This window comes from Papaver somniferum, unplaced genomic scaffold (genome assembly GCF_003573695.1).
Source record: "Papaver somniferum cultivar HN1 unplaced genomic scaffold, ASM357369v1 unplaced-scaffold_135, whole genome shotgun sequence".
In the NCBI taxonomy this organism is placed as follows: domain Eukaryota; kingdom Viridiplantae; phylum Streptophyta; class Magnoliopsida; order Ranunculales; family Papaveraceae; genus Papaver; species Papaver somniferum.
The window spans coordinates 3,542,300-3,614,388 of NW_020622713.1; the positions used below are offsets into that span (position 1 = coordinate 3,542,300).

Sequence of the window (72,089 nt, forward strand, 5' to 3'; positions counted from 1 at the left end):
CTTTTTCGCATTATATTTTGTTATATAATTGAAATATCACAGGTTGTGCGTTAAGATCAATCAATTAGAATATCCAACCTTTGGTTGTTGATTTACATTGATTGACACTTGGACATTGGTCTTTGGTACCGTTCAAGTAACTCCTTTTATATTCAATCGGGCTCCCAGATTTCTATTTGTTGATTGCGGATTGAATTAAGAGTTAGAGATATTAAACCCTTTGATATACTTTACTCTATATTAAGTCTGACTGTCTAGTTGATTCTCTAGAAACTGTATTGGAGTAAGTCATCTCAGATTGTCAAACGAATTGTTGGGTGTGGTTATTAGAACCCCGCATTTTCAGATGGGTTGTCAAAAGATTTAGTGGTATCTCGTCTTGCGACTCATTGATATCAAAACAGACGAGAAAAAAAAATGTGTTCTCTCTATTAGATTATTAATTAATTAATTTGATTATGAAAACCAAACCAGTAAAACTAGAGAAATGCTATTATATAAAAGAAAATACAAAAGAAGAAAAAAAAAACTAATATGGTTTAGAATTTTTTTTTACCGATTAGCGGTAGAGCAACATAGCTGATGACGTAGTGTAACAGATAGAAAAGTAGAGAAAGAGAAGGAGAATTCTTATTCAATGTAGAGAATAAAGAAATATTACAACCTCTATTTATAAGGATAGATACAAGGACATCCCGGTAATAAACGAGATTTATCCTAGATATTATTAACATTAATAAACGTTTATAACAATTTCCGTTTAAGAAAAAGATACTTTCATTTTCAATTTGGCCTAAAAATAGGCCAAGTCGAATAAGTGAAAGCATCTCTTTATTAAAACGAAGGGAGTATATTACTTGCTTGCCCACCAAAACCAAATGTGTGAAACATAAACAACATAAAACTAAAATCTAGGGCGTTAGTGAAATTGAAATATAGGCATAAAAACCAAAGATTCGATGTCATTCTTCTAAAATCAAAATATAAAAACCGAAGATTCAAAAATTGAAAATCAAAACTAAGTATTCAAACAAATCCTCAATAAAAACCCATGTAAAAAGTGTTTTTTTTTAATATAGAGAAATCATCAATAAAAATGGTTACAACTAGAAGAATTAAATGAAAAATAAGAGAAGGATAAAGTTTCTGTTGTAAAGAAGAATAAAGCCTCTGTTAGTCGCCATGAACAAGTAGAACCCAATAACAGTACATATCGAAAAACCTAATTTAGGCTGTAATAAGCATCAGTACATATTAGTACGTACTGAGATATCCATATCTAGACAAAAATATGGTGAAACAAGAAGAAAAAGATGAAAGTCGTACAAGAAGAATAATAAAAGAAGATCACCTCTTGCCGATGTTACCAGAGTACATTGGTAAAGTCACCCCGTGATGATATCAGTGACTTGAGTTCGAAACTCGTCAACATCAAATTTTTTACCAATCAGAAAAGAAAAGAAGATCACCTCCCAAATCAGTAGAAGAAAACCTAGTTCACACGATGATCCTCCAATATATCTCATATTACTCAGCACATATCCGAAAGTACATATCAGTATGTACTGGGTAAAAACCCAGTTCATGGTTTATATAATACATATCAATATGTACTGAGTAAAACCTTAATTCATGTTTTTACATATTACATATCAATATGTACCAGATAAGTACCTAGTTCATGTATGATCTAACAGTATATATTGACCCCGCAGTACATATTGATATGTGCCGAAGGAAAATATGTATTTGCATTGAGGAAAAAACTGATAAAAGAGTGTACGTTATCCTTATTGATGAGCTAGTTTGAGTGTTGATATGAAATATATTGAGTTTTGCAGATGTATCATGTTTGTAACTGCATAACAAAAAGGCAAGACTGTCATTTATGCATGAGTTGTAATAGATGACGAAAAATGTACGCAATGTATCATGTGGTTTCGTACGTCTTCAGCATGTGTTTGATGGCATGCATCGATCACTCTGCAATACATCATGCCAAAAAAGGTATTTGAAATACCAGTTCTTTTTGTTAACATTCTTTTCTTAAGTAGTTCAGTTTGTGTCCTTGTTTTAATCGTCAGTTGTCCTTGTATTCTTTTTTTTTTTGTTCTGGGTGGTTCTAGTTTTGAGTTTAGAGACTTTTTTTACGGTCCAAGCTATATGAACCATAGGTTTCAACCAGGGAACGTGGAGGTCCCAAAATTCCTCCTCCAAAAATGAACTCCCGTGTTGGGGAACACATTAAATATTTACCTACACCGGTAAGGAATCTGGTTATAGACTAGGGAAGTGTTAAGGAAATCCCTATGAAATTGCCAAATGAAATTTTTTGTTGAGCCAGGTGGATGGGAAGACAGGTTTTTTCACTATAGTAATGCACTGGGCGGGGTATAATGAGATGCGTGGATTAAGGGTAACCGCTGGCGTTCGAAGAAAATCCGCTAACGGTTCTTCTAAAACCGCGAACGGCTACTTTTGAACGGTCACCGAAACGGATAATTTTCTATCGCAATAAATACTACTCGAGCTTCATCTCTCAAATTCACAACAAGCTTTCATCAAATCAAACTTTTCGCAATTTCAATCGCTTTCAATTTCAATCATGAATCCTGATTTTGGTTCTTCTGAGGATGATATGGAGATGGATGAAACCTTGTATGAAAAAGGGAAGAAATTTATATAGAGATTTTACGTCTAATGGATGAAGACGCAACTAAAGATAGAAGGAGGAGAAATTTTATGTTGCAATTACAATCAGGGATAATACCAGCTTTTAGATCCATATGAAGTTACAACCAGAAGATTGACGTGGCGAGATCGACATTCTTACCACAAAAATATGATACATGATTATTTTAATCATTGATGTGTCTATTTCGATGAGGATTTTTAGTGTTGATTCCGCATGGGCGGCAACTTGACGCAAAAGATTATTGCGGAGTTTTTTCAAGTACAACCTTTATTTAATTATCAGTATGATGCACGTCATATAAGAGGATTTAGTTCCGAACAAAAGTTCACTTCCGCCCTCTGTATACTATGTTACGGGGTACTATCGGATTCCATGGATGACTACATCCGTATTGGCAAAACAACCGCTTTTAGGTATCTCAAATTGTTTTGCGAAACAATAGTCGAGCATTTTGGTCCAACTTTTCTAAGAAAGCCAACACAGGAAGATGTTGAAAGAATCACTACCGGAAACTGCATGCATTAGATGTGACATGCGTGTCCGATTAAATGGGAAGGTCAATATAAGGGTCATTATCCAACACTAACTGTAATTTTGGAAGCGTCAGCTACTTATGATTGTTGATTTTGGCATGCTTTTTTTTTTGGACTCCCGGATTCAAATAACATCATTTTGTTGAGTAGAATGATATAAAACATAATTTTAATAGTGAGTATAATACATATATATTACGTGTCCCCATAATCCATTTTTTTTAGATTTGTGTTCCCGTGTTATGCCGTAATTGTATTTCATGTCTGTGCCCCTGCTGCATAGGTTTTTTGACTTTTGAACACCAACCACATGCTGGTACCTCGAAGCTTTTTCCCAAAAATTCAAATCTTTTCTGGCTGTGTGAGTTTTTGTTTGATTCTCTGGACTACTCTTGTGCATATTTTATTAAAAAGTCAGTGGTGCTGCCTTCTTTTAGGGACATCCTAACCCTTTTACAACAGGGACGAACTTAGGAATTAGCATTGGGTAGGGTTAATCTTATGCAAAAATATTTTTTTTTGTTATACAACAAAGTTCTAAAATAATATATTTTCTTGATGCAAATAAATATATCAACGTCGCTTGTCCAACGACCAAATACTAATCGTTTCCTAAGCTTCGTAGCAATCAGTGGACTACATATGACTTCACCTGCAAGTATGCAACATGAATCTCCAAAAATTGAAGTCCCTGATTTAAATAAGCTCGATGTACCTCATCTAGTTGATTCTCGAGATATCATAAAAGTGAAGTCGCATACCTGGATCACGCTCATAAGAAACACCATTGGTCCCACCAATAATTGATGCAACTACATCAATTATATAAGATAAAACACCTAGAATTACTAGATTGCATTACCAAATTGAACCCCTATAATATTTGAAAGAAATGTATCAATCTCAACGAGATATCAACAACATAAAATCCCTAAATTGACAAGCTAAAAAAATGTGTATATATGCAAATACCTTGAATTTCTACTAGAGCATTGCAACAATCTTTTTCACAAGCTTTAATCTGGTTACTAGTGTCGTCAAAACCAAATCAATTAGGTAACTGTTTAGATAGTTGTCAAAAGCAGGGACGGTCCTAGCAAGGGACTAACCTAGGTTATAGCCCGTTCCCGATTTTGGTCAAATATTTTTTTACTAGGAAAATTTTCTTAAATTTAATTTTTATCCCACATAATTGTCATTAGTTAAAATTAGATGACCGCTGTTACGATGGGACGGTCGACCAAAAAAGTTGACACAGAACTAAATTATATACACACGATTTAGTAGATTATGGCACGGGCGTAAGCAGTCCCGTTGATTTTTCCAAGGTGAACTACCATAATGTTATGGCACGACATTGACTGAAACGACAATGACGATAGCGGTGGTGGTCATATCTCTATTTTTCTTATAGTTTTAGGTCTTGTAGATTTTAACAAATAAAAGATCCAGATTTCGTATGGTTGGTTTGATGCGAGAGTAACGATTGCAGTTAGTGTTTTTACATCAAAGGGGTGGTTTAAGTTTGGCACGTTTTTTCCACATGCTTGACATTTCACATCTATTTTTTTAACTCTTCTCACGTGATTGATTTTTTACTTGGACACGTCGTTACTTCAGATCCTCGTCAGTGTAGATGATTTTTGACTAAAGGTGGGAGAGACCAGAGACGTGTCATACTCATCCCTTCTATTGAATTAGGAAAAACCACAGAACCACCGTCGCCGTAGTAACAGCTAGGGCTGCACATGGGTCGGGTTGGGTCGGGTTTGGCCTCACCCGTCACCCAACCCACTGATGGTGGGTAACAGAAGTTGTCACCCGCAACCAACCCAACATTACAATGGGTCGATTTTCACCCGACCCACATTACGGTGGGTTGGATCGGGTGGGTGGTGGGTTACCCACCATAAAATACAATGAACATTACATTAAGAACCCAATTGAAATAAGCCAACCCAAAATCAATCTTAGGAAACAAAACCCTAATTAGTATTTACAAATTACAATGATTCCTAGTCTCACCTTTGGTTGTTGGTTTACTGGTGACGATGTTGATTGATTGCTGCTGGTGATATTGTGATTTGATTTACAAAGCGAAGAGAAAATGAAAAAACAAACTGAACCTCTGAGACTGCCGTTGAAGGGAACTGATTGAAGACTCTTCAGTGAAGAGAAGCTACCGATGATTAGGTTTAGGCATTATATATTATCACTTCAATGGATGTGGTTCATCTAGGATAGGTAATCTAAGGGTTAGCATTAATTTAGAAATATTTAGGTGGGTGGGTGGGTTGGGTCGGGTGAGGGAAGTTGTCACCCACAGTCGACCCACCATACGATGGGTTTTGATGTTGTGACCCATAGTCGACCCGCTCCTAAGTGGGTTGGGTCAGGTGCGGGTAATTTCAGGCGGGTGTGGGTTGGGTTGGTGGGTTGAGTCGGTTTTGTGCAGCCATAGTAACAGCCATTAGATCCATCTTCCCAACTCCCTCAACCAATTGTGAAAACAAGTTGTGCAAAGCAGCATCATGCCTCACCGCTTATTGAATTTCTTGGTTGAAAACTTTACTGGAGAAAAAATAAAAGGAGAAGAGGAGCAGCAGAAGAAGATTAAAAGAGGTGGAGGAGCTATTACACGGAATAGAAATGAAATTGATGGAGGAGAACATCATCTTCCGGAGGAATTGCCGTCAGTAAGGGAAACAACAGTGTGTCGATCTTGGAATTCATCTTGATTATCTGTTTGTGAAAGTAGTTTCGCTATAAAATTGAAAATCAAAACGTAATTGTTGTGGTTTGTGAATTTCTAACACCAGTAATGACCCATTCTTAAAGTAAAATATGATCTGTTTGTCGAATTTCCTTCAAGGGGATTTTTAAATTAGATTTTAATTTGAGATTTTTCTTTGTTTTTGATGCGTTTAATCTCCATTATTTTCAATTTTGATTTTTCATAAAATTTGGTGGTGGTGTTGCTGGTGAAAAAAAAACGAAGGTGGTGCTGGTGTTAGTGGTGGTGTGGGTTATGGTGCTGGTGGTGAAAGATCACTGAATAAGGTAGATTTGGTAGTGTAGTGATGGCGGCTATGGTGGCGGTGCTGGTTATGTTGTTGCCGATGGTTTCGTGGTGGCGGTTGTGAAAGATCATTGAATAGGGTGGAGATTTTGATTACTGTGTAAAGTGGCGATGGAGATTGAAGGAGGTGGAGGAGAGTGGTGGTGGTGGTGTTTCTTCTTCCACCAAAAGTTATCGAAGAGACTGGTGTTGCTGGATAGTACGGTAGAAAGAAGAAGAAAAAGGGCGGAAAAATAAAAATTTTGGAGGTGGCCGGATTCGACCCCAGGACCTCTAAGTCTATTCCGTGTTTTTGTTCTTTTCATTTCACAAAAATATCCTCAAATATGATAACTATTTACATCTGTTTAAGGAAGGAAAACAATTAATGAGGTTCTTTAATCGTGAACCAAATCCAATCTTTTTCGTTAAATCCAATCTTTTTCGTTAAATTGGAAAAAAAAGTTATGCCCATTTGACACAAAGTATCACTCGTTTCGCTCGGTCGGCCTAATTAATTGTAACATATTTAACCTTTAGCCCATGTTAAGAGGTAGTAATTGAAACTTAATCCTTGTTTAAAGCAACAAAAAATTTCTTCTCGACCCAATTATCTTCTATTTTGCTTAAATGAGCTATAACTTTTTTCTGTAACGCAATTTTCTAGTATTAAATTTGTTTGTTTTAGTTTTTAGTTGTGTATTTATCGAGTGTTTTTATAAAAGAATTAGAATTAGCAACTATGTGCTTTGTACTGATAAAATTGCCGCGCCATTCGGTCACCAAGCCAATTATAGGCACTCCAACCCTCTCTAAAAAAAAAATTCTGGATTCGTCTCTAGTGAAGGAATTAAACCCATAACCTATCACTTGGGAGTTCAACTCCTAGTCAACCGGACTAATCCCCGTTAGTTAAAGCTGACTGATGATAGCGTCTGAATATTGAGATCTCCTCTAACATCACACGCATAAGTGTTTCACTTTGGAAACTTCTACATGGACTAAAATATGGGCCATCAGCAATTTAGTGATGGGCTAACTCAAAAAATATTATACACAACCATACAGGACGATCAGTTTAGAGAAGAATGTTTTTTTAGGGACCATGATTTTTTTTAGGGGACCATGATTTTATTAGGCCACCTTCTTTATAGTGATAAGGGGTGTTCTAAAAGGTTGAAATGACTAACCTATCCTTAATTTAATTTAATTTAATTTAACACCAACCTAATAACCACATATATATATAACCACCATCTCCTCCAACCACCATCGCCGATTACCACCACCACCACCACCTTCGATTATCACCACCACCAACCACCGATTACCACCACCACCGCCCACCACCGCTGATTACCACCACCACTACCTTCGATTATCACCACCACCAACCACCGATTACCACCATCACCTCCTACCACCGCAACCGCCTATTTAAGAAATGTCACAACATCAATGCAATCACAATTAAGTTCGGTTACATAATAATTTTATCGAGTATAAAAGACGCCAGCCGCAACCTGATTCTGCCATGGGACCACTCCAGAGGTATTTTCCAACAAACCCTTCACTTTAATTTGATTTTGATTGCTTCAATCGAATAGAAATCATCAAAATAGGGTTTTAACAGAGTCATGTTCGGTTAGGCCGATTTTCCAAAAAACTCTAGTTTACTAACCGAACTTCTTTAAAATGAAGAACACGAAGAACAGTTCGGTTCTATTGGCTTTAAAACTAAGTCACCGAACTCTCTGTTCGGTTGTTTCGCAAAATTTTTTAAAACTATAAAGTAACCGAACTCCACCCTTAGAACCGAAAAAAACAAATCCAGTCTAACCGAACTGTGTTGTTGTGGCTACTATGTTGAGTTCCAAAATAACCGAACTTAGCCAATAGAGTTCGCTTTGTTCGCAAAAACTTTTAAAACTACAAAGTAACCGAACTTAGCCAATAAACGCTGGAACTTCACATTTTTTTTGTTTGTTAAGTTCGCAACTTCACAATTTTATCGCGAAAACCGAACTCAGAGTTCGGTTGGTTAGCTGTTAGGTTCAAGTTTGCGAAAGTACCGAACTTTGTAAACTTATATTACGTAAAGTTCGGGTGCATGCAGTTTGCGAACCAACCGAACTTTGTACATCAAAGCTCGGTTAGTTAAGAACCAACCGAACATAACGCTGTAACTCCTAGAAATTCTATTATTTGAGAGTTCGGTAACCTGTGTGTTTGGAACAAGTAACCGAACTACACTTTCAGATGAGTTCGGTTACTTGTTCATATCACGGGGCAACCGAACTACAGCTTCAGATGAGTTCGGTTACTTGTTCTTCATATAAAGTAACCGAACTGTTCAAAATCCAGTTCAAATCCGGATCATTTTGAAGATTAACAAATATTCTAGGAGAGGATGGAGATGAAGAATCAGATGAGTTTTCATCATTTGAATACTCAAACTTAGTGAATTGGAAAAAAAATTTATTTTCCATATTTTTCTCCTTCATCTTCTCTAACTCTACTCTCTCAATAATTCTACTCAACTAATAATAAACCCATCTTTTAATTTAATCTCAGTAATTGTTTTTAACTAAATCATTCACTAATCATAACCTAAAATTAATTAAGAGGATAGATTAGGTATTAAATAAATGAATAGATATGGGGTGACCTAAAATTACTTCTAATGCATTTACCCAAAATAAAATCATGGTCCCCAAAAAAAACCATGGTCCCGAAAAATCGTTCTTAGAGAATCCCTTTTGTTTTTACGCTTCATGAGCAATTATTTATTGGCATAATTGCATCTAGTTTTGATCATGTGGACCCTGGGAAGTTGTTTGGTTGGCTCACCACCATGTGCTTCTACGGAGCTGAATATTCTGCGCTTGCTCCAATTTGACTTCGGCTCTGATACGGCTTACTTATTACTGTTTTTAGTCAATCTATGAGTCTAACTTACATCTTGTTTGTTTGCAGCTGACTCGGCGTCTGGATCTGAGTCAACCTCTGACTCGGGCCGAGTCAGTAGTCAGACCGTTTGTTTTGCATTTTGAGTCAGATCTGACTCGACCTATGACTTATACATAACCCCTGACTCGGACCCATTTGAGTCAGGTAACAAAATACCCCTGACTCACGGGACCAAACCACTGACTCACGTTTTTGAGTCAGATGAGTCAGATCTGACTCAAAACAAACATATTGAGTCAGATCCAGATGAGTCGGGTGATTTCACTCAGATCCAGATGACTCAGATCCAGACGACTCAGATGAGTCAGGAATAAACAAACATAGTGTTAGTTCGCTCTGCTGAGTGCTTCAATAGAATGTCAAGGTTACCCCGACTCACCACCACCCACCCTACCCAGCACGCACTCGCTCTATTGAAATTTTATTCCCTTGCATTGTACCGGATTTTAAAGTTTCAGAAGGCATATATTCACGTTCCCTCGTTAAGGACTCAGACTCCATATGCCTATGGTTGGGAGAAAATGTCAACAATACGCAAGTGAAGATGGATTTGTAACTTCGTTTACGGGGACTTCCCATATGAATAATACTCCCTCCGTCCCTAATTAGATGACCTAGTTGTAGTTTGCACACTTTTTAAAACAAGGATGTTAGTAAAACTTAGAAATGATTTATCTCTTAAACTATATCACGGTTTTTCGTAAACTTTATACCGTTGAAAAGCATTTTAAAACACCTACGTAACAAATATAAACATAACTATCAAATTATACATATTTCTTATAGTAACAAAAATAGGTCATCTATTTATGGAACAAAACTTAAAACCAAGTAGGTCATCTAATTAGGGACGGAGGGAGTAGTTCTTTTCTTTTACTAGTACAGCAGTACTTGTACTGGCATACACGATAAAAAATGAATATGGTTTTTTACTAGTACGGTGGTACCCATCATATTTGGGCAGTTAATCTAAAATCATCATATTTGGGAAACACCCTCAAGATAAGATAATAACAATCGAATTGAAAATATTTTCCCACTCTGTTGCGCCATTTCGAGCCGACACATTTGATCCACATCAAATGCGTTTTGGCCATTTAGTCGGTTTCGACAATAAACAACTTCACATCCTTGCTGATTATTCCGAAGCGATGACACAATCCATTTGCATCTCAATTATTGAGGTTCAATGTTTCTTCTTGAAATCTCAGAAATATGTGACTCAATACAAACTCTTGTTGTTGATGTTGTCCATCATTGACTATATCATGTATAATAAAAACATAATGCCTGCAAATGGATTCATCTTCAGCTATGCTAAATTTGCAAGTTCGAAATCGAACTGACATGTTGGATTTGTGGAGTGAAAGAATGGAGATTGAAGAAATGGTGTGAGTTGAAATGAAATTTGATATTGTATTTATAGGATGATGCAATGATGACCGTTAGATGAGATAATACAAGCGGTCGAGTCTAGACCGCTGGCGGTGGAAACTAGGCCTACCGTCCTTTCTACACCGAACGGTCGAGTCTCGACCGCTCGGTGGAAAGTGGAAACTTGACCTGGCCTGTCTAAGTGGCAAATTTTCCACTTATCCAGGCCAGTTTGCTTGTTTGCCAGCTCCATAGTGGGTGCAAAACTGGCAAATCTATTGATTTGCCACACCCATAAGAACCGGCCTACAATCAACTTTTTATTTATTATTTTTTGAGGAAAGAAAGATATATCGAAAAGAAAAAGTGGTAATTACAATGGTATGTACAAAAGGTCAGTAACAGGACCTCCCAAAGAAAAAACTAAAAAACCTCAATTACATATAAATGATGTCTTCCTAGTGCTGAGTATTTTTATTCATTGTGAAGTTGCTAAAAATGTCAATATCTGAGCACCAAAGGAAAATATCAAGCTTAACTGCATGAATCACTTCATCCTGTGTTTTTCCCTTCCACAATGTACTCTTCTGTTACGCTCTATCCACAATTCCCAACAAATAACGAAAAGAAGCACATACCAAATCATCTTTACTTTTCTCGAAACCTTATCAATCTTCCAGCCGAGTAACATACTCTGAAGATTCACTGGAAGCACCCACTTAACCCGTAAAGAATCAATAAAAACAGCCCATATATCCCTAGCCCAGCTGCAACGGAGGAAAATATTTTCATGAGTTTCGACCTCTAAATTACAGAGATGACATAAATTTGTATTGATCTCGATTCCTCTTATCTGCGACTTCATCCTAGTTGGAACTGAATTGTGCATACTTTCTCAAATAAGAAAAATTACTTTCGGAGGTGCAAACTTGCTATGCACGACACCAAAAAAAACCCAGTCATTGTTAGAGTCTTCCAACTTGTTGTAAATAGACTTTTCCGAACAATCTCCTTCCGCTGCATCTTCTTCTCCTTGTACCAGCATTACACTCCTCAAATCATGCTTCAGTTCAAGAAGATCAATCCGTTCTGCTGGGTTCAACTCTCTTGAAAAAAAAAACTCCCAGTGTATATTCTTCATATTTGCAATTTTTTCAAATTCTGTCCGCTAAGCTTGTAGAGTCTTGGATACTTATCCTTAAAAGATCTTCTCTCAACCCACCAGTCATGCCAGAAACACACACTTATCCCATTCTTCACATGGATATTAACAGAATCAAAAAAATCATTATTAGATTTTTGAATTTCGAACCACATACTCCTACCAACTGGCTCATTGCTCTGTAACGGAACTAAGCAAGCTTCATTAGATTAAGTCTTCTCGCAAACTATCTTCCTCCACCAAACAGTTTTCTCATTAAGATATCTGCCATGCCACTTAGCCAAGAGTGACCTATTTATAAACCTTAGACTCCTGATTCCCAAGCCTCCTTTTCTTCTAGATTTAGCAATATATTTCCATGACACCCAACTCATTTTCTTTTTAGTCTCATCCTCACCCCGTAAGAATTTTCTCGTAATGCTATTGAGCTTCTTTTCCACAGCCACAGGCATATAATGAGCAGACAAGAAATAAATTGTTATACTTTCTAGAGAGCTTTTTATTAATGTGATTCTTCCTGCTTTATTCAAGAACTTTCTTTTCATGGAGCCAACTTCCTCTTCATCCTTTCAATAACCACATCCCAAATAGCTACACTACTTTTTGAATTGAAGCACCGATTGGCATACCCAAGTAATTAATGGTAAGAGTTTCAATCTTACACCTTAACTCCGTAGCCAAATCATTGATCAAGTCATTAGTATCGATGCTAGTCATAGAACACTTATCCAAATTCATCTTAAGACCTGTTAAAATCCCAAACATCATTAAAATAATCAGCAATCTTCTTACCTCCTCCTTAGAAGCATTAAGCAGTATAATTGTATCGTCAGCAAACTGAAGATGAGAGACAGTAGTACCACCCTCCAACACTTGAAAACCACCAATTTTATTTTCTGAAACTGCCTCATTGAGCAAAATAGATAACACTTCCACCACCAATGGAAACAAAAAAGGTGATAAAGGATCACCTTGCCTGATCCCTTTAGTAGGCATGATTCTACTAGTTGCTTCTCCATTAACCAGAATAGAAAATGCACACCAGTTACACACCACTGAATCCATTGAATCCATTTATCTTCAAAGCTATTCTTTCTCAAAATAGTAAAAAGAGACGGCCAATTGACATTATTAAAATCCTTCTCCATATCTATTTTACATTAAATCAACTTTTTATTTGCCGAATAACTTAAACATTATAACTCTGATCAAGCGATCATATTAGTATTAAGACACTTGCGTGTCTTACCGCAAAATTGAACTCCATTTACAACTATTGTAAACTACTCCCTGTGTCCCAAATTAGATGAGCTAACTTGTAGTTTACACAACTCTTAAGGCAGGGAGGAAAGGGGAGTACGTTTAAGTATTTTTTTACAATTATACCCTTATCTATAATATCTAGTAAAACTTAGAAATGATTTATCTCTTAAACTATACCACGGTTTTTCGTAAACTTTATATCATTGAAAAAACATTTTAAAACAACTACGTAGCAAATATAAACATGGCTATCAAATTATACATATTTCTTATAATAACAATAATCAATTCAAAATGGTAGTTTTAAAAATATCCCCTTGGTTAGTAAGATAGCTCATCTATTTATGAGACAAAATTTAAAACCGACTAGCTCATCTAATTTGGGACGGAGGGAGTAGAATTTAACTGACAATAATTTTGAAGTAATCTTTGAATTTTATATCTCGCCGAACTTTCATTATCCTATTTTATTTTCGAACTATTTACCAGCGCCGAAGTAAACAAGTTACTGTGCCTGGTGTGAAAGAACCATGAAAGCTTTCTATTGTCGAATCAGTGGTTCTGCACAGACCGCATTACCAAACCACACCAAAACCGTATTACCAAAAGCTCTCATAGTATTTTTTTGTGTGGTCCCGGTGGGTCCTGCGGTGGACAACATGAGATCCGGCTTTGTAAGTGCTTTTTGAGACGGTTTTTTTGTGCGATTTTTTACACGGTCTGTTTAGATTTTTTTGTTGTCGAATGGCCTTTTCCTAGTTACCCAGTAAAGGAGTACTGTATGTTGTTTAGCAGCTTTAGCTTCACTGTTGCCTTCGATTTTTCATAGATAGAGGTGATGGTGATGGTTTCCAATCGCGTATTAAATCTTCCGTGTAACTTTATTCTAAGTCTGTGTGCTTTCTCAGTATTGTTGGTTTTTCTTGTCAGGATTAGTGTACTTGACGTGTTCTAATTTTGGTGAAATCTAAACCTGGAAGCTTATCTCACCGTGTCCATATACTTATACTTTGACTTTGTAGTACGTGTAATGGACTGTACAGTGTTTGGTTCTCTAGATTTATTTATTGTTGCCTTTTATTATAAAGAAAAATAATATTCCCTCCGTTTCTAGAAAAGTGTTATTTTCATTCTTTTTAATTAACCTATTTTTAAGATAAAATAAAAAAGTGAAAGTAATATTTTTCCAAAAACGGAGGTAGTATTATCTCTGCTTTTTAGTAAAAAGGATGCTTTCATATATTTTTTCATTTTAGCCTAAATATAGGCTAAATTGAAAAAATAATAGTTTCTTTTTTCTAAAAACGGGGGAAGTATTATATACATAACGTCTGGCATTGTTTGTCCTTGTAGTATTTAAATCAAATAAAATTTATAGTTCCAAAATAAAAAGTGTGAGAATCGATACCGATATTGATGCTTAATGTATATACGGGTATATAGGTTAATATGACCCCAAATGACAATAATAATGACGTGCTATTAAATTAAAAATAAGTACAAGATATATCGCAATCAATTGACCTGCAATAAATTATGATTTTTGTTATAGGAAAAGCCAAAATGGATTGGGGAAAGCTGACATTTGGACATAAAAATTTGACCAACTGTCAATAAAGTGTAAATAGAAAAATGATCAAACAACCATAATCTATTTTACTTTGGTCGTCGTCTTCTCTTGGTACCGCATTTTATCTGTTAACTTATCTCTCTCGTTTCACCTAATGATCCTTTTACGTTTCAGACATTGTTTATCTTTGTCTAAATTTTTTTATGGCATTTGCTTTGTGTAGGTGTAGATAATCCACAGGGCTAGGTGGCAAGATCTTAAGCTATGATACACCGAAGAAGAAAGAGTGGCGAAGCACAGGATAGAACCAAATAGCGCAAAGAGCGAGGTGACACGTGGGTCGGACGTGATGGCCCTATAGTTGCTGGATGGGACGTGACCCTTATCCTCTGACAAGTCGGACGGACGATCAGAAAGCACTCGGTCAGACAAAGGGAGCTGGTCAAACAATGGGACGATAAGAAAGAAGGGCGACATCGTGTCAACCAGACGATCAGGACTCGGCCTCGGGTGAATAACTATCAAAGACCAAGACTCTATTGGCCATACCAGAAAGATGGGCGAGCGCCAACACAGGCCCGATAGGGAACATCTAAACTGATGTAATGTGACCAACATTGTAATTCTGTTGTATGCCGACCTTGGCCTATAAATACAAGGGCTGGTCGAGAGAGAGAGGGAGGTTGAAGGAGAGAGAAACAAGACACTACATTTGAGAGTTTGAGAGTTACACCATTTGAGAAGGAGAGAACACCTTGTAATCAAAGAAAAGAAATAATAACATTCATCCTTTCACCCCGTGGACGTAGGTAATCATACCGAACCACGTATATCTTTGTGTCTATGTTTGTTGAACATCTTTACTTAGTTTTAATTCATATTCTATACCATTGGATGTAGTGTGTGGTTTTATGCCACTACATTCTGACGCCGACTAAGGGGAACGTCTAAGTTCTCCGGATACCTTGGCTGCGTGTGCCAACAGAGACGATCCAAAAGCTCCTAAGAACATCTCATGTGTTATTTGATGCTATAGGATGAACTCTGTTTGGTGAGGTCTGTTTATGTTTGTTTAGTTTTGAAGTTTGTTGATATGGTTGAGTTTTCATTGTTGAAGTCGTGTCGTTAGCAAGTATTTTCAGTTGGGTCAATTCCGAGCAGTCGGGTTGATAGGGAATCCTTCAAGAGCTCCCAAATAACGCTGTAGCGTTTGGTCGAGGCCAGGGAAGGATCCTGATAACAGATCGACTAGCCATGCTCGGAGGCGAGTCTGTTTTCATGTTTCGATCTTCGTTTTCGTATTAGTTTTTGCACTTATCTCCATATTTCAATCTTAGTTTTCATCATACGAGTTCAACAACGGAATACCTCTAAAACTCCCAAATAACATCTTCGATGTGTGGTTGAAGTTGCTTGAGGTTCCATGTTGGCTTGTGAAATTGCCAAAATAATAGCACGGCGAGATTATCAGTCGCGGGCGAAAGAACCCAAGGAATTCAGAGAAGACATCCCTGTGTAGTTCCAAGGAAGTTCATAAGTTTTGATCCAAATTTCAATGTGGTGTTCTTACCTCATAAAAAGTACGAATTTAGATCTTTTCCTCGCAAAGAACTAGGAGTTAATGATTTGGAGTCTAGGGAATGTAGGACAAATTGTAGTTAATGCAGAGTCGTGGTACTGAAAGCGACGTCGTGCAACCTTGAAAGCGACGTAGCATGATACCCGTCTAAAAGAAACACTTAGATTCAAAACATGGCAGACTGGCGAGGTCAGCATGACAGAGTAGAGGGAATCGTACTTTTGAAACTTAGTTTTGGTGTCAGTCACCTTTTTCCTTTAAAAACGTACATACTAGAGAAACTTTTCAAAAACAGGTCAAAGTAAGGTGATGTCTGTTTCTGCTGACTAGGTAGGAACGACTCTCGGACTTACAACATACTGTGTCCGATGGATAGCACGTCAGGTATGGGGAGAACTCTGAGGAACCGCACGATCACCGGCAGTAGCATGCAAGGAGGAGTAACGGGCCGAGGCAGGGAAGTGATGGGCATCCACCACCTGAGGAATCACGAGCAGCTGTAAGGGGTATGCCGACTGTGGATGAGGAAATCGATCTGGGACGAGACGATGACCCCTCGTCTCTGGAGTGAATCGTCTCAACTCAGAGGAGGGATGATCAAATAGATGGAATCACCGCATCAGACACAGAAGATGATGAGGAGGCGTTAATCCTACATGCCCAGAGACAAAACACCAGGCTACAAGTTGAGTATCAAGAAGCACTCGGACGAGAGCAAGAACGACTTAGGCGAGTACAGTTAGGACGAGAAACAACTATCGGAGTCGATCCAGCGGCATCGACCCAGATACCCCCTACAGTACCACCTCCCCTACCAATGATGACGGCGCCACCCCCTGCTCATTTAGGCCATCCAAATGGTCACTATAGCCATGAGAGTACGGATCCAACTCTACTCGCAATTCTAGAAAGTCAAAGAAGGAAAGAGGCGGCTTTAAGGGATCTTCAGCAGAGGAACCTAACTTTAGAGTTTGAGAACTATCAGCTACGGAACTTGAGGTCGAGGTCGAGAGGGTCTTCCAGTCGAGGGATATCAGGCCACCAAGGCCGAGTCGGGCGAGTACCACCAACGACAGTACCGAGCAATTCCGTCCGATCAGGACAACCCCCGACACCACCTATCCGAGGGTACGGTCCACCCGAGGATTCATCAACAGAAGACGAAAGGCGCGAGAGGAATCATCAACAGAGAGGCACAAGGGCCGACAATGCAACCGAAGCCAAGCTAATGGAGTTAGAAGAAAAGATAAGGAAGCTGTCAGGAAGCGGCGAAGAAGATAAGCTAGCCGAGGTCATAAGCGAGGCCAAGAGGACCCCTTTCACCCAAGATCTAGAACTAAGGGCCTTCCCACCCAAGTGCACGCTCCGCACATTTCCATCTAGGTTCGACGGTACGGGAGACACAGTCGAGCATTTGAAGATGTACACTATGTCCCTAATCCAATGGAAGAACCATGAGGTGGTAATGTGTAAATTCTTCCTGGAAATCCTGGAGGGCGAGGCAAGGAAGTGGTTCTACAATCTCCCACCAGGAACAGTCGACAATTATGAGACTCTAGTCGAAGCCTTCCTCGAAACTTACATGCACAACAACAGACCTCGTCCCAGGGTCAACAGGTTATTCACCTTGGCCCGACGGTTTAGAGAGCCACTCAGGTTGTTGACCGATCGATGGAAAAATTTGTGCACAGAAATTGGGAAAGTACCAGTCGACCAGCAGATATTCAGGTTCGAAAACGTATTAGGGAGGTCAGACCCTATCTGGATAGCCATGTTTACTGAAAAACCACAGACATTGAAAGAGACGAGGAAAATGCAGGAGCATTTCATCGCCCTAGAAGAAATTCAGGAGGAATCAAGGGATAGGGGAGTGCAAGAGGCTAGTGCGGCGCCCGAGTCGACATCGGACGATGTTCAACATCGGCCCGAGAAGATACCGAGCCCACCTACGCGAGGAAATGGGAAGAAGGAATGGTTAGCTCAAGGAAAGAGGCCGAGGAACGAGGCGAGAACATACACCCCTTTGAATGCTCCACTAGAAGAAATCTTCAAATAGGTCGAGAAAAGGAGTGACATCATAAACCCAGCTTCAAGAGGGATACGGTTCGAGGAGACCAAGGATCACCCAGAGTATTGCCATTATTATCAATATCGAGGCCACTCTACAAATAACTGCCGAGAAGTAAAAGACATCTTGCAATATCTTATTCGAGACGGTTACCTGAGACAGTTCGTCCGACACCCGGCCCAGACCACCGCAGCGCCCGATGCACCCGTCCACCAGGTCAGAATCGACAAATCCACGCAGTTTGTCAACACAATTTCGCATTCGGCCACTCAAGCGTACAATCTGAATCCTGGAATCATATCTAGAATCCACAAGAGGGATCATAATGGGAAGGAAATTTTCAGTGTAGCAAAAGCTTTGCCGATGGAACCCTGGATGTTGCGACCTATCTTTTTCTCGGCTCAGGATGTCCCGATGAACGGCCAAGCTCACAGTGATCCCTTGGTTATCACTCTGCTGATTGAAGAATGGGGGGTAAGAAGGATACTAGTGGATAGTGGGAGCTCAGTCGAAGTACTCTTCTACGACACGTTCAAGAGGATGAAGTTGTCAGATGATATACTCGTCCCATCGACATATCGTATCTACGATTTTAATGGGACCGTGACCATCCCAAAGGTCAAATTAACCCTAAGGGTATCGGACGGAGGTGGTTACCTAGATACGTTAACTACATTCTGTGTGGTCGATGTCGCCTCGCCCTATGAATCTATTATCGGGAGACCGTGGATCGCGGGAATCAAAGGAGTGACATCGTCTTATCATCAGAGGCTACGATTCCCAACGTACAAGGGGATAGCTGAGGTCGTAGGAGATTCACAGGCAGACCGACAGTGCATGAAGGTCGATGTCCAAATAAATGAGGAGCGTCGAGCACGACAAAGGAGAGAGAAGAACAAGGCTAAAGAATCCAAAACGGCAGAGGACTTGGAAAAAGTTATTTCACAGGAGGTCATGGCATACGAAACACAAGGAAGCGAACCTTCATAGCAATTAAAGGAGACGGCAACGATGAAGGAACCAAAACCAAACTTCTCGGCCGTAGAACCTACTCGGGAGATTAATTTGGGAACTGTAGAAGAACCAAGGATAGTGAGGATCAGGTCGTTACTATCAGACGAGCAAACAAACCAGCTCGTGGCAGTGCTAAAGGAGAACACGGACGCGTTCGCATGGGGCGTGCACGATATGGAGGGCATAGACCTAGAGGTATGCTGTCACCATTTAAAGATCGACCCAAGCTTCAAACCGGTCCGACAAAAGATGAGGCGAGTCGCGCCAGAATTACAGAGGCCGTCGAGAAGGAGCTAAAGAAGTTACAGGAATCGGGAATAATTAGGAAATCGCACTACCCACAGTGGATATCTAACATGGTCGTGGTACCAAAGAGAAACGGAGGAGTCAGAATCTGCATTGACTTCAACGACCTGAACAAAGCTTGTCCGAAGGACAGTTTCCCTCTCCCAAGTATCGATCAACTGGTGGAATCTATAGTGGGGTACGAGGCACTATCGTTGATGGAAGGATACGCGGGGTATAACCAGATCCCGCTGGCTCCCGAGGATCAAGAACACACCTCCTTCTTCACACCAAGGGGCCTATACTGCTACACCAAGATGCCGTTTGGGATGAAGAATGCAGGCGCCACATATCAGAGGTTGGTGGGCGACATGTTTGAAGACCAGATCCACAACACCATTGAGGTCTATGTCGACGATATGCTAGTAAAATTTCGCCTATCCAAGAATCACATCTGAGACCTGCGGAAAATTTTTCGGACGATGAGAGAATATAAAATGAAAGTTATCCCGACCAAATGCGATTTTTGGGTCACATCGGGCAAATTTTTGGGATATATCATCACTCCAAAGGGGATAGAAGCAGATCCCGAGAAAGTCAGAGCCATCCTCGAGATGTCGTGACCAGCCACAATAAAAGACGTACAAAAGCTGAACGGAAGTATAACAGCATTGGGGAGATTCATATCTCGGTCGTCCGACAAATGCAAGGATTTCTTTAGCACTCTTAAAAAGGGAGAGAAATTCAAATGGACGGACGCCTGTGAGGAGGCGTTTCAGAATATTAAGCTACATCTTGCAAGTCTTTCAGTATTACAAAGAACCGAGCCATCGGAGGTCCTCACATTATATCTCGGAGAAACTTCATATGCTATCAGTGCAGTTTTAGTTCGAAATGAAGGGAGCGAGGAAAAGCCTGTTTACTTCATCAGCAAAACATTAAGTCCGACCGAGAAAAATTATACAAGGATGGAACAGATGATTCTAGCGCTAGCTTTTGCCACCCTGAAGCTAAGGACGTATTTCCAAGCCCATCGGATCCGCGTGCTCACAAAATCACCTATTGAGGCGGTACTGGACAATGCAGGCAGATCTGGAAGGATCTCCAAATGGGGGGCGCAAATTAAACAGTTCAATGTTTTCTACGAAATGAGGAAAACAGTGAAGGCACAAGTAGTGACAGATTTTCCACTAAGCGACGAAGATGAGGTCGAGGACATACCCGGAATGGAAGAAGATCAAGAAGACCGGGCCGACTTACTCGAAGCAAGTAGCCAATCACGTTGGGAAGTATTCTTCGATGGACCGCCGAACAAAGATGGATCGGGACTTGGGATAGTCTTTATCACACCAAAGGGACGAAAAATGGTCCATTCGTTTAGATTAGAATTTAAGGCGACAAACAAGGTCACCGAGTACGAAGCTGCGATTCATGCCCTGAGATTAATCGTCGAGATGGGCCTACAAGATGTAAGACTAACTAGCGACTCGCAGTTGGTGATCCGACAAATCACAGGCAAATACGCCATCCACGACCCGATTTTGCATAAGTACTGGGAGTTCGCCCAATTCTATATCGACCAGATCCCCAACATCAAATTTCGCCACATATGCAGAAAAGATAATCGACACTCGGACGCATTGGCATATATTGCATCCCATCTCACAGAGCCAAGTGTGGAGGGTATTCGTGTCATGAGACTCCTCGCCCCATCTATACCAGAGACACCCGAGGTGCACGTCGACGTGGCTATCAACACGGCCGACAGATATCTGGACGGAGATTGGAGAAAGCTGATTCATTCGTACTTGGAAACAGGCGAGTTACCCAAGGGGCTACCCGAGATCAACAAAGTGAAAAGCAAATCGGCCGCTTACGAGCTAAGAGACGAAATCCTATACAGTAAATCATACCCGGGACCACTCTTAAGATGCTTAAGTAAGGAAGAAGGCCAGACAATCTTGAATGAACTACATTATGGACAACCATAAATCACAGCTCGGGGCGAAGTCTGTCATCAAGAACGAAAACGATGGGATACTTCTGGCCGTATATGAACGATGATGCAAAACAAATGGCGCAAGCTTGCGAAGAATGCCAGCGGTTTGGTAAGAAGATACATGCACCGTCAGTAACCCTAAACTCGGTAGTAAGCCCCTGACCCTTCACAAAGTGGGGGATCGATATCGTGGGACCATTACATATGGGATCGGGGAAGAGAAAATACTTAATAGTAGCGACAGATTACTTCACTAAATGGGTGGAGGCGGCACCAGTGATACATATCCGTGACAAGGACGTCTTCAGGTTCATTTGGGAGCACATCATATGTCGTTTCGGAGTACCGACGGCCATCGTCTCGGATAATGGAAAATAACTCCAGGGAGAAAACATCGACCTACTATTTAACACCTACAACATCAGAAAAAGCAAGGCTACCCCCATACACCCTCAAAGTAATGGGCAGGCCGAGATCACAAACAAAACTATCGCCGACAATATGAAGAAAAAATTAGATGAAGAATACGGTGATTGGTGCGAAGAATTCTACAATGTTTTATGGGCCTATCGAACCACTCGACGGGAAGCAACAGGGCTATCACCTTTCATGCTGACCTATGGAACCGAAGAGATACTACCAACTGAAGCAATGATACCCACCACAAGAACTGAAGCCTGGAGGCGAAACATATCGGCAGATCTAATATTGGCCAAGCTCGATGACTTGGAGGAAACAAGGGAGACGGCGTTGCAAAAAATAGAGAATTACCAAAGGAGACTACAACGAGAATACAACAAACGAGCTCGACCAAGAGAGTATCAACCAGGGAAGTTAATGTTGAAATATCTAGCCGATTGGGAACATGAAAAAAAGGGCGGTAAACTAGCGGCAAGGTGGGGAGGACCATACACAATCGTGTCTAAAGCTGGCGAGGGAGCTTATCGATTACTCAAACCAGACGGTAAACCCGAGTTAAAACCGTGGAACGCTCAACATCTGAAACTCTATTACCCATGAGGGGTTGGAGGGAAACAAGTAAACATACTTGTCATTCATTTTTTTAAAACCGCGAGGGGTAGGAAATATGACATGAGCGACCAATGGTCATTCGTACTCGGGGCAAAGCCAGTAAGGAAGTGCCGAGGTGAATTACACTTGAATGGTCATTCGTACTCGGGGCAAAGCCAGTGTGGAAGTGCCGAGGTGACTTACAGTCGACTGGCTATTCGATACTCGGGGCAGTGGAAGTGTGCAAGTGCCGAGGTATCCTAAGGGTACTGGTGGTTGGAAGCCAGATACCAAAGGTTGTTAAGATACGATTTCTTCTCATCTAGGTAACCTACTTACATCTGAAAGGTTACCCCCATCGCAGGTGGCCGTGACCACTTTCCCGAGTTGGTTGGTCGATAACCACTCGGGATTATCGGGCCTAGAACTAGGACGACTAAAACCCTTCCACTGAATCTAAAAGATAGTGATGAGATACCTCGGATGGGACATGGCATCGGGCCCGATGACCCTCCTTGTTGAGTGTTTTCGACAGAAAAGGCACTAATACTAAGGCATGCGACATCAAATGCAGATACGGAGCACAAACAACAAGATAGCAACCATAAAATTAAACAGCGTCAACACAATGATAAAGGCGGAAATTGTCAAGGAAAAGAAAAAAGAAAAACAAGCTTGGTGACGCAACACCCCATTCAAATAATTTGTTCAAAGAAGCATGGGTCAAGTGTTTAAACGAATTACAACCCGCGACAAAGGGCAAATTAGTGGCGTAGCACTAGAAAAGACATGATCAACTCCGGGGTGGAACAACACCTGCTCCCCCCTTTCTCTGAGAAACCTCACGGCACTTTTGCGCGATGTACTCGTTCACACCGGCCTTGATCGCCTTAGCAAGCTCGCTCTGATGAGCATTTCTCTCATCCACAATCTGCTGAGAAAGCTGCTCGGACCTCGCCTCGGTGGCATGGAGCTTAACCTTAACCTTCACCTCACCTTCGGCCTTCTTCCACTGTTCCACCCCCTGCCCGAGATTTTGCACATCTCGCTCCAGATCCTTGACACGACCCTGCTCGGCTGCAACAAAACATCATAAGCATATTAAACACGGAACATAGCAGAATATAGAGTAAAATACAACAAACTAACTAGGTCTTAAGGTCGCTCCAACATGCACTCCAGAGACCTGACAGAATTGGCAATACAGATTCTAACGACTCCACGTACTTTGCCAACTCGTCCTCGGCCTAAAAAGCTTCAAGGTTAACTCATTATAGTATTGTTCATTGAACTCATTCGAAGGGCAATATTCCTTGTGATCACTCCACTCGGTCCTCTGACGATTATAGGACACTTGTAGCATCGATAACTAGGCTTGGGTCCACTCTAGGTCACTGGACAGCTTATCGAAACCCTTGGTCCTTTCAAGAAGATCTCGGTTGTACTGCTCGGCCACAGCTTTTTCCCTCAAAATTCGTCGCCGATCTTCATGAAGATCTCGATTTTGAAGCCTAAGGGAACCATTTTGACTCTCCAGATTATCGGCTAGTAACGTTTTATCACCAGCAAGTCTTTGAAAGATGCCCAAGCGGGCCCGTAAGTTATCTATCTCTTTGGGGACATACTCAAACAGGCGATATTTGTCCAATTCCTCTTGAAATTGTTGGATTTCGGCCTCATGTCGGCCTATCTTCCCATCCTTATTGGAAATTCGTTGTCGAAGATTTTCCACAAGATCTTTCTCGATATCCCACTTTCTCTTCATAAGCCTATACACCGAAGAAGCGTCTAGATCTATACTAGATATTTCGGCTAGAAGAATAATAATTGATCAGGACATCGGTACGAAGAACTCAATAAACACAACTATTGGAAACAATATACCTTGCGCATCGGCGAGTTTGATCTCCAGATCGCGAGATCGTTCCTTCTCCTGCTGAAAAAGCAGCCTCCAACTTCCTAATCTCCTGTCGACGAAGAGCAGCCTCCAACCTCGACCGATTCAACGCCTACAAATTCCATCCCAAGACGAGATTAGTGGGGCCCTATAACATCCAAAGGAAAAGTGCAAACAAATGACTTACCAAATTATCAAAGACCGGCGCGATATCACGATACAGGGGCACGACAACAATCATCTGCTCATCAGTATAGGAGCCGAACTCCTCAGAGTGCAATGCGCCAAGTGAATCACAAATAGGGCCTGATATGGTAAAGGACGTCTGAACACCCGAGGGAGACCCAACATCCTTCTGGGGCAACTTTTGGAGTGATGTTTGGGTCGGCCCCTGATCACCAGACTGCACGGCAGGAGTCACAACAACAGTCTCCACATAAACCTCTGCTTCCTTCTGGCCACCACCATCCTCATCAAACAGCTGATCGTCCCCGAATATATCGTCCTCATCATCTTGATCGGAGATATCGATCACAACGTCCGAGCTTTTCAACACCACGCCCTTTGCTTCCACCTTCCCCAGAGAAGGATTACGCCTTGGAACCAAACTTTCACTACCACGAGTATCAGACCCTCCAACATCTTCATCCTCGTGTCGAGGGAATTTCTGCACAAGGTGCAGCGTCAGAACATGTGAAGGAAAAAAACAGGGGAAAGTACATGTACTTAGAATAAAAGCTATATGTTTGTTACCTTCCCATGATCCTCCTCGACCCTTGTGCCAGCACTCCTCTTCTTGGAAATAGAAGCCGATTTGGTAGACTCTCCCTGAAGCTTAACCTACGACAAGAAAGTAATCAGTATCCCAAGACGATACAGCAGGAATCAAAGAAAGTGGAAAGAAAGCAACATACCTTATCATCGTTAATCACCCAGAATGGATAAGGCTTTGCAGGAAATTGAGGAGGAGGAAAGCTACCATGCAAAATTTGGCCGCGAACAAGAAGTGGTACTCGGTCCCAGTATGGGTCATTGGTGTGGCGAGCATGCTTGTTGGAACCTTTACCAAGGGGATCAACATCTAGCATCAATCTGTCAACACCCTCGGGCATAGATTTCTGACGGTGAGGGCTAACAGCAAAACCAGCAAGGTCGCCATTGGTAGCTTTCCCGTTCCGGTAGTTCACGATAAAAATGGCAGAAGTGTAATCGGGAGCGTCTCCAGGATTATAGGTCGACCAATCGTCCGTAGATCCGTGACCCTCGCCTCGGTCTCTCCACTCATTCATCAGACGGAAAGTGTTGCCATTCCACTGAGTCAAGGCCCGGTACAGACGAAGATGCGATAATACCTCATAGTAGAAAGGGCTGACAGGGTTGTATAGAGGAAAGCGAAGGACAAGTTCCAACTGCCCACGAGTGACGATGACCGACTCGGACGACTGATCATGCTTATCGACATCGGTCTTCTTCAACACACCCGTTTGGCCCGACACTAGGGTCACTTCATAGTTTTGAAGACCGAATTCATCCTTCAACTGTTCAATAAACTCATCATCAGACAAGTCTTTGGAGACTCTTTTATCACCCCTACATGAAAAAGAGGGAAAATCATCAGGAAAAAGGGAATTTATAGCACGATAATCGTGATGGGAAGGACTCTCAAGCCAAAATAAGTAATCAAGAGAAACAACATCGCCCTCGGAGAAGGTATCACTCACGCACCCTTTTTCAGTCATTGACGGAGAAGAAGTAGCCATGGCAGAAAGCGAACGGAGAGATATGAACTTTGATGGAGAGGGAAGTAAAAAGAAGAACCAACCACGACTGTCGCAAACCTCACCAACAGAAACAACAAAGATGAAGACTGAGAAGATAAAAGGGTCACCGGAGTTAATGGCTTCAGCAAGGAAGGAAGGTGAAGAAGAAGAAAGAACATTGCTTGGTTTCTCTGAAAATGGCGAATATAGGAAAGAGAACATAAAGGGAGATATTTATAGGATGAAGTGTCTTGACCGACAGCAGCGGTTACAAGTCATAAAGGGATGTTTAGTGGGGAACTGCATGGACGAATTCTCGGCATGCTCAAGGACGTGGGAAGATGGAACGATTTTCTTTCCCTCGTTCCAAGCACACGAGCGAAAGAAGGGGCATTAATGTAGGTGTAGATAATCCACAGGGCTAGGTGTCAAGATCTTAAGCTATGATACACCGAAGAGGAAAGAGCGATGAAGCACATGATAGAACCAAATAACGCAAAGAGCGAGGTGTCACGTGGGTCGGACGTGATGGCCCTATAGTTGCCGGATGGGACGTGACCCTTATCCTCTGACAAGTCGGACGGACGATCAGAAAGCACTCGGTCAGACAAAGGGAGATGGTCAAACAATGGGACGATAAGAAAGAAGGGCGACATCGTGTCAACCAGACGATCAGGACTCGGCCTCGGGTGAAGAACTATCAAAGACCAAGACTCTATCGGCCATACCAGAAAGATGGGCGAGTGCCAACACAGGCCAGATAGGGAACATCTAAACTGATGTAATGTGACCAACATTGTAATTTTGTTGTATGTCGACCTTGGCCTATAAATACAAGGATTGGTCGAGAGAGAGAGGGAGGTTGAAGGAGAGGGAAACAAGACACTACATTTGAGAGTTTGAGAGTTACACCATTTGAGAAGGAAAGAACACCTTGTAATCAAAGAAAAGAAATAATAACATTCATCCTTTCACCCCGTGGACGTAGGTAATCATACCGAACTACGTATATCTTTGTGTCTATGTTTGTTGAACATCTTTACTTAGTTTAATTCATCTTCTATACCATTGGATGTAGTGTGTGGTTTTATGCCACTACACTTTGTATAGATTTTGAGTTGAGTTTTATTTCTAAACAATTAAATTTATATATGGGTTGAAATCTTTCTCTCTGGAAATTAACAATCAGGGTTCGTACTTTGTAAGAAAGTAAATTGTGAAGATCCAAATAATTAGAGTACTAGTTCAATCTCATGAAAGCAAGGAAATGAAGGCATTTGGTGCATTTGGTACTAGTTCCCGGCTGGTGCACTCTAATTTTAGCAAAATGTGGTGCTGCTAGAGACTTTGAAGGCATTTGGACTGAAAACATGCCTAGTTTTATTAGTTTTGAATTCAACAATGATGTAATGGGTGTTACTTCACCAAGACGTATCAGTTGTGGCTTCCCTTAGTCTTTTTTAAGGGGGACATCTTATAAAAAAAAAAAAAAGGAGTTTCATGAAAAAGCAAAATTATATCGTTTTGCATTCAACGCCGTTACAAGTATAAATTAGAGACCATTGTTCCTAACTTGTTATTGTTGAGGTGAGTTGATACGTCTTTTTTTTGCTCGGTAAACGATACACAAGTGATAAGAGAAATCTAAAACTCAACTCTCCATCTACCTTAATTAATTATAGTACTCCCTCCGTTCCGATTTACTTGACATTGTAGAGTTTTTCACGGATATTAAGAAATAACAGAGAGAATAATTTTTTTCCTATAATACCCATATTAATTCCTAATTAAAATATTAAATAACCTAGATTTGTGGTTCTTGAAAATACGAAATTTATCAATCCCGTAGTAATGTATACTTGGGATGTACAACTGATTATTCATCCAAATCTTTACTTTTGATTTAACCAAATATTCCCTCCAATTCTAGATTCAATCAAATGAAAGTGGATAAGCCAAATACTCCCTCCAAGTCCAAGGGTCCTGATCAGAGCAAAATATTCCCTCCAAGAATTTTGATTGGTGCAAATATTCCCTCCTATCATTTTGATTGGACCAAATATTCCTCCAAGGATTCTGATTGGACCAAATATTTTTCGAAGGATTCTGATTGGACCAAATATTCCCTCCAAATCCAATTCCTAAAATTACACAGGTGTAGAATGAAGCGTCACTTGAAAATCTATACACGGAAAATTCCCTCAAATATTTTGCCTAAATTTTCGTTTGAAAACTTAATCAAAATTTAAATTTTTTTAACCAAAATTATTTCGCTCGTGTTCTTTTCAATTCGTTTATAAAACCCAATTGTTCTTTCACCTCTTCCAATTCCTTATGTTTATTTTTTCCTCTTCCCTTTAGCATGGATATTTCCATGGAAAATACTCAAGCTTATCTTTCTTTATCAAATTCTGTTGTTGAAGAAACTAGTGATGAAGAGGTAGTATCCAATACTAGTGATGAAGATGCAGTACCAAGTGATGACGACATGGTTCTTAATAATCCAATAATAAGAACATCAAGAGAACTCAAAAATGAGGAACGTTTAGGTATCTATCAATACCTGTTAACCCATAGCAATAATGAAAGAGTTGAACGAGGTTCCATACAAAGAGTTGCTACTATATTCAAGACTTCTGTTTCGATTGTTTCTCGCATTTGGAATCGATCAAAAGAAAATCAAAACCCAAACATGCCTGCTGATGTATCTTCTAGGAAGCCAACAAGAGTTGGTCGCAAACGTGTGGAAATCGATAGAGACAGGGTACTAGCAGTTCCATTGAATCGTCGTACTTGTCTTTGCACATTAGCGGCAGAAATAGAGATGTCAACAACAACATTGCATAGGAGGGTAAAAGAAGGCAAAGTCAAGCCACACACAAGTGCAGTAAGACCAGCTTTGAAAGACGATGGAAAAATCAAGAGGTTAAACTACTGTATTGACATGCTTGATACAAGTACTTTTGATTCTAAACCAATGTTTAAGGATATGTATGATTACGTGCATATTGATGAAAAGTGGTTTAACATGACAAAAATTTCGCAAAGATATTATCTTCTTCCCGATGAACCCAAACCTCATCGTGAGTGTCAAAAGAGATTTATTCCTAAGATTATGTTTACAGCTGCAGTTGCACGTCCGCAATATGATTCCTCAGGGAATCTAATTTTTGATGGAAGAATTGGTATATGGGCAATGGTTAAAGTGCCGGCAGCAAGAAACAGTAAGAATAGGAAAGCCGGTACACTTGAAACCAAACCCATTGATCCAGTTGATAAAAAGGTTTTAATGGAGTTTTTAATCGGCAAAGTCCTACCGGCAATTCGTGCTAAATGGCCTACCGGGAATACACGTACCATTTATATTCAGCAAGATAACGCGAAGCCTCATATTTCGAAGGATGACAGAAAAATTTAAGAATGTGGCATCAATCGACGGGTTCGATATTCAACTGAAGAATCAGCCTCCAAATAGTCCAGATATGAATACTTTGGACCTCGGCTACTTCAATACACTTCAGAGTATACAACATCGTCAAAGAATGAATAATATTGATGAGCTTATTGCCGCGGTAGAAAAGGCTTACAACGATATGGAACCACGCATTATCAATAAGGTCTTCTTGACCCACCAATTATGCATGTCGGAGGTTATGAAAGCTCGTGGAGAAATCCGTTATGGTTTGTCGCACATCGGGAAGGACAAGTTAGAGCGTGAAGGTAATCTTCCTATGAGGATTGAAGTGGATAGTGCTTTGCTTCACGACGTATTGGTGGAACTTAACAGGATGCCTGAATTCTGGTCCACTCTTGAACGAACATGGTGGGTTCAAGTTTGGAGTCCAGAAGTGAAAATCTTAATGAAAATCTTAATCCAGAAGTATGATGGATTCAAGTTTAGTGTCAGGTCATGAGTGCACTATTTTGTGTGTCACTGTTGCTTTTCTTGCTTTTGGTAAGGTCTAGTTTTATTTTGATGCTTAGTGTGTGTTAGAGTTTCCGTATTTAAGTTTTTATGATGGTCTAAGTTCATTTAGATGTTTAGTGTTTGTTTTCATTAAGTTGCAGTAATGTAATCGAGTCAGGCAGTATTGTACTCAAAAAATGGTTGGAGTAAGGTTTAATGGGTTATTTATGTACTGCAATAACTTGTTTTTTACTCTGCTAAGTCTCTGCTACATAAATAGTGCAAATACTGTAGAACACATAGTTATTGTTCTGACAAAAATGAAGAAAAGAATGAGCTAGATATGTTGAAATTGGATTGTATTGAAAACAACAATGGCTGTACAAAAGTCCCACACATGAGGCATCTGCATCTGCATGCAGTGAAACAAAACAATAATGACACAAAGTGCCAGGCATCTTCATGTAGTCCCACATCATTGCTTACTGTAGTGCATAGAACATCAAGATTTTAATTGGCTCCAAGTATAGTGAACATAGAAAAAAATGAAACCATTGTCGACTTTGAGAATTTGCAGTAACATTCTTCTTCTGCTTTGCAGTATTATGTCTTTAAATGCCGCGCAGTCTTAGTTTCGTCTCTGCAGTGAACTGCAGCGTACCTGTGTTGTACTGCGGGTCTTAATGCACCTGTTGCAGTCTATGTTCCTTCTTTTTTGCAGTCTCGGACCTTATTCACGGTGAAAAGAGAATATAGAAAGATGTGGTAACTTGAATTGCTGCAGTGTACCTGTGTTGTGATGTAGGTATTAACTACTGTAATGTACCTGTTGCAGTCTCATACCTTATTGGCAAAGGCCAAACAGTTCTGCAAACTTAAGCTCTCTCATAGAAGCAGTGGGAAGAGGAGAGCATTGGGAACAAGAGAGCAGTGATCTTAAGAAGAGCGGGGCAGGTATTTATTTTACACTAATAGCAGATGAGGTTCTCAGTTAATTAACAAGACAAACACACAAGAAGCTTGAGAGAGAAAATACTGTATGAAATTGCAAATTGCTAGTGGAGGAAGTACCAACGGAGTTGAAACTAGCAAAAGATACATAAGCATGTTAAAAATATCATGAACACAAATGAAGAGACCCTGAACTAAAAAGCAGAAGTTATCATTTGCATCCAGTGCTCATTTACTCCAAAGATGAAAAATAAAAATAAAAATAGTTGTGCAATACTGTATTTTTAACTGTCCGTTCCAATTTCCCTACCATAGTTGCATTTCCCCATCGTACAGACAATAACTTCTTGGCCTTGGACGAGATTTGCTGGAGTAGTCAATTATCTTAATTCCAGCCATGTGCAACATTAAAAAAAAAAATTCACCTGGAAAGGAAAAATGAGAAAAGATGTGTCTTCAGAAGCTTCTTGTGCACCACAAGAAAAGAAGCATTTTGCTTGAAACCGTTTTTACTATGAATGGAAGTACTGCAATAAGGGTGTCATATACAGTAAGCTAACATCACATATACCCATATATGGATCCACGAAAGCATGAAAATTTTCATTTAGTTTAAGGGTGTTCAAGTACAAAAGAAAATTATGGACACAGTTATGAAAAGAAAAACTAGAAAAATGTAAAGTGACAGGCATTTTTTTTTTTGTTAATAAAGAAAGGATACCATTGATAAGATTAGCAACCAAAACGGCAGCTAAACGCCATACAAACAGTCATGGTTACAAAGCTATAAGACTTAGCAGGAAGAACAAACCCAATCAAAAAGAGAAAACAAAGATCTGGGAGGCATTAGTTGTTTCTTAATCAAAAAAAATTGGGTAAATATATCTTCAACATCTCATCAGTTACTTGTTGACGAGCCTGAGCCGTATTCTCAAAACCATCTTCTCTTGGCGGCAAATTTACATCAATCTCTCCACTCACTCTTCTTGTTGGTCGACCATATGGAGTAACTTAATAATATCGTAGAAGAGTGCGAGCCAAAGACAGTAGATAATCTAGCATATCCTCATCCATGGTGTTTGAAAAGATGAAAATGAACTTTCTTTTGTTGAAGCAGAAGTTGAAGAGATGATAAATGAAGAAGTAACCAACATAGAGTATATATTCTCCATGGAGCAGATTACAATGAGAAGTAATTTTTTCTCCGTTGATTACTATGAGAATTAATTCTCTAGTGTGATTCCAATGCAGGGGTATATTAGCGAAAATTGGGGAAAAAACTAAAACTATCATCTAATTTTGAACACAAAAAAAATCCTAAACACCAAGTCAATCGGAACGGAGGGAGTATGTGGTTTTGGATAAGGGTTACAAAGTTAACTGTAATAAAGTGTTAGGTGCTAGGTGGATCGTCTGGTTTAGTGTGAAGATCAACCGGTTACTATTCAATGTAGAAGGAGCAATTCTTACCCATCAGGTGCTTGATGGTACGTCTGTGGCTATACATGTATTAGAGCTTTGCTTTGTTTGCACCCAAATTAATATTAGGTCAGTCATATTTGACCAAAAGTCATCTTTCCCCAAACCATATTAGCTTTCCCTATAACAAAAATCTAAATTATATGACGACTAGAAGCTTGAGAATATACCTGTTGAGTATACCTGGAAATTTGATTTTCCTGTCAAAAAAAAAAAAAGAAAAGAAAAGTATACCTGGAAACCACCTAGGTGTGAACATTGTTCTGTTTGTGGTCATACTAGTGGTCCTTGTGCCTACTGTAGATGGGGAAAAACGATTTGCTGATTTTTAAGGAATTGAGGAGACGACCGTACGGAGAAGACTCCTCGAACCGAGCAAAATGTTAAACCTCACACAGATGCACCGCTGCAAAGGAGGTGCTTTAGATTCAAGAGATCAATCTGTAGTACTCCGGCCTAAATCAAGACAATGACCGTTCCAGAGTAAATTCGGTCACAAGAGAGGATGGGTTGATCTGTAGGAGGGAAGCTGGGAAATGTGTGGAATCAATGGTAATCAAAGATTGTGGGTGTATGAATTCTGAATATGATAAACTCTGAATGATTGAAATTGCTCAATTGAGAGTAGTTGCTCAATTGATGAGTTGATGATCTCGTGTTGTCAATGAGACGTGAGATTGATGATACTGTTGATGCTGATGATTCAATCATGATTCAGAGACTTATTTATATTGCTGGAATTTTAGACACCATGACTCCATGAAGTGTGACAGTTGATGGAATCAAGGAGTGGGGAAGTGGGGATCGTGTTTGAAACCAGTTGCTCAACATGTGGAGACTTGGTCGATTTTCCACCCACTACCTCGTGAATTCCTTCAACTGATTGCACGACTTGCTCACATTCCATCGTGTGTTTGAACACACGTGCCGTAGACCGCCATACCAAAACCCTAAGTGATATCCCCCCAAAGTGACACGATTGACGTCTCGTGGTATGTTAGTCAATTGATGACTTCGTGGTTTGATGGGACAATGAGTCCATGTAGTTGCTGAGTTGAACATGATGTTCTGAAACTCATGAATTGAACATGTCATGAGACAGAGGTATAGTTCTTACGATGAAGTGAGCAAGTATTGCTCATTCGATGGATCGTTGAATATTGATTGTTGAACCAATATTCCTTGGTTTGAGCAAATATTTATCATCTGAGCAAGTGTTGCTCATGTGATGAATTGTTGAATATTTGATCGTCTGAGCATGTGTTGCTCATCTGATGGATTATTGGCAGTGTACCAAAAATATTAATTAGAATACTGGTCGTTGAACCGAGCATAATTAATAAAATTAATGACCATGAGGTCGTCGTAAAATTATTAAGGTTGGAATCTGGAATGATGATCCTTGGATTCAGAAACCCTAATTTGATCAATTGATGATCAATTCATGGTTCGTCAGAAGTTTAACCATGGGACGAGGGAGGGAGCGACTACATGGGACCGTGGATCAACCATGTAGTGTTCATATGATCACGTGAGCAAATACAAAGAACTCCTGAAGAGTTTACGATTTGTTGGTGAAAGAATGATTAAATGCTGGTTTAATCATTTATTCGCAAATGCTCGTCTGAGCCTTAGGTGAGAAAACCTAATTAATTATGACGGAGTGAGGGACCGACCATAGGGTCATGAAACCGGCCCTGGGTAGTCACGTGACCGCCTGATGATCACTTCATGAAAATCCAAAGTGTTTGGAAGAGTCTTGGACCTAATACATGCAATTGTGCAAATTAGGTCAAAACTGTGAAACTTGATGGGACCGGCTTCTGTAAGCCAAAGAGCCAATCTTGGTCGGTAAAGATAGCGTGCTCGTGTCCCCAAGGTGTCTGCGTCTCAGTCCTGAGAATTTTGATATTTTCTGGCGTGCAATTGAGCATCCATTCGAGAAAATATGCCAAAATTAGGGTTTCGACGAAACTGAGGGAAACACCACGAGATAATGGAAAATAATTATAAAATAAGGAATAAGGAGGCGTGGGACCGCCGAGGCCAAGGCATGGTCGGCCGGTCGTGACCACGGTCCCGTGGTGCCATTTTCCTTAATTTCATAATATTTTTTATGATTTTATGAAGAATTCATGAATTTTAAGAAATTTGATGAATTTAGGGAGTTTCCATGAATTGAAGGAGTTTTCATGAGTTCAAGGAAGAAAAAAAATATTAAAATAATAAAAACACGGGTGTGTGGGACCGTGGGAATTTTTCCTAATTTGAGAGAAATACTATGAAATTAAGGAATTTGATGAATTCAAGGAAAAAAAAAAAAACAAGGGGCGTGTGGGACCGGCTAGGGCATGGCCGGCCGGCTAGTGGCCCGGTCCCACAAGTTTTCATAATTTTATTTATTATTTGATGATTTGTGCAAAATACCATGAAATCAAAGAGTTTTTTCATGAAATTAGAGAAATAATAATAATAATAAAATAATGAGGAACTGTGAGGTGTGGGACCGGCTGGGACCAAGGCATGGCCGGTTGGCCAACGGTCATGCCCCACACTTCTTTCCTTAATTTTATATTATTTTTTACGAATTTATGAAAATACCATGAAACCGAGGAGTTTCCTTGAGACGAATGAGATTTGATAAAATGAGAGAATTTTCATCAAATCATGGAAAATAATAAAAATGCATTAAAAATATAAAACTGGCGTGGGATTGACCATGACACGGTCGGTCGGTCGTGTGTCCGTGCTCCCAGCACCCTGGTCAATATTTTTAATTATTTATTATTTTCTTCCCTATTTTGCATAGGTTCATCGTTTCGTTGTATTTTGAAATACTCGTTCGTGCGGTGACTGTTAGTGTATCGTCGTTGAATACACCTTCACCATTTGAATCGGGGCTTACTTAGAGGTATCTCAGACGCCCGGTTGTTGATTATTTATTACTAATTGTGGAATTCGGTGGAGAATAATTCACAAAACTGAGTAATAAGATGTTTATTATTAATTCATAAGATCAGATGAGGATTCGACTACGAATTCAGAATAATAAGTGAGCATTACCATTCCATGGGATCGTAGATTCAACCATAGAATCGGAGTAATTAAGATTTATCTATTACCATTTATGAGACCCGTTGTGGATTCGATCATGAAATTGGAGTAATGAGATAATATAGTTATTGCTATTCTATGAGATCAAGCCGTGGATTCGATCATAGAATCAGAACAATTGTTTATTGCCATTCCATGGGACCAGTCGTGGATTCGACCATGGAATAGGTGCAATAATAGATTATTCTAGGAATTCAGTAGTGAATGTCACGGCAGAATTAATCTTAATTAGGAATAATTCACTTTGTGGCTCTATACTAGCAGAGCAAGCTGTCTAGGAGCATTAATTATCCTGATATGAGCTTGTCGGTAAGTCATATCCTTTATATAGTCAGGGTAAACTCGTTGTATGTTCCTGAAGACGTTATCGCTCTATACTAGCAGAGCAAGCTGTCTAGGATCCGTCCATCTCGTGATACTATATAGAAATAATCACTGAAAGTGTTCAGTATTCATGAGATATGCCGTTGTCCAGTCGTGAGACTACATATCTACATGTACTCCGAGAGAAAGTACTCTCCGTTGAGAATTCGATGAGAAACCTGTGTCTCAATACTCACGTCTGATTGCTGGATCAGAGCTTCGTATAATTATGAGTTTACGATTTTAGCCCTTGTCGAAAATCCACCATCTACATTAAGTCCCCTGCTTACTGAGGAAAGCTGTGTTCCTCAGTCAGCATTAAATGGTGATTTTCCGGCCATAAATAATAATACCAGTAATTGAACTTAGTCGTAAGTTGAGACGTTACCGGATTTAGAGAGCATGAGCAAACCACGACTTGATGAAGGCTTCAACGTCATGATTGGAGCGTCGTTTGATGAGCATAAATTGGTGTTGAACCGCTGGTTTGGACGACGAGTCCATGGTCGGTTAGGATTCGCGGGCCGGACCCAATAAGGAAATCCTTGTTTTATGAATAGACGCTCGTTCGTTCGTTAGTTTAAGGAACAAACAAAATAGACATGAGTCTAATGATATAAAATTCGTCTATGAGCTTTCACGAAAACCAGAATTTTATATTTTAAATATGTGAGATTTCACAAAGTGGAATAAACTCTCGTTTCAAAGGTGGATGCTCGTACGAGAGAAAAGTTTTTTTTTTGATAGACGTGCGTCTGTTAGTAATAAAACTTTGTTTATGAGCCTTCATGAAATTTTTTATCTTCGAGCTTTCGGAAATCTTTGAAAATATACTCTCGCTTCAAAGACAGATGCTCGTGCGAGGGAGCAAAAATATATAGATATATTTTTCAAATTTACGTGAGTTTCACGTTGAATATATATATTTTGTAAAATCAATGTTTTGATTTTGAACAACTGTTGAAAGTAGACAATTATACATGGTGAAATAATGTCTATATGTGAATTTTCACAATTATAGAATGGACGTATGTACAATTTTTGAAGATCAGTGAGTGTTCACATAGTAAAAATTTACGTGGGTTGTTCACGACTTTATGAAAATCAATTCATGATTTTTGAGCAATTGCTGAAAGTAAGCAATTGTATACGTGATGAAATAATGTATGTATGAGTTTTGCGATTTTATAGTGTATGCACACATGTAGAAAATCAGCGAATGTTCACATGAAAGGTTATGTGAATTATTCATAGTTTCATGCAAAGTCAGGTGTTGACTTTAAATAATGAATTTTGCTCGTCTTGGCAAGTTTGAAGAAGCGAGCAAGTTTTTCGAGGTTTTACGTTATTATCACTAGGTTCTTGAAACCGTAAATAAGTAAGAGTTGAGGATTACCATTTTTGTTGCGTGTTTGTTGTTGGTATATCCATGACTCCATGCCTTGCGCCTCAGATAGTGGTGACTTCTGGTTACGGCCACTCTTCGGGATCTTCCGTGGAGCGCTCCAAAAATATCAAGTCAAAGATGAAGACTTCTGCGGATGCTCATACTGAGGAAAATCAACCTTTCAGAGACACTGGAAGCTGACATATTGTATGTCTCTCGATCATCCGAGAGTCGTCCCTCATTAGCAGAAGCACCGCCGACTTCAGCAAGTGAGACTATCGGTTGAAGATGAAGTTCGGCTTTGTGTTGATGGTGTAGCTCCTTATTGGATGAATGAAGAATTTCGTCATCAGAAAATTCAGAAGTTAGGTCTTCGTTGAAATTGTTGTAGAATCTTCGTCCGATGTCGGATTTTCGTGGTCGACCTATGTATTCTCATGCCCAGGAAATTTCCAAACTTTCTGAAAGATGCCTTTTGAGTTCCGAGCATGTTTAGGATGTGAAATCGACGAAACAGTAAACTTCCAGGAGACCTTCAGAAAATTTTCAGCTGGCATGTGGTCCAATGTTTTGGCCACAACTCTTTGCTCGTTTCTCCAATTGTTTTGAATTTTGGATATGTTGTAGAGGACCTTCATACGAAGAGAATGGTATATGACCCATCCTCGATTCTTCACCAATTGCTCCCAGCTCGTCGGTTTGTACAGGACAGTGTAAAATCATCTCAGCCGAGCTTGCTGTAAAACACTCATGTTGTGTTCTTAGACCATTCGCTTGTGTCTTGAACGGTTGGTGAAGGATTTTAATGTCGTTGATTCGTTTGAGATCAGGACCCCTTGATTGATACATGATCATGGTGCTTGCAGCGCCATCTTGCTTCTGTCAGTCGTAGAAACATCGCTTCTGAAACCCTGGTCATGGGACCATAGCTGAGGTTGCTCTTGAGAGGGGATGATGTAATGACCACGGTTTCATGTCCCGATGGTAGCATTACTTTTATGATGAATGATTAGCACATGAGAGTCTGGTGCCACGAGTCTTGGACTGTGAAACTGGTCGTCATGATCAGTGGATCGTCAGTCCCCAGTATTTTGGTTAGATCTCTCCTCTTCGTTTTCTCTTCTTCTGGCAAGACTTGGATAGAGGACCCAGGTAGAAAAATTGATGTAAAGACCTAGATGGTCGAAGTTGGAGGTACCTTGATGAAGTACTTAGTGGAAAGACCTGGTGGACACCGATCGACTGTGGAAGTCATGAATACCGTCTAAGAATTGCTGCTTGCATATTGTACGCTCTGGAAGATGTAGGAACCTCATACGACGTCGGAATTTGATGCTTGACCCCAACTTTTGAAGCTAAGAGACTGAGTTATCCCATGAGAAAATCACTCAATTTGGAGTTGTAGAGGTCATCCAACGAAGCGTGCACATTTGTAATTTTTAATCCCGTACAAATTTTTCAGATTTCGTAGACCTGACGGTAAAGGCCATATCTTTCAGCTCGTACGTCCGATTGATGCGCCCTTTTGGTAGGTTGTATAAGAGACATAGACGAACATCTTTTGTTGAGGAAGTATCGTCTCATTCCTCACTCGTTGGTACGTTTTTGTAAACCCATTTGCTGAAGTATGTTGTATCTCATTTGTAGAGGTGATGAGAACATCTTGTAGAAGACTTTGGTGTTGTGCCCGCCCATCGTGCAATCTTCAGAAAGACTTTCATGTGAGCATATTTCATGTCTACACGCCTTGATATGAATCATTAGTGCTTCGAGAAGTCCGTTTCCTCGAGCAATACTTCAGAGAATGGTTAGTTGATGGAGCCTTGTCATGAGGATGTTGCTCCTGAGACCGTTGTTGGTGCTGAGACCATGAATTATTATGCTCCAGATATCCTTGTCGATGCTAAGATCATGGATGGTGTTCCTCTAGAGATTATTGTTGATGTTGATACCATGGTTGAAGTTGCTCTAAAGACCGAAAAGGCTAGAACTATGATTATAGATATAATTTTTGTTCCTTCATCCAGTGAGCCTTTTACGTTCACGAACTAGTTAGTGAGTTGAGAATCCGGTATACTGGGAGTTCAACCTGAGTGCTCTTGAAAGCATGACTGTATCGTGAAGCGGCTTTGTAAGTGAATCCACGTTGTTGTGGAAGATAGCAGAAATCTCCGTTCTAGATCGGTGAAGGGAACAAGTTCCTCAGTCATGTAGGGTTTTGTGATGTAGAGAAGTCCCGTCGATGAAGTTTCACGGAATCACCTCAGGTTGCCCAGTGTATGTTGAAGGAGTTGGTAACATTCATGTGTGAATGATGTTGCATCTGCTTCAGAAGTCTTATAATGAGATAATGAAGACTTATCGAATGTAGTGTCGTGCTGGTGTTGAATCAGTGTCGAGATATTTGTGTTGAAGCCAGAGGCGCCATTATCGAAGGTGTACTCTTTGATTGGGAGTACAATTTTGAAGGCTTCTTAGATGATTGAGCGTTGAAGCGTCATACCCCTTGAGCATGTCTTAGGTTTGATCGTCTGGGCCCCGACTTTCTTCTGTTGATTCAGCATTCCTTTCGTTGCAGCAGCAGTGGGATTCAACACTTGTGCAGAAGTCAGAGCTTTCTAATTTTGTGGCACACATGGACGCTCCTGCAAGGCTATGTAGAAACTCCCAAAGTGTTCTTTGCCATGTTTGGACATCATCTCAGCAATGAACGTCTCAGTGATCGATTCAGAGAAATGTCAGATTCAACCACTTGGTAAAATACTAATGCGGTGAAGTTACCATTCATAACGTCTTGCAGAGTTGCTAGCAGAATTAAGTCCCCATGCTACATAGCATGTGAGGAAATAAATGACGTAGACACGGGAGGAATGAGACTTGCCTGAGTGTGGAACCTCTTGATGAATGTCTATGCATCTTTTGCAGGTTCTTGCTTCAATCTCGTCAAAGTTCGAAATTCCTCCAAGTGCTCTGATGATGGAATGTCCGTCAAATCTTCTGGATCAGAACTTTCTTTTTGGAGAGATATGTAACCAAAGGCGCTTTGTAAGTACCCATCTTTTCAGCGTGGATCCACGCTCTTCTGAAGGACGTGTCATATCCTGGATCTTCCTGATTATGTGAAACTTGGTTTCTGTCCAGGTTGAACTTATGTTCACTTTGAGAATGATGTAGCCATAAGTATTTCCGAGCGCTCCTTCAAGGTCTCTGATTGAGATGGAGCATGAGTATCTTCTTGTCGAGTGATGCATGTGGATCCGATGGTTTTCAGTGGAATGTTGATGGCGGTGTCAGCATCGATCAACGTTCTTCCCAATTCGTTTCTTCTGAGATTGACTGTGGTAAGCAGTCCCCAGTCGTACACCTCTTGGTCCGTGGATGGAGGCTCAAGAAGTATTTTCGGAATGGACTTCTTGACATGATGTGTTCAGTGCTGTGAACATGTCTCTCCTTCGTGCCTTCGACAGATAGAGCAATTCACGTTCGACCAGGATTGAACTGCCTCTTTGATAGGTTGTTCAGAGAGAGTGTAAAGCTTCTGATTGGGAGAGGACTCTTGTGTACTCCTTCAGTCCCTCGTTGAAGCTATTTTGGATCAATCTTCTCTTTGAAAATTTGCTTCAAAATATTGCAGTTACTTGTTGGATGATTTGATGAATCTATGAAGGTGACAGTACCTGGGTTTCTTCATTTTTCTTCAGTTGGCTCTCTATGATGACCAGCGATTTGATTGCACCATCTTGAACCCAGACTTCTAGTAATTCGATCACTGCTTCATGGTAAGTTTGAGTATATCCGATCATCTCCCCGTTCGTTAATGTCAGATCGAGGTTTGTGTAAGATTGGTTATCCTTTCTTGATGCTTTTGTAGGATGAGGTGTTGGATGTCTCATGTTTGAGCAGGAGCTTTCCTTTTGATTAATCAATAACGTTCATGGAAGGTTGGACATTGTATTGTTTGTTGATCAGGCATCGGCTCCTCCGAGGTTCCTCGACCTTGTAGACTTTGCTCAGCAAAGCAGGTGTAGTAGTCGCTGATCGTTTGTCTGCTTCATGAAGTTCAGAGAGAGTCTGGAGTCGCGGAGAAAGGCTCTGTATATTGGGATCATTTTGTTTTGTTCATGCTCTCCTAGTGCCTCCATGGATCGAGAGACGTGTTCTCGAGCGCTCCATGTTCCGTTATATAGTGCGAACGTTGGGTAAGTGTAGCCCTTCTGGAAAGAAATTATTTGCGTAGCAACAGGGTATGAAGGTTGATAACGATGAACAAATGATGCTTTGTCTTTTCCTCGATCCTCCATTAAGCGTTCTAGGTCCTCACGAGTGATGAAGCGTGCAAGTTCCTTTGCTGAAGAGTCATCTGCAGCTTTGCGGAATTCTTCATCTTGTACAACATGGATTGGAGAGATTTCAGGATCAGTAGTTGAAGATGTTTCTTTAGCTTCTCCTTTTTGGCGCTGAGGCTGAGTTCGTTCAGACGCAAACTTGTCTGTGAGAGTTTTGAGATAAGCATACAACTCTTTCTGTGTTGCAGCCACGTCAGTATGAACCTTCATGAGATCAAGCTGATTTCCTCTGATTTCTTCAAGAGACCAACCGAAGAGTGGATTGTTGATGGCGCCAGTGTCTTCACTTGCAGGGGCGATCTCTGGAGCACCAGTGCTTGGAAGAGTGATAGTAACATGTGACGTGATATTGCTGGCCGGAAGAGTGGTGTTAGCGCTACCACTAGATCCTGCAACATTAATAGGAGTAGTATTTGCTGGGAGTACCACTAGGACATGCAATGTTAGAGTTGGGTGTTGAACCCGGATTGGTAACTGAACCATACCTAAGACCGACCATCTTTTCGAATTGAGATTGCAACCGAGAGAATGATCTCCCACTGTGGTCGCCAATCTGTAGATGGGGAAAAACGATTTGCTAGTTTTTAAGGAATTGAGGAGACGACCGTACATAGGAGACTCCTCGAACCGAGCGAAACGTTAAACCTCACAAAGATGCACCGCTGCAAAGGGGGTGCTTTAGATTCGAGAGATCAATCTGTAGTACTCCGTCCTAAATCAAGACAATGACCGTTCTAGAGTAAATTCGGTCACAAGAGAGGATGGGTTGATATGTAGGAGGGAAGGTGGGAAATGTGTGGAATCAATGGTAATCAAAGATTGTGGGTATATGAATTCTGAATACAATAAGCTCTGAATGATTGAAATTGCTCAATTGAGAGTAGTTGCTCAATTGATGAGTTGATGATCTCGTGTTGTCGATGAGACATGAGATTGATGATACTGTTGATGCTGATGATTCAATCATGATTCAGAGACTTATTTATATTGCTGGAATTTTAGACACCATGACTCCATGAAGTGTGACAGTTGATGGAATCAAGGAGTGGGGAACTGGGGATCGTGTTTGAAACCAGTTGCTCAACGTGTGGAGACTTGGTCGATTTTCCACCTACTACCTCGTGAATTCCTTCAACTGATTGCACGACTTGCTCATATTCCATCGTGTGTTTGAACACAAGTGTCGTAAACCGCCAGACCAAAACCCTAAGTGATATCCCCCCAAAGTGACACGATTGATGTCTCGTGGTATGTTAGTCAATTGATGACTTCGTGGATTGATGGGACGATGAGTCCATGTAGTTGCTGAGTTGAACATGATGTTCTGAAACTCATGAACTGAACATATCATGAGACATAGGTATAGTTCTTACGATGAAGTGAGCAAGTATTGCTCATTCGATGGATCGTAGAATATTGATTGTTGAACCAATATTCCTTGGTTTGAGAAAATATTTATCATCTGAGCAAATGTGATGAATTGTTGAATATTTGATCGTCTGAGCATGTGTTGCTCATCTGATGGATTATTGGCAGCGTACCAAAAATATTAATTAGACAACTGGTCGTTGAATCGAGCATAATTAATAAAATTAATGACCATGAGGTCATAGTAAAATTATTAAGGTTGGAATCTGGAATAATGATCCTTGGATTCAGAAACCCTAATTTGATCAATTGATAATCAATTCATGGTTCGTCAGAAGTTTAACCATGGGACGAAGGAGGGAGCGACTACATGGGACCGTGGATCAACCAGGTAGTGTCTATATGCTCACGTGAGAAAAACAAAGAACTCCTGAAGAGTTGACGATTTGTTGGTGAAAGAATAATTAAATGTTGGTTTAATCATTTATTCGAAAATGCTCGTCTGAGCCTTAGGTGAGAAAACCTAATTAATCATGACGGAGTGAGGGACCGACCATAGGGTCATGAAACCGGCCCTGGGTAGTCACGTGAACGCCTGATGATCACTTCATGAAAATCCAAAGTGTTTGGAAGAGTCTTGGACCTAATATGTGCAATTGTGCAAATTAGGTCAAAACTGTGAAACTTGATGGGACCGGCTTCTGTAAGCCAAAGAGCCAATATTGGTCGGTCAAGATAACATGCTCGTGTCCCCAAGGCGTCAGCGTCTCAGTCCTGGGAATTTTGATATTTTCTGGCGTGCAATTGAGCATCCATTCGAGAAAATATGCCAAAATTAGGGTTTCGACGAAACTGAGGAAAACACCATGAGATGATGGAAAATAATTATAAAATAAGGAATAAGGAGGCGTGGGACCGCCGAGGCCAAGGCATGGTCGGCCGATCATGACCACGGTCCTGTGGTGCCATTTTCCTTAATTTTATAATATTTTTGATGATTTTATGAGGAATTCATGAATTTTAAGAAATTTGATGAATTTAGGGAGTTTCCATGAATTGAAGGAGTTTTCATGAGTTCATGGAAGAAAAAACATATTAAAATAATAAAAACACGGGTGCTGGGACCGTGGGGGCGTGGCCGGCCGGCTAGGGGCCCGGTCCCACGAGTTTTCATAATTTTTTTATATTTTTTAAGTATTTTTCGTGATTTGAGAGAATTTTTCCTAATTTGAGAGAAATACCATGAAATCAAGGAATTTGATGAATTCAAGGAAAAATAAAATAAAATAATAAAACAAGGGGCGTGTGGGACCGGCTAGGGCATGGCCGGCCGGCTAGTGGCCTGGTCCCACAAGTTTTCATAATTTTATTTATTATTTGATGATTTGTGCAAAATACCATGAAATCAAGGAGTTTTTTCATGAAATTAGAGAAATAATAACAATAATAAAATAATGAGGAACCGTGAGGTATGGGGCCGGCTGGGACCAAGGCATGGCCGGTTGGCCAACGGTCACGCCCCACACTTCTTTCCTTAATTTTATATTATTTTTTACGAATTTATGAAAATACCATGAAACCGAGGAGTTTCCTCGAGACGAAGGAGATTTGATAAAATGAGAGAATTTTCATTAAATCATGGTAAATAATAAAAATGCATTAAAAATATAAAACTGGCGTGGGATTGACCATGACACGGTCGGTCGGTCGTGTGTCCGTGCTCCCAGCACCCTGGTCAATATTTTTAATTATTTATTATTTTCTTCCCTATTTTGCATAGGTTCATCGTTTCGTTGTATTTTGAAATACTCGTTTGTGCGGTGACTGTTAGTGTATCGTCGTTGAATACACCTTCACCATTTTAATCGGGGCTTACTTAGAGCTAGCTCAGACGCCCGGTTGTTGATTATTTATTAATAATTATGGAATTCGGTGGAGAATAATTCACAAAACTGAGTAATAAGATGTTTATTATTAATTCATAAGATCAGATGAGGATTCGACTACGAATTCAGAATAATAAAGTGAGCATTACCATTCCATGGGATCGTAGATTCGACCATAGAATCGGAGTAATTAAGATTTATCTATTACCATTTATGAGACCCGTTGTGGATTCGATCATGAAATCGGAGTATTGAGATAATATAGTTATTGCTATTCTATGAGATCAAGCTGTGGATTCGATCATAGAATCAGAACAATTGTTTATTGCCATTCCATGGGACCAGTCGTGGATTCGACCATGGAATAGGTGCAATTGTTATTGCCATTCCATGGGACCAGTCGTGGATTCGACCATGGAATAGGAGCAATAATAGATTATTCTGGGAATTCAGTAGTTAATGTCACGGCAGAATTAATCTTAATTAGGGATAATTAACTTTGTGGCTTTATACTAGCAGAGCAAGCTGTCTAGGAGCATTAATTATCCCGATATGAGCTTGTCGGCAAGTCATATCCTTTATATAGTCAGGGTAAACTTGTTGTTTGTTCCTGAAGACGTTATCGCTCTATACTAGCAGAGCAAGCTGTCTAGGAGATGTCCATCTCGTGAAACTATATAGAAATAATCACTGAAAGTGTTCAGTATTCATGAGATATGCCGTTGTCCAGTCGTGAGACTACATATCTACATGTACTCCGAGAGAAAGTACTCTCCGTTGAGAATTCGATGAGAAACCTGTGTATCAATACTCATGTCTGATTGATGGATCAGAGCTTCGTATAAATATGAGTTTACGATTTTAGACCTTGTCGAAAATCCACCATCTACACCTACAAAGCCTCTATTCCTAAAGAGATTGTTCTGCCTCATCATATATAGAGAGATTCTGAACCTAACAAGAAGACGAATGGTGGTCCTTAGAAGAAGGTACGCGAGAAATGTTGTTGATAAGAGGATTGGATGATTAGATCTAGTTCTGATTCTGGAGATAAGGTTGTTCAGGATGATGTGGTTGATATGCAGAGTGATGGGTTTGGTGGTGGTGTCAGAGAGGTTCAGAAGCCTACTGTGAACCCCTAGCTTCATATAAATAATATGTATGGTATTTTGGAAAATGTCTCGAATCATAATTTGGACATTCTAATAAACTCCTCTGCTGGTAGAACTGTTGATAAAGGAGGGACTTCTTCTGGGGTTGTTTTTCCTGCTATTAAGTCTTCTAAGCGGTTCATTCAGAAGATTGGTGATGGTGGAGGTCTCTTGATGTCCTTAGTGTTAAAACTGCAGAGACAAGAAAAACATGCTGCTAGGGGTAAGAAAATCCATCTTACTATTCCTATGGTGTTTAATATTGGTGTTTGGAATGTCTGAGGATTAAATGACCCTTTGAAGCATGTGGACTTTTTAAACATAATAATTTGTACATTATTGGTATCTTGGGAACTCATGTTCAACCAGTAAATGAAGATAATATTTGTAGGCATATTCATCCTTCTTGGTCTTTTGTAGATAATTATATCCATAACAAGTTTTCTAGAATTTGGGTAGGCAAGAATCCTGAAGAGCAATGCTTCATTCTACTTCTCAAATGATGTTTATGGATAATTCTATTTCTAGAAACACAATTTTTTTTCTTTCTTTCATTTGTTTATGATAATAGAGATGTTGTTCTCATTTATGGAGTGATTTAATAAACTTTGTTAGTTTTAATAATAAACCATGGCTTCTCTTTGGTGATTTCAATTTTATTTTGGGTCCCAATGAGAAAATTAATGGTAGTAAAGTTTGATATTCTGATTTTTTGAATTGTGCTCAGACTTCTCATTTATTTGATCTTCAATATTCTGGAGGCTTCTTTACTTGGTCTAATAAGCAACTTAATGCTACCAGATTTGCTTCTAAACTCGATATAGTTTTGGATAATATTGAATGGATTGACTAGTTTCAATTGTCTAAAGCTGATTTTATGTCATGAGGGACTTCAAATCATTCTCTAGTTATTGCAACTGTTTTTTAGAAGAGGAAGCATGGTTCTCCCTCTTATAGATTCTTTAACTTATGATCTGAAGAACCTGATTTTGTCTCAGTAGTGCAGTGTGTTTGGTGTGAAAAAGTTCAAGGTAATCCAATTTTTATTCTTCTTACTAAATTTGAAAAGGTGAAACACAGGTTCATCTTATGGAATAAGCAGAGATCTAAGGATCTTACTGCTAAATTTATGAAAGCTATGACTGAAATGGAGGAGGTATTATTGTGTACGTATAGTTATGTTTATGAGTTTCACCTGACTGAAACCAGAAATATACGTATACGTGTAGTAGTATTAATTGTACCTACATATATAATCCCAGGTGCTCTAACATTTTATCATGAAAACTCAAGCTCCTAGATGAATAGCTCACTAGTATAGACCCTAATGAGTATCTATTTATTGATGTGTTCCTCGGCCAAGATCTTAATACTGACCTGACATCAATATTCATTCTCAGCTGAGTAACATATATTTTCCGAAGTGTTTAATTAAGATATGCATAAAGGTACCTGATCAACAGCACCGCAATTATGCCAACAAGACCACGTAGTCGCCATGTTACTTTCAAGAGTGGAAAATTTAATGCTTTCGTGCTAATGCGCAAAATTCACTTAACTTAATTGATTTTGTGTCAATACACAGAATTCAATTATTTAACCTAATTTTCTTTCAACTCACAAAATTTGATTATTTTTGCATTAAAATTGGAGCAAGCACGTATCTCAATTCCTGTTGGTCGAGACTAAACCCAAGCAAGCTAGGAATTGATTGATCTTGTGACCGGTGGGTACAAAATCCTAATCAAGGTCGAAATTGGAGAAAAAAATGGAATTAGGGAAAATCCTGACTGACTAGGTCAGTCATGAAAAGAGATTGACCGCGCCACTTGGACGGCCGATCTGACAGGCTCCGCTCCTCCCACAACCGACCAATCAGGTCTCACTGTCGCTCCCCTTCCTAATCGACCAATCAGATCACTCATAGCCTAATTGCTCCGCTCCCGGTTGTCGGACAAAGTATGCTAGTCGAGCTGCCAATTTTGTTTTAAATGAGATCTTGACCGCCTAAGTCCGTCGCAAAATTGTGACAACCATCCAACTTAACCGGTCGATTTAACTAGCATGTCTCCTTCTATGCTCGACCGATCAAGCTCCATGTTGAAAACCTATCGCCCTTATATTTTTTCAGCCAATCAAGACGCTCATAGCCCACCTGCTCTGCTCCCAGTAGCCGGAAGAAAAAGACTGGTCGAGAAAGCTAAAAACCTTATTAGGTTAGTTAAGATCGTTCAAGTCAGTCGCGGATTGATCTCAGTCGCTCGACTTGACTTGCAAATCTAACCGATCTAGCTTCAATGTTGATTGACTGGTCAGGTACCATGACTGCTACATTAGAACCTCTCTATATTAATACTCTTGAAAATTCACAAGATTATTAATATATGGAGGTTATTAATATAGAGGCGTACATATAGAGAACGTAAAATTCTAAGTTCAGTTTGTGTTCAATGTATTTATAGTTGTACTAGATGATGTACGTACATTTCTATGTTCCATACACAAATACATGCATGTACGTATCTAGGAACTTGTTAGGATATTAGAGAATTTTTGATGTTTTCAACAACTATAAATAGTACTATAACGTATAATAGAAGATAAATCATCAATTTATTTTCTTTCCAACAAATAACAGTATCATATAATGTTAGGAAAAGAAATTATATGAATGATAAAATGCATATAACAAGATTTATATTTTTTTAATATATTGTCAATTATTGATATATGGAGGTAAATTCCTTAAGGTGGGACCGCAAAAAACTATTATTATTAAATTGTAGAGGTTATTACTATTTATAACTAGCCCAAGTTAGGACCATAATTTTTTTATTAATATGTAGAGATTATTGATATATGGAGTATCAATATATGGAGGTTCTATTGTACCTATCACCACTCTTCTCGATGGAATAATCAAATTGTCCATAGCTCACCTATACAATTCTCAATGTCTGATCAAAGAGTGCCGTTTGAGCTCCCTTAAAAAGTATATAAACATCACATGGGAGTGTTCATGTGAGCTGCACGTGCCAGATGATTTTAAATAATCTGCGAGTGATCCACATCGTCCATTATGAACGATACTCAACATGTATCAGATTCATTTAATTAACCTAACAACATAAGTTATTCAATCAAAAACACCACGTACTAATCTTTGAGTGCTTTTCCTGCAAGCAACATGAGACTTGACCTGTCACTATCTACCTGCAGCATAACTCGCATGTGATTGGTCGAAACCTGCAGATCTTACATGCATGATCAACATCACATACTTAGTTGATTGGATCACCACATCTTTTTCTCCACATCTCATAACCACTTTTCATGTACCATGATGTCAAGGAGAGGTGTTGGAATAAACATGTTCCGAACAACATAACTTGCCGACCTATAGTCATACAGGTCAACCTAGTCATGCATGTCAGGCGAGTTGAGCAAGTAAACTTCTTTTATATTCTTACTCGAGACATCAACAATGTCACAAATGGGGGATGTTTATCGGGGTATTGGTCTGGCGGCCTACAACATGTGGTGTGCAACACACTCATTATGAGAAAGCGACATGAAGAGCGGATAATTGATGAGTAGAAAAGAAGTGGGTGCACCATTGTCCAGTTCTGCCTCAACAATAAGGATACGGTTTCTGTCACTTGCACATGATATCCACTTCTTCACTACTCCACAACCTCCACTTCCTACGAGATCAGGGTGTTCGACTATGACTTAATATAAAATAGATTTTTAATCTATGGAATAGACAATTAACACAAGTATCCAGAAAAAATAGAGAACATATAACTTACATTTTGCAAGTAAGTTCTACCTTCTGATACATAGTCATAAACAACCACACCTTACAAATTTCATCATACTGATCTCGACACCTTCTCAGTTTTCCTCACAAAGATCAACCATTCTCCTTCCTTTGTGACTGAAGCAAGACCGGGACAACCATTTCTTGGTTTAGTCCAGAATTGTACATATTGATCTCTCGAATATAAGTTACTCATGTGCAATATATTTGTTTAGGGTTTAGACTTGTTTCTCATCAACCAACCCTATTTTACCATTTTCGAAAATTAGTTTTTACCCTACTACAACTAGGCAACAAGAGGTTTTTTGACGGAGATGATATCGAATTCGTAGACTTAAAATTTGTAACCTTCATTCATTGGTTAAAAGAAGATGAAGAGATCAAAGAATTGAATACATATTTAAAACTTGCATCTGATTGCAAGCTTCGAGAGGTTAACGATGATATCAGAGATTTCTCTCTGCCTCGATTTCCCCTTTAAGTCTTTATCGATCTGTTTCTCTACATAGAAGATAAAGAATCTATTCCCATTTAGACGACAAAGATAAAAATGTAAAATTAGGCACACGTTTAACCCACACATGTGGGACATTAACAATTTAATATGTTTTTCTCTCTAAGACATATTCCTTAATTTTTCCGCTATGGGGGATAGATTCCCAAACATATTAGTGGAAAAAGGACCTATTCCCGATTTTCCCATACAACAAACCTTTTTTGCGTCTGTTATTCACGGTAACAACATTTTTTTGGAAAAAAAATTGATGTAATTCCTTATGGCTTATATGTTATACACATATTGGAGAAGGATGATACTAGTATGCGTGACGCCTCACGAAGTTTGCTTAAAAAGAAGTAGGAAATACCAATTAATCCTAGAAATAATATATTAGAGTGAGTTTGGTCCAGTTGACCTAGTCAACTATCTGTTTGGTCCTTTTTAAAAATATATATTACTGTTTGGTCATAGGAATTATGGTTTGGTCCTAGGGTGACGTCATGGATGATGTAATTGTCAGTTTGTAGTGGCAGAAAATATATACAAAAAATCAGTAGAAAATATCTCATTCTCAGATTCACTTTCTCTCTCATCTTTATTTTCAGATCTAGTTTTTCTCCTTTCCATTTTTTTTTCTTTTTCTGGTGCTGCAAAAAAACAATGTAGATTTGTGTTTTTTCTACGTTTTTGATTTTCAGAGATGATGAATACGATTTGCAGAGATGATGAAGACGATGAATCATATAAATATGATGAAAACGACGAAGATAAAGATGTTGTTGAAGACGACGAACTCTGTTTGAAGATGTTGTTGTTGTTTTGATGATGAAGACGATGGTGTTTTGAAGATTCTGATGCTGTGTATGATAAAAAAAAAACGATGAAGAAAACGATGAAGAAAAGTAATATAATATTGAATCTTCATCTCAGATCTATTTTCTTGATTTTTTTCGTCTTCTTCGTCCTTTCGATATTTGCTGCTCGTGCTGAATATGAAGATGATGATTTTTGTTTGCTTCTCGTATTGAAAATCTTGATTTTTGATGTTTTTCGTGTTGATGATGATCTTTGTTTGTTGCTCATGTTTAAAGATTAAATTCTGTTGTTGTTGAAGATGAAGATGAAGACGATGAAGTTCATCGAACGTAATGCACTCAAATCTGCTGCTTAGTTTGATAAGTGTTCACTTAGACAAATGAACTCTGATTTCATATAGGGTTTTATCAAGAGTTCATTCGAAAGACTGAACTCTGTTTTCAAATAGGTTTTTATCAGGAGTTCATCTGAAAGAATGATCTCTTGTTTTTGATGTGTTTTCATTTCAAAGAATGAACTCCGTTTTAATATAGGTTTTATTAGGTGTTCACTCGGAAGAATGAACTCTGTTTTCATATAGGTTTTTATCAGGAGTTAATTTGAAAGAATGAACTCTGACTTTTTGTTCTTAATAACGAAATTGTGTAGATTTTAATGAAGTGTAGTGAAGTTCATCTAATCTAACTCCTTTAAAAACCTAAGTCATATGAGGCCCCACGTCGCACGGTAGGAATACCTCCCTCCTCCTTCAATGGTGACCCTCACCCACTCATAGAATTGCTCAGTTCCACTTTTCCTCAAAGGAGAGAAAAAAATGGTTTCTACTTACATAATTAACAAATTTATCCGAGAAAAATAAAAACAAAATCAAGGAAAATAATAATAAAAAAAATCGAGAGAAAAAAAAACGTAGAACAAAACCTAGAAACCTCCATCTCTCGCCTCTTTCCTTCTCTTGATTTCTCATTGTGTTATTGATTAACAAGATCAAAGAAGTAAGGCACATATACGTAGCAACAGGGTTTTGATGATGTCTTGAGAACAAAACCTAAAAACCCTCCATCTCTCGCCTCTTTCCTTTTCTTGATTTCTCATTGTGTTATTGATTAACAGGATCCAAGAAGTAAGGCACATATACGTAACAACAGGGTTTTGATGATGTCTTGAGAAATAAATATATTAATTAGGGTTCATATATTTAGAAAAAATACAGCCGAAACCCTAAAACCAAACCATTGATCTCTTATTATTTCATCTCAAAATCCCGCGTCTTTGATCCGACTCATGTTTTGAATGCCTGTTTTTGATTGGTTTTAATCTCTCTGTTCTTCATGTCCATTATTACGTCTCTGTAGGGTTTTTCTTTTTGAGTTTCATTCTACAGGGAAGGTTGCAGTTGCAGTGAAGTTGGGTTTTAGGGAGAAAAGCCTGAAACAAATACGTAATCCAGATCAGGTACGATTTTTTCATCACATGTTCTTATTTTTATTGAACACACTCAGTTTTTTATTTTGTAAGTTAGGGTTTACTTCTCCAGATAACCATCACCAACGACAACACAATCAAGTTCAATAATAGCCCACAAACATGATAAATGATAACAAATAACATATATATGTTGCTGAAATTATGTCTTATGGATGAGTTTTATTTGAGTTTTACTCCATGGTGCTAACTGCGTATATCAAAATCATTAAGACTGTGCGCTTCTATATAATTTATTGTTTGGACCAACTGGGTGGTCTTTTCCCTCGGTGAAATTCTCGATTTCCTCTCCCGTCTGTTACTTAGAAATATGAATGCCTGTTTTACTCCATGGTGCGAACTACGTATATCAAAATCATTAAGACTGTGCGCTTCTATATAATTTATTGTTTGGACCAACTGGGTGGTCTTTTTCCTCAGTGAAAATCTCGATTTCCTCTCATGTCTGTTACTTAGAAATATGAAGTCCTAGATCTTCCAAGTCTATTGCCGGACTGAAATTTTTTCTCATGTAATGCATGAAGCATTTTGGAGGGTGTATGAATGGAAGTTCATGAATTGCGTTTAGTTTTGGACAAGTGTTGTCTGTGCATACAGTTCTGGACCTGACTTCCGGCCCTTGGCTTATCCCTTTGCTCAATCACATTGCTGCTTCTTTGGGTACTTTCATTACTGAATTTTTATTGGGATCCATGTAGGTGTTTTTTTTAATTTAGTCTTTTTAGGCGCATGTTGTTGCAGTTGCGAAAAGGGTGGTCGCTATCTTTTTCACTGGCAACAGGGTTTTGATGATGTCTCGAGAAATCAACCTGGTATATAGTTTTGGATGAATCAGATGTTGACGCTCCATCAACGATCAACAACGCTGAGGCTGACAGGTAAGCTTATTTCAATGTTTTGAATCCTTAAGTAAGCCATTTTTAATCTTGCTGCTTCTCATTTGTTTGTTGCTTTACCTGAAATATCAATCCCCTTCACTGCATATGGCTCAGTGTTCGACCTTATCTATTTCTTTGGTACTTTTGTGGTATAAACTATTCTGAGAGTTCGCTAGAATCTCATTTAAAGTAATGCTTCTTCCATTTTTTAAATTGATTTAGTCTAGGGTTTTCCCACTTTTAGTCTGTTTATAAAGCATATAAGGTTGTCCATACTAATGCAGTGAAACTATTTGTAGAAATATAACAAAATATTCATTTTTCTCATATATTATGAGGATATATAGTAATTTTGCTTGCACAAGTCCCTCCACATCCTCCATTTGCATTTTCAAGTTTCTTGGTATAGTATTGTAGTAGGCAAGTTGGATGTGAAGTAGATAATATTGTGAATATTGCTGGCAATATGGGTGGTTATGGATGCCTCAAGATAGTAGTGTATCTGGGTAACGTTGTTGGTGGTTCTGGGTGGGAGTAGTTTTGGTGGTGGTCTTAACAAATTCAAACTTCATTTTTATTCTCCTTGGTTAATTTACAAAATTATGCCTTGCAGGTTTGTGCTGTATGCAACAGTGAGGTCTATGAAAGTCTTCCCTGACACTTTATTTAATTTCTCGAGAATATCCTGCTCATTGTGAAAATGTAAAAGAAATGTATGTGGAGTTATGGCTTAGCTGCCAGTTTGAAATCTTGGATGCCACTTTGGCTGATTATAAGTAACTAATAATTTCTACATATACTTAGGTTTATATATTTTTGCAGGATCTGGGTCAAGAGAATCAGAATTATGCGGATCCATGCACAATTCTACATTAGCAGATCAGTTTAGCAACCACACAACAACATTTCCGTTTTGATCTAAATGCACCCACCTTCTCCGTGTATATGCTCTAGGACTTGACCAATGAATATTGGCGCCGAAATGGACTGTGCCCAAGCGTTCCGCACGGATACGTTAAATATGTGTCTGGAGTCCACAAAATACCACAGGTAACACTCTACATCTGAACTGATACTTGCAATTTTGTTTGATTGGTCAAGTTCGATCATTTTTCAAATATGGTTTTGTGTTCGTGACTACTCATCAGTTTCTTGCGGCATCTCTTCAATAAGACTGCTAAACAGCATAGGCCCAACTGCTAAACTAAGGAAAAAGTAACCAAATATACTTTGGCTTCCCCAAATTTGCTTTGTTTTGCGCAGAGCATATATGAAAACACTGTTGTAGTGTTTCAATCGAGTAAAAATGGTGATCTCACTCTCTGCTGCATAAGGTACAATTTTGGTTCTACTTGACTTGGATGTGATCTACATTTTTTAGCAGTTATCATTTCACAATACGTGGAGCTAATGCAATATTCATGGGAGAAATTTCAGGTTCACGGATAGCTTCCAGGAGGTATACGAAGCTAACTAGAAGGATAAGTTCTAAGATAATTCCATATGGTTAGTACACATGTAACATCTTTGATGCACAACTCCATTAAACTTATCCTCTAATAGTAGCTGATGGAAAATCTGAGTTTTATGTATGAGCATCGTCTAATCGATGACATGGTGGCATATGCACTAAAAAGCGAAGGTGGATATGTGTGGACTTGCAGAAATTACGATGGAGATGTCCATAGTGATTTCCTCGCTCAAGGTACTGCCCAGGAATTGGTGCGTGTGCATATAAGGTGGTACAATTGAATTGTGGACATAAAACCTTATATGGGTGAAATCTATTACCAATAACCTTGAACTTTCAAATGGCATGGCAGTCCCTGCTATTGGTAATTATATAATAACATAATAAAGGTGGAGATTTAAGAGTACTTGCAGAATGTACGTAATCTTCCTACAATCTTTAATCAGTATCTCAAATATTTCATTTTAAAAACTAATCTCACATATGAATATTAGCCGCTGAGAATTTCAAATGATGTGCAGTTTCAAATGTTGTAGGTTGTGAGAGGGAGAAATGCTTTAGCATATGGCACATACAAGTATTATTATAAGAAAACGGGTAAATCAAGAAGAAGCAGCCAACCAGTGAACATTCTGTGTGCCTAATTTGGTATGTTGATTCCCCAGCACTCTCTTGAACTCTTAGCTGCATCATTGTTTTAATAAGGCTAAACACAATTTTTTTATATTGTATTGGAAAGTATTTGGAGCTTTCTGGATTTCAGCTTTCCAGCATATATTAGTAGTTTAGAGACTGTTTGGAGTGTTTCTCATAGCTTAAAGAGTCTGTTGCGTTATGATCGATAGGTAATTTTAAGCTATCTTGGTGATAGTTCAACTTTAAAGGTGTTATGATTATGTAGTTTTCTGTTTTAGGGCTACTCTTTACTAAGTAACATACATATTTTTAGTATGTTAGACCAGGTGTACACCGATTATGAAGTGTAAGTAATGGATCTTGGAATTATGAAGGAGGAAATGTGCTAGAGCGAGCCCTTATAATTTCTCGGTGCAAATAGAGTTTGTGATCAATTTTTTTTTAGTTAACTGTATGTAACTCAAGTTTTTTTCTCTACTGTTCTCACCCGTGGTGCTAGATGCCATCGGAGGTTCGTTTTATTTTTTTCCATTTGTTTCTTATTTGATTTTTATTATTATAATCTCATAGTCTTATCGTTTTTATTAATTTACAGCGAGGGTGACTATGAATTACACTATAGAAAAAAAGGGTTCTAATAGATGTGGATTTTGGTATTCATGCATCTTCCAATGATGTTGATGTTTCCACCGTGTCAATGACGACGAGTACATCCCATTTACTGTTATAAATAAGAGATAAGGATTCCCCATGTACAAGTTCTGTCGACTATTGTCACTCGGAAGAATATGCAAGCATGGATATTGATTCAAATGATGCAGGACAAAAAGAAGATGAAGATGATGAAGAAGAAGAGAATCAAGTAGAAGTATCACTGATTCAACTGTAATAGAAGAGAACAAAGAAATATATTTGATATGAATATAACAAGCAATTGAGGTGCTCACTGCTCATATAGTCATATATGAAACTTTGCAGGCACAACCTTATCTATTCTAAACTTTGCAGGCACAAACTTTATCCATTCTAAAGTTCAATGAAATTCGAAACTTCTTTTATACAGTTTTAGATATCTTGGCACTACTAACCAATAAGGGTATTCATAAAATTTTATTACTTCATGTTTCCTGATTTCCAAGTATTGCAAAGGAAAGTGATATGCGCAATCGTTTTCAGTGGGTTTTTAGTTTCCAGGAATGATATTTTAGGATAAATCTTTGCCGAGCCACGCCAAATAAAAAATCCCAATCAATGGGGCGGGCCGAAGCCGCGCCACACAAAATCAAAAATGCATCGCGACGGGGTGACACGAAGCCGCGCGACACCAAATAAGAAATGCATTGGGACAGGGGCAAGACGTAGCCGAGCCACACCAAATAAAAAATGCATCAGGAAAGGGGTGGGGCGAAGCCGAACCACACCTAATCAAAAATGTATCGCGACTGGTTGGAGCGAAGCCCCACAACACCTAATAAAAAATTCACAACGGGGCGGGGCGAAGCGAAGCCGTGCAAAACCAAATCAAAAATGCATCGAGACGGGGGGAGGCGAAGCCGAAGCCGAGCTACACCTAATCAAAAATATGGCTAAAAGAAAAAAATGCCCGAGCGACGCACGGACAGAAAATCTAGTAGAATATAATGAAGTGTACAGTTTTCATGAAACGGAAGGAACTCAGATCTACAAAAACCCTGATAGTTCATCAGATAAAATGAACTGCTACATAAAATAAGTAAGAATTAACACGGAAGAGTATTCTAGTCCATTTAATATTTTTAAATCATTATTCCCACTGGACCAAACTGTTGTGGTCTCAAATATAAATGGACCACCCGATTATTTCGCCTAAAAAGAATGCATATGTTCCTCTGTCGTTGAATGTGGAATCTATTTGGACGTATTACAAGAGAATATCCATGTTTTTATCTGGACGGCTAAATAATCAAGTTGGATCCTACTTTTCTTTTCCTTTTCCTTTTGCTCGTGTTGTGTAACTTGTGTTGTGTCTTTTTCTAGTGTCGTGATAATTGCCGGCAATGGTGTCTAAGTGTCAACGGCTACTCCTTAAATAATATTAGTAGCTAGAATATAAAAACCTCTGTCCTAAACTCTTTAACTATTACAAAGGAAAATCTTTACAATGTGAAAAGAATCAATTGAAAGACATCCATTAGATTAGGTGATCCTGGTCAGGTGTCAACGATAATGTCATCATCTTCAAACAATGGAATTCCTATGTTTGTTACTGGTGGACAAATCATACAAAAAATACTCATTAATTTTTTTTGCCTCTATTATTAGTGGAGTATAATGAAAAGGATCAAAAGATTCAACGACTTGCCGTTTCACCATCACTTGTGACTTCTGATAAAAAAAAGTATATTTCCTGCTATATTTAAACACTTAACATAGTACGATTCACAACGTCAAAGTTAGTTTTTTGTGTATATATAGATTTTTGAGAGCTTGAATATCTTTCAGAGGGAAAAAAGAATCGCCATGAAGTTCTCTAAATCGATGACTCCCACTAGTGATTTATGTTTGCGACATGAGTTCTTCGATGATGATGAAGACGAAGAAGAGAGTGTCATGGAGTGTAAAGAAGAAAAGGTAAGTAATCTTCTTGACATGAGTCATTCAGCTATGGCTTCCTATCCTATCTCAGCTTACCTCTCTATATTGGATAACAGCAATTGCCTTTTCTCCTCTTCCGCTTCTGCTAGTCCCAAAATGAGCCATAAGAGATTGAGAAAGACACCCAACAGCGAAGAATCTATTGGAAGTAACGATACTCCTTTAAGTAATAGTAGTAACGGTTCGATAAACCATGGCGACAGTAGTGCTAGTTTGATTAGTTTGCCACGACTCCAATTTCGTGATCACATTTCAACTTACAAGGAAAGGTACTTTGCTGCTGAAGCCATGGAAGAAGCTGCGACTGCAATGATTGGAAGAGATGTTGAATATAGAGATGAAGAAGTTAACGAGGATGGAATAAAACTGGTTCAGTTGCTATTTTCTTGTGCCGAGGCAGTTGCTTGCCGTGATAGGTGTCATGCTTCAGCCTTATTATCTGAACTTCGGAATAATGCTAAAATTTTCGGGACTTCTTTTCAACGAGTTTCTTCTTGTTTCGTCCAAGGTCTTGCTGATCGTCTGTCGTTGGTTCAACCACTTGGGGCAGTTGGCATTGTCACTACTTCGGATTCAACATCGGCAAAATCGTTGGATAAGAAACAGGAAGCCTTAAGCCTTGTTTATGAGATATGTCCACATATTCAATTTGGTCATTTTGTTGCCAATCTATCAATATTGGAAGCCTTCGAGGGAGAGAGTTTTGTTCATGTTGTAGACTTAGGTATGACTCTAGGTTTACAATATGGACTTCAATGGCACGGGTTGATCGATAGCCTTGCTAACCGTGCTGGGGAACCACCACGTGGTATTCGTATAACCGGTGTAGGAAATTCCACGATGCATCTTCGATCTATCGGAGAGGAGTTGGAGGTTTATGCGCGCAGTTTGGGATTAAATTTTGAGTTCTCTCTAGTAGAAAGCAACTTAGAGAAGTTGAAGAAAGAGGACTTCAATCTTTATGAAGGTGAAGTTGTTGTTGTAAACAGCATCCTGCAGCTGCATTGTGTGGTTAAAGAGAGTAGAGGAGCTCTTAATTCAGTACTCCAGGTAATTCATGAACTTTGTCCAAGAGTTTTAGTTCTAGTTGAGCAAGATTCAAGCCATAATGGACCTTTCTTCTTAGGCAGGTTTATGGAGGCTCTACATTACTACTCTGCTATATTTGACTCTCTCGACACAATGTTACCTAAGTACCATACGAAACGTGCTAAGATCGAACAATTCTACTTTGCGGAAGAGATTAAGAATATAGTTAGCTGTGAAGGGCCAGCAAGAGTTGAACGGCATGAAAAGGTTGACCAGTGGCGTCGAAGGATGAGTCGTGCTGGTTTTCAACCAGCACCAATAAAGATAATTTCCCAGGCCAAGCAATGGTTGGAGAAGCTCAATGTGTGTGAAGGTTACACAATTGTGGAAGAAAAGGGTTGCTTGGTTCTTGGCTGGAAATCCAAGCCGATTGTTGCAGCTTCATGTTGGAAGTGCTGAATCAAACTTACCCGAAAGACAAATTGAAACCCATCTCTTCATCTGAAGGTAAACCCATCTCTTCGTCCGATACTTCTTCCTCTTCATCGGAATCTATTTTTTTCTTGTTCGATCTCGTCTTCTCCGACAGTCGCACAAGCTTTCGCTGTTTCCAGGCCATCAACTCCTCATAGCTGAACAGCCTAACCTCACCTTTTCCCTCCACAATCCCTTGGTCACTCTCCTCCTTCTGCCGCTGCTCCTCCCGGAGCTTCATGGCTGTCTCTTGTTTCCGTCTCCAAAGCTCCGTCTCTAGTTTCCGTGAGCGACTTTTTGTACGAGTACTACGTTGGGGAAGAAACATGTATCCCTGTATTACAATGAAATTAACATGATGAAATCATTCAAAAAGATAACTGGAAAATATCTTTCTTTAATTGATGATTACATACCGTGTTGTTTGATGATTTCTCCTCCAAGGTTAACTTCTTAATCAACGATGGATGATGATTCCTCCTCCATGGTTAACTTTTCAGTATTCTTCTGGAATTTTTTCAAGTTTGTGATAAATAGCTTTTATATGCCGCTCTTTATCAGCCCTTTCGGTTTCCCTAAAGTTTGGGAAATAAAAAGAAGCTTTCCTAATTTGTTTAGAGTATCTATAAATAGTTTTCCTCCTTCTCTCGTCTATACTTGTGCGCGAGTATTTAGTGTTTTAGGGTTCAGGGTTCAGAATGGGAACCAAGATGGAACAAGGATGGACTACGATCAAGAATGAGATCTCAAAGCTGATTAGCATTCTTGAAGGAGGTGTTCCTGAATCACCACCGAACTATGGTAAGATTTACTCAACAATTTATGATATGTGAATATCGCGTACATGAATGTAAAGAGCTTTACGAAAGGTATCAAGATGTTTATAACAATTACTTTTCCTCTAAAGTTCTAGGGCCTGTTTGGTATAGTTTTGAAAAACAGTTTTCAAAAATAGTTTTCCACTGTTTTAAAAACATACCCTTTTTTCCTTGTTTTCATTTTCTAAAAATTGTTTGGTAAACTGTTTTTGAAAACAAGGAAAACTAACTAAATCGGATCAAATGTAAAGATTCGTCTAAGAGATAGTGATATTAGCCATGACTCACTTGCAGTCATTCCCCATCTCTTACTTTGTTCTGAAAAGAAGAAAAGAATAAAGAAAAGAAAAAAAGAGAAAACACAGAAAACAATAATTTGTTGTTTTCATTTTTTTGTTTTTAAAAACAGAAAACAGATAGAAAACATTTTCTGAAAATGTCCTTACCAAACGCGTTTTCTCCTGTTTTCTCTGTTTTTAAAAACAGAAAACTGTTTTTGAAAACTATACCAAACAGGACCTTACCATCTATTCGGGAGAAGAAGCCTGATGATGTATCCATGTTGCAAGAACTCGTTAAGCGGTGGGAAAATCACAAGGTCATGGTAACTAAGCTTTCTCGAGGTTTTAATTATTTGGATCGCTATTATATTCTTCGAAGGAAACTTCAACGATGTCGGGTTCGGTTACTTTCGTGAAGTTGTGTATGTGGCCAAAGAGGAGTTTCAAGGTGCTGTTCTTGCGTTGGTTAATCGAGAAACCGATGATATCGATACGACTCTGCTATTGCTCAAGGGTGTTTTATTGTTTTTTGTTGAAATTGAGAAGGAGGATCAGTTTTTAACTGAATTTACTGAATGTTATAATGAGAATGGTTTGGACGGGATGCTTCTCCAGCGTTTGTTAATGGAGTTGGATGTGGCTTATCGTACTCATTGGTGCTCGAGTACTGAGGAGAAGAAGTTGTTTCCCAAGCAAGTTCAAAGCCGGTTGCTTCCTGAATTTTTTTTTAGTGAAAACAAAAGAAAATACACGGCCATGACGAAGGATATAAGCGGTCTCCAGAGGAATCGCGGACACTTTTGCTAATATTAAGAAGATGCACGGGGAGACATTTTAAAGTAAATGGATTTGACTATAAATTACTACTGTTTCTTGTCGTTTTATGTTGATTTTTTTTTTGAAGCATGAAATAAAATAAAAACCAACTAAATTGTTTTTACACGTGGGAATGTGATTCTCGTAGAGTCGCTCAAAAGAATTTGGTTAAGAAAAACCGGATTCGTTTGTTCCTAAATTGATGTTGATAGGTTTCTCGCTTGGCTGTCGTCAGCTGCAAAGTTTGTCAGTCCATCCGCTGCTTGGTTTCCTTCTCTATAATTATGTTGAATAACACAACATGGGATTTGACGCATTCGATGTATGATTTCTTCAATCATTGCAGAGATATACCATGGAGCTTCCTTTGAAGTTTTAATGAAGTGCACGAGATTTTCCGAGTCCGTCTCGAATATGACTTTAGTCCAATTTCTTTTATTTGCTGCTCTGGTTGCTATCACTGCGGCCCATGTTCCCGCCGTTAGCGTTGTGGTTATACCTAGAGGTTGTGCAATAGCCAAAACTGTGTGCGCTCTTGAGTTCCTGCATATGAATCCTGTTCCCGCTATTCCCGGGTTGCCTCTTGCTTCTCCATCGGTATTTATTTTAAACCATTATGATGCTGGGATATTCCAACCCACTTGAATGGTTGTAGAAGATTTTGTTATGTTTGTTGTCAATCTGCAAGGAAGCTCCCCGGGGAGAACTGGAGGGGAAGTCACTTTTGCCCATTCAAATTCATGTTGTTGTACGAAAGATCTTGCCAGGATATCGTCATGGGTGGAGTGTGTCTGATTGAATACTACCTCATTTCTGGTTGTCCATAGAGACCACAAGAGGAAACAACAGGATGTGATAGAAGAGGTATTACCTCGAGTTTGCAGTAATAGAGAAATGGTTGTTTGGTGGTTTATGAGAATTGGTTGGTGGTTACCTTGGGGTTGGGTTGTTGATATGTGGTTAGAGAGAGTGTTCCAGCAGGACAGAGCCACCGGACAATGAATCAACATGTGATTGGTTGTTTCAGGATCAGAGTTGCAACGGGGTGAGAGATTGGAAGTGGAGAGATTGATGTGATGAAGTAGAGATAAGGTTGGCAAACCTTCATTTATAGCTTTCCACAAGAAAAGCCGTATTTTTGGCGGACACGGTAAGGTCCATAAGAATTTTGTGTTTGGAAGGGGTTTAGGGTGAGGTAGTGGGAGAGAGTTGTTTTCTTGCTGGATTAGACAGCCGTACCCGGACGCTGTGGTGTATTTACAAGATTTAGAGTGGGGCCAAATAATTTTGTCTGAGATGTTGTTAAGGGGAAGGTGGATATTTATAATATGTTGGGTGGCAGTGTTGGGTAGGATGTTTAGCTGATCGTGATTCCAGTTATGAGAGATGGGGTCGATTAATTCTGCGACATATTGAATAGGAGCGCACTGGATTGGATCAAGGTTTTGAAAGTGAGGTATCCAATTAGCTTGGATAGTGTACCTAAACCTTTTCCTATTTGGTGAAATATATGCTTTTGATAGTTGGTACGAGAGATGCCATTTGTTTCCATTACGGGCTTGCAGTACTAGGTATTGAAATTGTACTTTGCAATATAGGCTGATGGTCGAGGTATTTTTCATTGAAGAGGCTTGAGCAAATGGAATGTGGTTGGTCTTGAATATTCCAATTTTTTTCATGAAAAGAGATTTATTGTGATGACTACTCTCCCTGATGCCCATCCCTCCCTCTACTATTGACTTGTTTAGCTTGTTCCATCCTAATGGGTGAAGTTTTTGGACCGAAGAATCATGACCCAAATTTTTTTTCCTAGTGATTCGATCAATTTGTTTGTGAACATGCATTGGGAAAATTTGTGTTTGCATGAGGTGATTTGAGGTTAGTGTTAATGAGGTTTTTATTAGGACTAGTCTGCCTGCATGGGTAAGGCATTTTTTGATCCATCCTTGAGCTTTCTGTGCCAATCGCTGGAGTAGTGGTTCAAAGATGTGACTTGAGGTCCTCCCGTGTTTGAATTGAAATCCTAAGTATATAGGTGGAATTGATGTGGTTGGCATGAAGAAGATTGGTGAAGAGTATCTATGTGTTGTTGTTGTAGTCTTGGTCGGTGAATGATGGTTGATTTTCCTGCGTTGATAATTTGACCAGCTGAAGAACCGTATGATTGAAGAATTCTCTGAAGGTGGTTGTTACTTTCCTGGGTAGCTGTGTATGTGATGAGTAAATCATCAACATACATTAGGTGTAGGATGGGGGGGGGGTGCATTTTTTGATATCCGGATTCCTTGAACCAGTTTTTTTGCCTCCAATTTGGAAAGATTTGTTGATAGAATTTCCGCGCATATAATGAATATGTAGGAAGATATGGGATCACCTTGTCTAATGCCTCTGGTAGGAGTAATGAATCCATACGGTGTGCCATTGATGTTGATCGGGTAAGTTACCGATTTGATACATAGCATGATATATTCCACAAATATTGATGGAAAGCCTAGTTTTGCAAAAGCTTTTTTGATGAATCCCCACTCCAGGATATCATAATCTTTTTGGATGTCAAGTTTAAGAGCTATTTTGGGGTTTTTGGTGGTTCAAGATGTTTTTATATGATGAAATAGCTCACTGGCAATTGTGATGTTATCATGTATGGATCTCTTAGGGACGAAGGCACTTTGATATGGACTTATTAAGAATGGAAGAAGAGGGTGTAAGCGGCTGACTAGGATTTTTGAAATGATTTTGTAGGTGACATTGCAGAGGCTTATAGGTCTGAATTGGGATGGTTTTGTTGGGTTGTCAACTTTCAGAATTAGTGTAATGTTTGTATGATTCATGAGAGGATGGATGGTTAAATTATCGAAAAAACTTTGAACCATAGCAATTAATTGAATATGGGTGGTTTTCCAGAAAACTTTAAAAAAACTTACTGGTGTATCCATCTGGAACAGGAGAACTTTCAGAGTTGATGGAGAATAATGCTTGCTTGATTTCCTTTACGGTTACGGCTGCCGAGAGCTGATCACATTGTGAAGGTGTCAATCGTGGAGATACATCTTCAAAGAGTTCTTTATCCAAAGTTGTGCTTTGGGATGCATATTGAGTGGTGAAACGATCGAGGATGATCTGGATCACTTGATCCTTATCAATGACACAATTGTTTTGATGATCCTGTACTTGCTTTATGTTGTTGCGCTTCGGTGTATGGTTTCCTTGGTATGAAAGAAGGTTGTATTATTGTCTCTTGATTGGAGCCATTGTAGTCTGGACCTTTGTTGCCAGTATGTTGCATGGCATTGAGTAAAGTTAGGTGATGATCGCACAACTCCTTCTCGCGATTTATCCAGAAATTTAGTTCTTCTCCGATGTGAATAGCACATTGATGTTGAGCCATCTTAATTTGTGTTGTTGAATTGCCTATTAACTTTAGAAGACGTCCAAATGTGTCCTTGTTCCTATCGATTAGTATTTGTCCTTTTGTGATTAACCTAAGTTGAAAGTCCAGGGCATCACTATGGATAAGTTTGATTGTGTCAAAGACATTGCACAAAGGCGATTGGGATTTGGAATTTACTTCAGTGCAAGCCGTCGGGCGTTTCACTTAGCTATAACTTAAATGTAGCCAAGCGAAATGAGAGTGAAGGTGCACTTGTGCACTTCACATGGAGGGGGAGCACTGCTTGGCTAATATAGACGGAAACATAGTTTTCATTTTTTTTTCTTCCAAATTTTATTTCAATGGATCTAGTAGATAAATATTGTTTATGAGTAAAAAGAATTTAAGAGAACAAAATGGAGATATAATAGGAAAAAAATATTTAGTAAAATAAAGAGATATTTTGTAAAAGAGTCTTAACTTTATAATCAAATTAGGGTCTGGGTTGAAGAACATGCAGTTGATGCATTAGGGTCGTACACTGAAAGAAAACCGTTAGAAAAATGTCAGTTGACATATTTTATTTTGCCAAAAACCTTCACCTTTGCCTGACTAGCGTTGCCCTTTTTAATATCTTCAAAGTATGTATTTATCTCGTCATTCCTTTCCATCTGTTCCCATTTCTATGACTTCACAGTCTTCAGTCTTCACTTCTCCTACTCGACTACTCCATTGAAATTCCGTCATCTTATGAATCATGTTCGGTGCCAATAAGTAAATTATCATCGATGAAACTCCTCTGAATTCTTTTCTTCCCAGCACAACAATTCCTTCCATCAAATATCTAACTGGGTTCGGTTCAACTAATTCAACACAGAGTTGCCGAAATCAAATTTTATAAAAAGGAAAACAAACCCATAAATTAGATTCTTTTGACAGAAAGATAGAGGGGAAAAATGGTTCTAAAAATCTTCATTATTAGCCTTCAAATTAAACATTCTCCTGCATCCCCACCAACTCAAAAAAGAACTTCATCTTCGTTCTCTGTATACGTTTTTCCAAAAGAAATCCTAACCTACCATCAATTGGTTTATTGTTGCCACATAGAAGAATGAATTGAAATAATGGACCTGATCTAGTGCATAACTACAGTGGAGATAGTGGACAATTTTCTTTTGAATCTGGTGAAAGAAGTTGCTTTTGTAAATGTAGTAAATATGTTCGATAAAATGTCAGGGAATAGGTCGTAGTGGATTAGGTACATTAGGATATGATGTGAAATTGAAGTGAGGATGAAAGCTCTAATGTGGAACAGTACTTATGACTTGAGAGTACTAAAATATTTGGGACTGAAATGCAGAAAGGTGTAGGGGATTCAAGTCAAAGAAGTTTACTTTCAACTTCCTGCGTATTGTGCTATGATGGTGCTTCAAAAGGTAAATCTGGGACCTCAGGCTATGGCTTTATTGGCAGAGAAAGCTCTGGAGAATTTTTAGTTATTGTTTCAGGTGGACTAAGTATATCCACAAATTACTATGCAGAAGTACTTGCAATACTAAATGCAGGAGAATGGGCCATTAGTGAAGAGCATAAAGAAGTTTTGTTCAGAACAGATTCAACAGCAGTAATCTCAGCTTTTCAGAGTAATAAGATTCCTTGGTTTGCTATTAAAAGATGGTAGAAGATATGTGCTAATCTCACAAGATGGTATTTCATTCACAGTTATAGGGAGGTGAATTTTTCTGCAGATGATCTTGCAAAAAAAGGAGCTAACCTTGCAAGAGGGGAAAGAAGAGTATTTGAGACAAGACCTGACTTCCTAGCTACACTTGAGATGCCAAACAAACCATATTACAGATTTTGTTAGGAGAGCAGAAAAAATAGTTTCTTTTATTTACTTTTAGTATTTCCTATTTCAGTTCCCTTTTGTAAAATAACTTTTGTAAACATCTTTTGAAATTAATTTAATTCTTTGTTGAGAAAAAAAGGATATGATGTGATTTAGTTATTTCATAAGGGTATTATTGGAAATAAATCAAACGGTCAAAGTTAGTCGACGACCCTAACTCATCAACTGCATGTTTCACGACCCAGACCCTAATTACATACTTGTTTATGGGTGAAAACTGTTTCTGCGGTTTTTGGTAAATTTGGGTGTGTGTGGATGAGAAATGAATCTAAACCCTAACCAAATGCACTGCACGGGAGTGCTTTTGATTCGAGAGATCAATCTATACAATTCTGGCCTAAACCAAGAAACGTCTGTTCCAGACTTGCTTCGATCCAAAGTGAAGGAGATGGGGTTGATCTTAGGGAGGGAAGCGAAGAAGGTGTTGAGATTGTGAAGGTGTTCGTTGTTTATGACTTGTATCAGAATGATGAAATGGCTTGCACAATGAAAGCTATCAGTTCTGGGTGTTTTCTGGATACTGATGACAACACTTGGTTTTTCCGTATTTGTCTGTATTGTTTGGAAAATAGGTGAAGGACCTATTTATACAAGTCATTGAGCGCAACCCTCATCTTGTAGGAAGTGGAGGAAGTGGAGTGATGGAGTAGTGGGGTCGTGTAGAAGTGGTGATTATTACACGATCACGTCTTTTCCCATTTCTTCCATCACCGCTAACCGTCCATGCTTCTTGACACGTTCTTGTAATGGCGCGTTGCACGCTGTAAACCGCAAGACTGATACCCCAGTAAGTATCCCCCAATTTGTGACGTGCTTGATGTCTCGAATGAGTGGATCGTGGGACCCACTGCAGGAAATAACATACGATGCTAAGTTACTTAAAGAATTGATATTCATTCAATATTGTGTATGTTTGATGCATGTTATGCATCGCAAACAATCAACATGTATGAAGCATCGATGTTTTAAAACTTGACCGAATAAGTCGCGGATCAAGCGTCTTAAAATAACATCACGTCCAACCATCTTCGAGTGATCATTCGGAGGCTGCATGGAAGAGCCATGCTTTGGTCGATTACTCCCCGTGGAAGAGTGGCGGACGGTGATCATCGGGATGCTTCATTGGTCTTTTAGATTTTAACCTAGGTTGTCCGACCAAGCTAGCAAAGTTGCACGGACGAGATGGTTCATGACGCTTATTTGCGACCGTTGATGGAACTTTAGGGTTTTTAAGAGGTGCGCAAGCATCACTCTTTTGCTTGACCGAATTCAAGCATGGACACCAGTTTTGGTGGGACCGACCGTGCATGTGTGTAGATTTCCTGACGGTGTACATGTCCATACCACTTTGTCCCACGAAGGTGCGATCTAGGCCACTCAATTTGTCTGGCAAAGGTGAGTGGTCGTGATCGATTTGCAACAAAAATCCTTTGCCGCAAAGGATTTTAGGGGGCCACGACATGCCATCTTTGGGCACGCGTTTCGAGGCACCTGTCTATGGTCCACCTTGTCCGACCGGTTACATGCGCAGGTGGGCCCATGATGATCATGTTGATGCTCTCTGGACCTCCTCAGTCTATACCTATACCCTCCATACGAGCTGGCGAGGATGGGTGGTCATGATCAAACTGCGACATACATGTAATGCCGCAAACCCTAATTAGGTTTTTGGATCAGTCACGCGTGCGCAATTTTGGCCAAACATTTTGGCAGGCTATGCTCCTCCTTTGGGGAGACCGACCATGTTGGGCCCCTGTTGGGCCGATGGTGAACTTATGTGTTCCTTCCCGATGGTGCTAGGCGTAATCTAAGCCATCCAAACATGCTGGCGAAGTTGGATGGTTGTGATCGATTTAAGACGCTAGTGGGATTTCTGCGACCCTTTAAGCATCACGTCAGCCACTTCGAGCAAGCGTTCATTGCTCTAGGGCTAGGTCGTGAGAAAACCGATCAGGCAGGTGAGGAGTGGGCTCGCCAATGTGTGCATTGGCGTTTCACTAACCATTTGCGGGATGATCTGAGCCGTCCAACCAATCTGGTGAAGTTGGACGGTCGTGATGATTTTAAGACAGCCTTGAACAGTTAAGCTCGTCGAGCTTCTTCCAAAGCAGCAAAACCACCCTATTTTAGGGTTGGCGTTTGACGTGCTGGGAGGAGTTCGTGTGATGTTCGACCGGCTAGGGCACAAGTGGGCCCGCCGGTGGTCATCCTGTCAATCAACTACTCTTGCCAGGGTTTGGCTAGGCTTGTTAAATTGCACGGCCAACTTGCATGGCCGTGATCGTTTCTGAGACTGACATGGACAGTCCAGATTTCCGTTAGGGAGTTAAACATGCTCGATCGGGATAATATAGGCGCACCGACACAGGGTTCTCTTGGTTAGAGAACGGTATGGCATGCGGGTATTTCGTGCATACCTCACTATTGACACTTGGAGATTCGTGTTACTCTGTTGAGAGTAAACACTCAGTCGTCATACCGCACTAATAATGAGAGTCATGATGAGAACATCACAGGAAATACAAGGCAACTCATGCATTAATTAATAATGCTATAAATACACAGATATTTGGGATTGTTGGTAATGCACCATTCTGGGTGAATTTTGTGTATTTATAGAATTGCTTCGAATAAATAAAGCGAAGAAGTATTCATCACTCATCAAACGACTTTACTCTTTGCAGGATGTCAACACATTAAAGATTGGTTTTACAATTTTAGTCCTGAACTAAAATCCACCATCAACATTAAGTCTTCTGCCTAGCACATAATGGTTGCATTATTGTGGGGTAGGCATGAGATGGTGACAAATAAAGATAAAACTTATGATACAAAGTTAGATGTCACCAAGAGAGATGGGTCGTCCTGTCCTTGGAACATGTCACATTCAAGAGGCGTCCAGTTAAGCGTTCCCCTAACATGATGTAGGTTTATGTCATAATCCTCGACTCTGGACGAGCCCTATGAGGAATATCCTTAAAAGGCTGCTGAAGAAATTTCTGAAAAAAGATGTTGAAGCAGCTCCCAAAGAGAACGGTAATGCAGCTTCCGGAAAGCGTGTTGAAGTGGCTTCTGAAGCGAACGTCGAGGCGGCTTCTAAAGAGAGCGTTGAAGCAGCTTCTGGAGCGAACGTCAAGGTGGCTCCTATAGATAGTGTTGAAGCGCCTTCTTATGGATAGAAAGATGAAACGCCTTCTTCCTGAGAGAGCGTTGAAGTGGCTTCTTCAGGAGAGAGCGTTGAAGCGCCTTCTTCCTGAGAGAGCGTCGAAGTGGCTTCTTCAGGAGAGAGCGTTGAAGCGGCTTCTGCTTCAGTTTGACTTCCCCTTGCGAATTACATGCTTCTTGATTGACCATCTCTCTTGTATTGAAGAAGTCCTTGACTGACGGCGCATGAATTTCATGTTGAGCCTTAGTCCCCAAGCGTGATTTATATGGTTCTATCTTGTATGGTCGGTGGGTTTACCATAATAAAGATATTGCCATCTCATCTCCGTGACTCTATTACTTCTCCATGGGAAAATAAAATATGCATAAGTTCGGATTACCTCTGTCTGTAGTGGTTGTTGTTATATATGGTGAAGCTCGGGATTGGCAGTAGAGCTTGTCTCTGGAAAATCTAATGATGGAACCGATAGCTTCCTTGATGTTTCCACATGGAATGAAAAATAGGGAGACAGTCCCCTGCCAACGAGTATCTACTGAGCCTTCAACTTAATAGACGTTGTCACGCTGGGTTCATGAGGTCGTCTTTACGTCTGCATTGCGTTTCATAGACGTCCAGAAATATCACTGGTCTTTGACAATACGTCTGCTCTCTTGAGTATATCCTCGTCTTTGGACATCTTGGAATCATAATGATAGCGTGCTTGCATCTAACTTCACCATCTTTGAGATGGGCAGTGCTAAGCAGTCCCCAGTCACACTCCTTTTCGATTATCACCTTTGGATCGTGTCTTTGAGGAGTAAGGAAGTTCCTTCATGCGAATGGCTTAACTAATAGGTTCTGCAAATCTCTCTTCATGGAGAATCTGTATGTACCTCTTAAGTCCCAGGTGCAATCTCCTTTGGTAACGCAACTACTTCTTCTTCGGGAGACGAAATTCTGAAAGTGTCTCTCATTGATGTTTCTGCCGTCGATATAGATATGGAAAATCTTGGATGTTGTTTCATCGTGCATGTGGTACTGGAATTGGAGTTGGCGATTTTGGACGCGCAAGATGTTGTATCTCGGTGGTTTTGCTCTTGCTACTTCAGCGAAACTGCTTACAGAAGGATGAAGGTTGTATTGCCTGTTGGTGAGGTGTATGCTTCCACGAACATCATGAGTCTCTTTATTACTGGAAGGCTTGTTCTTTCTAGAAGGGAAGGTGCTGTCGCAACTGAGCGTTTAGCAGCTTCATGGAGTTCAGAGGATGTCTGAAAGCGCAGGTTCTTCGACAAAGCGCGATAGACAGGTACCATCCTGTTGATGCCCAATTACACCATTTTTTGTTAAGTCAGATTTGGATCGTGACCCTCCAGTGCCTGAATTCGGGACCTCTTGACATAATCATTTGGATGTTCACTGTTTCGCTGAAGCATTTCTCTTAAGTCTGAGAGAGTGATTCGCCCAAGCTGCGGATTCTTTCTCGACATGATGATGCTGACATCGCTATCTTCTTGAGGTTGCTCCCTTGAGGTGTCGGCTCCAGTAGATCTGAAGATGTTCCGGGCTCGCTCTCGTCCGGGCTGACATAATAGGCGAACCCTTTATGATGATTTGGAAATAACAATATTCGTTGGATCTTCCGAAACACTTCCTGTTGTAGTGCGGTCCAGACGAAACTTGCTTCTTTCTTCAGCAAGGGGTGAATGAAGCAATAAGCTGGGCTAAACCAGGTATAAAACGTGAATTTCGTTAACCTTTCCCATGAATCTTTGGAGTTCTTTCACAGTTTGCAAAGGCGGCATCGTGAGGATA

The 72,089-nt window shown here is 39.6% G+C and overlaps 4 protein-coding genes and 1 long non-coding RNA gene across 16 annotated transcripts; all 5 read left to right on the top strand.

Moving 5' to 3' along the window:
• Positions 1 to 17,024: 17,024 nt before the first annotated feature.
• Positions 17,025 to 18,260, top strand: LOC113334006. Its single transcript, XM_026580359.1, has one exon. It carries the CDS (start codon positions 17,025 to 17,027, stop codon positions 18,258 to 18,260), a length of 1,236 nt encoding a protein of 411 aa, XP_026436144.1.
• A 375-nt stretch (positions 18,261 to 18,635) lies between these two features.
• On the top strand, positions 18,636 to 19,262 carry LOC113334007. Its single transcript, XM_026580360.1, has one exon. It carries the CDS (start codon positions 18,636 to 18,638, stop codon positions 19,260 to 19,262), a length of 627 nt encoding a protein of 208 aa, XP_026436145.1.
• Positions 19,263 to 26,236: 6,974 nt separating this feature from the next.
• LOC113334008 lies at positions 26,237 to 29,656 on the top strand. Its single transcript, XM_026580361.1, has 2 exons — positions 26,237 to 26,505; positions 28,600 to 29,656. The coding sequence occupies exons 1-2, from the start codon at positions 26,237 to 26,239 to the stop codon at positions 29,654 to 29,656; spliced, it is 1,326 nt and encodes a 441-aa protein (XP_026436146.1).
• Positions 29,657 to 52,172: 22,516 nt separating this feature from the next.
• LOC113334149 lies at positions 52,173 to 56,753 on the top strand. Of its 10 annotated transcripts, none has more exons than XR_003352562.1 (9): positions 52,173 to 52,783; positions 53,338 to 53,473; positions 53,539 to 53,691; positions 54,305 to 54,404; positions 54,514 to 54,741; positions 54,840 to 55,025; positions 55,129 to 55,578; positions 55,699 to 55,810; positions 56,394 to 56,753. It is a non-coding gene; the product is annotated as an uncharacterized LOC113334149 (long non-coding RNA). The 10 variants fall into 10 exon arrangements; XR_003352565.1 differs by lacking the exon at positions 54,305 to 54,404 and having other exon boundaries at positions 52,176 to 52,783; positions 55,129 to 55,197; positions 55,329 to 55,578; XR_003352568.1 differs by lacking the exon at positions 54,305 to 54,404 and having other exon boundaries at positions 52,176 to 52,783; positions 55,129 to 55,197; positions 55,334 to 55,578.
• A 1,490-nt stretch (positions 56,754 to 58,243) lies between these two features.
• LOC113333892 (DELLA protein GAI1-like) lies at positions 58,244 to 60,315 on the top strand. 3 transcript variants are annotated; one of them, XM_026580258.1, is made up of 2 exons: positions 58,244 to 58,408; positions 58,489 to 60,315. In XM_026580258.1, exons 1-2 carry the CDS (start codon positions 58,347 to 58,349, stop codon positions 59,918 to 59,920), a joined length of 1,494 nt encoding a protein of 497 aa, XP_026436043.1. In that variant the 5' UTR covers positions 58,244 to 58,346; the 3' UTR covers positions 59,921 to 60,315. The 3 variants fall into 3 exon arrangements, with proteins under 3 accessions (XP_026436043.1, XP_026436044.1, XP_026436042.1); XM_026580259.1 differs by having other exon boundaries at positions 58,292 to 59,482; positions 59,559 to 59,839; XM_026580257.1 differs by having other exon boundaries at positions 58,292 to 60,315.
• The last annotated feature ends 11,774 nt before the right edge of the window (positions 60,316 to 72,089 follow it).

What these genes read in the sequence shown, in the direction of transcription:
- LOC113334006 (XM_026580359.1), top strand. Translation starts at nt 17,025, where the DNA reads ATGACGGCGCCACCCCCTGCTCATTTAGGCCATCCAAATGGTCACTAT.
- LOC113334007 (XM_026580360.1), top strand. Translation starts at nt 18,636, where the DNA reads ATGGAACCCTGGATGTTGCGACCTATCTTTTTCTCGGCTCAGGATGTC.
- LOC113334008 (XM_026580361.1), top strand. Translation starts at nt 26,237, where the DNA reads ATGGCAGAAAGCGAACGGAGAGATATGAACTTTGATGGAGAGGGAAGT. An exon ending in TGTCTTGACCGACAGCAGCG is followed by an intron (nt 26,506 to 28,599) that starts GTTACAAGTCAT and finishes TCTTCCCTTTAG; the next exon opens with CATGGATATTTCCATGGAAA.
- LOC113333892 (XM_026580257.1), top strand. Translation starts at nt 58,298, where the DNA reads ATGAAGTTCTCTAAATCGATGACTCCCACTAGTGATTTATGTTTGCGA.